This window comes from Hemiscyllium ocellatum, chromosome 37 (genome assembly GCF_020745735.1).
Source record: "Hemiscyllium ocellatum isolate sHemOce1 chromosome 37, sHemOce1.pat.X.cur, whole genome shotgun sequence".
Taxonomy (NCBI): Eukaryota; Metazoa; Chordata; class Chondrichthyes; order Orectolobiformes; family Hemiscylliidae; genus Hemiscyllium; species Hemiscyllium ocellatum.
The window spans coordinates 15,300,652-15,360,100 of NC_083437.1; the positions used below are offsets into that span (position 1 = coordinate 15,300,652).

Sequence of the window (59,449 nt, forward strand, 5' to 3'; positions counted from 1 at the left end):
CCCACATCCAACAAGAAGAGCATATCACTCTACTGAAGGCCATTTTTGCTTCTTTCAAACTACAGACCCAGAAAATAGCACTCTCTTATTCCTCTACAAAACACTGCTCCAGGTTAAATTAATGTTTATGGCTTATATTTCAAGTTTAATCAAGAGACATATTTCAGTAAAACATATAATCAAGAAATGCTCCATATATAATCATTTCACTGGGCATATCAGGAACCTTCAATATTTGTATGTCAGGTTGTTCTATGTTTTCAGCCGTGAATAAGCTGAGAAGGAAAAAAAGCATCGAGCAGGATTTCCTGAAATAGGTGCACATGTTCAAAGATGTGCAGGTTAGATGGATTAGCCACATTAAAATGCCTGTACTACCCAGGGATGTGCAGTCTCGATGGGTTAACCATGGGAAATGCAGGGTTAAAAGGATAGAGTGCAGTGAGGTCCAGGTGAAATCCTATTTGCAGGGTCGATTAAGACTGAATAGTATACTTCCATACTGTATGGATTCTCTGATTCTGTGTAAACATGATATCTGGATTTGATTGGGTTTTACTGTGATGCCTTCTGTGGTTGATTGACTTGACAACACATGCCATGCAGTGCAGGAGGGTGATAATGATATAGTGATGTCGTTAGACTAGTAAAGAACGGCCCAGGACAATGGGTTCACATCCCACTATAGTGGATGATGAAATCCAATGAGTACGCCATGCTGTCTCAATACTGATGTACTCGCTGAGAGGTGCCTGCTCTCATTTGCTTGCGATGATTATCCTCCTCCCCCTAAGGTACGCAGGGAGGCATGATTGTGGTTTTGAGTATGAACTACATGTTGAGCTCCTCTCTGAAGACATGAGCAAGATCCAGGAGTACAAGACTGACAAGAGTGGCCCCCAGTGGAATGATTCAAAATGGAGGGAGGTACGTGAAAAATGAGTAAATCCATCATTTACACATGACAAAAGTTATGGTTAAAGGGGAAGGGATGTTTATGGACAAGTACCTCTAGTTAGAAATATAATCTTCAACATCTCAGGTTTACAAAACTTTGACTGTTCTTGTTAGCAATGAATTACAGTGCCACACTACCCTTAATATTCCTGTTGCTTTGGGATGTGTACTATGTAAAAAGACGTTGTATAAAAACCAGCTGCTGTTGAATGTGACTATTCCCGCCTGATGGTTCAGTAATGAATTGCTTTGCTTTTTCTGCAGGTATCAAACACTTCCTCAAACTATGGGCCTGGTGTACGATAGGTAATGTTTACACATGGAGGAAAGGACTCGCAGTGGTGGGCGGGGTGGTACGGAGCCAGGGTCACCAATAGCAGCGTCACCATTGAGCAATAACCTTGCCCAAAAATCCACCTCCTGATGCTTTCAGAACTGACTTTGCAACAATTTTATTTGGCGTGGCATGAGCTGCATTCCTCAGCAGGTCCCAGTACAAATGTGTCATTGCACATGCCATTCTTTTAACACTGTTTATGCCAAACGAATAAATATCAAACATGGGCATAATTAACAGCTAGCAGAGGAGCTAAGCTGGGAGAATGCCCAAGAAAATCCCTCTCCTCTCCTGACTCCGCTCCCCTGGTAAATGAATACATATACTGCATTGAGTGCCAACTTGGAAAATAGCTGAGGCAAGCAGTTCATTTTATCTACCCGCACCCCGGTACGATGAATGCATGCACTGATGAAGAGTTTTTGCCTGAAATGTCGATGTTCCTGCTCCTTGGATGCTGCCTGACCTGCTGTGCTTTTCCAGCACCACTCTAATCTTGACTCTAATCTCCAGCATCTGCAGTACCCACTTTCACCACAATGAATGCATGCACTACACCACACTGCCTTGCCCTGTTTAGTCTAGCCCATTTGGACTGCCAGTACAAAACCAGGTGATAAATCCATGTGACGCAATCACAAACCAATAGCTGTGCAACTCAGAGTGTAACCATTCTGACATTTCTCTGCTGTCATCTCTCTCTGTGCTAATTTGAGGCGAACAGGATTGAGAAGGGCTTTTGCCCAAAACGTCGATTTCGCTGCTCATTGGATGCTGCCTGAACTGCTGTGCTCTTCCAGCACCACTGATCTAGAATCTGGTTTCCAGCCTCTGCAGTCATTGTTTTTACCCAGGATTGAAGATATCCTGAGCCAGTCTTGCTAGAGTTTACCAGAGAAAAAACGATCAATTTTCAAGCCAATCTATAATGTTCTTGAGTGATTGAGAAAATTAATTGGATTTGAAACACTATTATTGGCTTCACATGCTTTAAATTTACCAATGAACTTATTAAATCCGATTGGCAAATAATTATGATGTATATTAAATTTGATGGATAATTATTATTTAACAGCCCATTCTTGAAAGAAACATATTTCTTCCAACCTTGGATTCTGAACCATTCTCCTTGAAAACCTGGTGTTCTGCAGTGTCAGAGGGACTACAGGAAACACAGAGATTCCAGAGTAACAGGCCAGCTTGGATGTAACCGTTTGTGAAATCCTTGTATTGGCTGCAGGAAATAATTAAGCTTAATTGGCAAGGAATAGCAATAAACAATGCATTTTGGTAATTAATGAGATGCGTGGAAACAATAGGTCAAGATTTGGGGGTAAATGTCATTCACAGTAAATAGGAGCTACAATATTTGAAATGCATGCTTCCGTTTGTAAAGTGAATAAACGTAGTGTTTAACTAATTGTCCATATGGCGTGATGTGTTACAGTCAAAATCAGACAAATCCTGAATGTGAGATAATCAGTTTGGATATTTGAACCTGAGGCTAAATATGTAAAAAGGTTAAAAAAAAAGAGTTGTACCAGTTCAATAAACTGCTACTGACTGATCTGTGGTCTTGGCATGTTCTGATTCTGCTCCACAATGCCAGGTAGATGCCAGTACTGTCACTGTATGAATGGCCTGGCTAATTTGGAGCACAGGCTTCAAGATTATTGCTGGAAACTTGTCACCTTCATAATACCCAATGCCTTGTCTATTCTTGATATCTTGTGGAGTGAATGAAAGTGGTTGATGCTGGGCACCCCCTGAGGAAGGTGAGATGGAATGCGTTTGAGAGATTTTCTGCATCTTCTTCCATGAAAACAGAAAAAGTATTTGGAAGCCATCATGTGGAGGAGCCGGTGTTGGGCTGGAGTGGACAAAGTTGTGTCTTATGGTCCTGCTCCACAGCTACCTGATGAAGGAACAGTGTCCTGAAAGCTAGTGCTTCCAAATAAACATTGTTGGACTATAACCTGGTGTAAAGTAATTGGAGGCAGTTCAAAAGAGATTCATTTAGGCAGATTCCTGGGATAAAGGAGTTGACTTATCAAGAATGGCTGAAGAAGTTAAGCCTTTACTCATTAGAGTTTGGAAGGTGGAAGGTTGGCTTTACTGAAAGGGACAAGTTTCTAAACGTGTTTGATAGGACAGATGTTGAGATGATGGTTCCATTAGGAGGGGATGCTAAAACTGAGATTGAAGGTTTCACGCAGGGTTGTGAATGCCTGGAATTTTGTACCCCAGAGAGCTGTGGAGGCTGGATCACTGAAAATATTTCAAGAGGAAGTAGGTAGATTTTTGAACTATCAGGGAGTTCAGGGCTACAATGAGCCGGCCTGAAAGGAACATTGAGGCTTGGGAAAGATCAGCCATGATCTTGTTGGAAGCTAGGGCAGGTGTGAAGGGTGAAATGGACTACTCCTGCTCTGAGTTAAGTTCTTATGCTCCTTTTCACATTACAGTCTCGTGTTTCTTCACCCACAATATGTTAAGTTTCCCTGATGGATCCTGAACTCATGTAAATTGTTAACTTTCTCAGGCTCTGCTTTCCTTTGCACTATTAATGATTGACTCAGTCTTGATGACATAGCATGAGAGTTTCTCTGAGAACAGCATTTGGAAGACCAACTGCTTTCATGTTGAGATGGGTTTTGTACAGGTTTTTTTTGCCTAAATTAGTGTGGAGTGTGGAGTAACTTTCCATTTTCGCAGCCCATTATCCACATCAATAATTTTCCGGTCCATTATCATAACATTAAATGCACAGTAAATCCCCCCCTCTCCATCTTCTAGCCAAATGACGTGCCTCAGACCCAGTCTCAGAAGAGGAGATATTGAGCACCATTTCCATTTCCCACCTCACCCATTCTGTCACTCCTTTGGGTGACATTATAATTGATGCCAGCCATGAACTATTGGTTGCACTGTTGCATTTCATTGGCTGTGTAGACAAGCCCTACTCCAGGATTTCGCACATAACCTTGCTGAAATTTTAGAGCAACATGGTAGGAATGCTGCACTGCCAGAGATACTGTCTCTGCAGGTGAGACTTGAAACTGAAAATGATCCCAATTCACTATTCAACGGTGTGTGGTTTGGACAAAGTTCTAGTAAACAGGTGGATTTTTTTTCTTTCCTTCTTCACATCCCTAATTTACAATGTCAACCGCATGGTTCTGAAGTCACATGTAGGTCAGACCAAGCAACAACAGCAGATTAATTTCCCTAAAGGACATTAGTGAACCAAATGGGTTTTGCTGATAATTGACAACAGTTTCATCGTCATTATTAAACTTTTTAATTCTCCCATGGGACCTTCCTAACTCAGGGTCTCAGTTGAGCTTCAAGTTCAGGTGGAAAGATTCCATTGGGCTACAACACCTCCTGATATTGAATATTTCTAGAAAATATTTTTAGGAGATGAAAGGTCTTGTGAAAGTTGCCCCATTTACCCTTTCATTCTTGCAGCATTAACTGCGGCCTGTAATCCTGATGAACGCTGATATTTGCTTTAATGTTATTTCCTGTATGACCCAATTGGTGCCACTCTGAGGTGTGGCCCTTTACTCCCACTCTCAAATTCCCAAGTTGCAGTGTCTTTCTCCTCCTCCCCAATCACCCAGCACTGCTTCCCACTCCCGGATCTGCATTCCCATTCAGGACCAGGACTCAAACAGAAGCAGGAACTCCGATGTTGAGGAAGTTCAATCACTGCTGGTTCAGAAGTGCTGGAGCTTTTGCTACCCATGATGGAGTCATAAAGATGTACAGCATGGAAACAAACCCTTCGGTCCAACCGTCCATGCCGACTAGATATCCCAACCCAATCTAGTCCCACCTGCCAGCACCCGTCCCATATCCCTCCAAACCCTTTCTATTCATATACTCATCCAAATGCCTCTTAAATATTGCAATTGTACCAGCCTCCACCACTTCCTCTGGCAGCTCATTCCATACACGTACCACCCTCTGTGTGAAAAAGTTGCCCCTTAAGTCTCTTTTATATTTTTGCAAGGTTTGTGAAGGTTTGGAGCTCAGGTTGAGGTTTAGGGTGTACGTTTGCTCGCTAAGCTGTAGGTTTGATATTCAGACGTTTCATTACCTGGCACAGTAACATCATCATTGGCGACCTCCAAGTGAAGCGAAGCTGTTATCTCCTGCTTTCTATTTACATGTATCTCCTGGATGGGATTCCTGGGATTTGTGGTGATATCATTTCCTGTTCATTTCCTGAGGGGTTGATAGATGGCATCTAGATCTATGTGTTTGTTTATGGCGTTGTGGTTGGAGTGCCAGGCCTCTAGGAATTCTCTGGCATGTCTCTGCTGAGCCTGTCCCAGGATAGATGTTTTGTCCCTGTCAAAATGGTGTTTTTTTTCATCCGTGTGTAGGGCTACGAGGGAGAGGGAGTCGTGTCTTTTTGTAGCTAGCTGGTGTTCGTGTATCCTGGTGGCTAACTTTCTTCCTGTTTGCCCTACGTAGTGTTTGTGGCAGTCCTTGCATGGAATTTTGTAGATGACGTTGGTTTTTCCAATGTGTTGTACTGGGTCTTTTAAGTTTGTTTGTTTTTGTTTGAGAGTGTTGGTGGATTTGTGTTCTACTAGGATTCCGAGGGGTCTTAGTAGTCTGGCTGTCAAGGAGCTATGAACCTGCACTCCAAGGTCTCTTTGTTCAGCAACACTCCCTTGGACCTTACCATTAAGTGTATAAGTCCTGCTAAGATTTGCTTTCCCAAAATGCAGCACCTCGCATTTATCTGAATTAAACTGCATCTGCCATTTCTCAGCCCATTGGTCCATCTGGTCAAGATCTGAGGTAACCTTCTTCGCTGTCCAATACACCCCCAATTTTGGTGTCATCTGCAAACTTACTAACTATACCACTTATGCTCGCATCCAAATCATTTATGTAAATGACGAAAAGTAGAGGGCCCAGCACCGATCCTTGTGGCATTCCACTGGTCACAGGCCTCCAGTCTGAAAAACAACCCTCCACCACCACCCTCTGTCTTCTACCTTTCAGCCAGTTCGGCTAGTTTGCCCTGTATTCCGTGAGATCTAACCTTGCTAACCAGTCTCCCATGGGGAACCTTGTCGAACGCTTTACTGAAGTCCATACAGATCACAACTACAGCTCTGCCCCTATCAGTCCAACTTGTCCACATGAACCAGATATTTTAAATTAACCTAGTCCCATTTGCCAACATTTGGCGCATATCCCTCTACACCCTTCCTATTCATGTGCCCTTCCAGGTGCCTTTTAAATATTGTATTGTACCAGCCTCCACCACTTTCTCTGGCAGCTCATTGCATACACTCACCATCCTCTGCGTAAAAAAATTGCCTCTAGGTCCCTTTTAAATCTTTCCCCTCTCACCTTAAACCTATGCCCTCTAGTTTTGAACTCCCCTATCTGGAGAAAAGACTTTCTCTGTTCACCCGATCCACGTCCCTCATGATTTTATAAAACTCCATCGGTTCACCCCTCAGCCTCCAAAGCTCCAGGGAAAATAGCCCCAGCCTATCCAGCCTCTCCCCCTAAGAAGGAATATGGGCTGGGTGCTGGCAGAGGACTAGATTGGGTTGGGATAATTGGTCAGTATGGACAAGTTGGACTGAAGGGTCTGTTTCAGTGCTGCATATCTCTATGACTACTAAGGTAAAATCCTTGTAAATCTTTTCTACGTCCTTCCTCGCTGCCCTTTCTCCCCCAGTCCTCCTGAGTACTCAGAAAAGGAAAGCTACAAGCAGGAACATACTTTTTAAAAAGTAATTGTAAAAGCCCCAGCAATTCTGCACCGTCAGGATTCCCACCACCGGTAACACTCCAGGTTCAGATTGGATCTGGTTCTTGAATGGGAACGCAAGTCCAAGAAAGCAAAGCAGAGACAGGGAGATCAAGCAACAGAGAGAATTCACAACTTGGAGAGTGGGGAGAGCCCTGAATTAACAAGGGTTGAGGAGTGGGAAGATCTGTAACACCCAGAAGGATCTGGAAATGCGGCCAGGAAGGAGGTTGGGAAACAGTAATGAGATACTTGTAGCAAGTTACATTTTTCTTTCATACTTTTAAACTTATTTCATTTTAAAAATTATTTTGTTTACCAATGGAGGAAGTTAGTAATATCAAATATTGAAACTTAAACTGGTTGCTCAGAGGTTAGCACTGCTGCCTCATGGGGGGGGGCGGGGAACGACTGTCTGTGTTGCGTTTGCACGTTTTCCCTATGTCTGCATGGGTTTCCTGCGGGTGCTCCAGTTTCCTCCCACAATCATCAATTGGCCATTCTAAATTGACCACAGTGTTAAGTGCATTAGTCAGAGTAATGAGTTTGGGTGGGTTACTCTTCGGAGGGTCAGTATGGACTTGTTGGGCCAAAGGGCTTGCTTCCATACTGTAGGGAATCTAATCTAAAAAAAACGATTGGGATTTTTCCTATCAAAAATCCCTAAGAACCCAGTTAATATTTCAACATTGAAACTCCTCTGAGAACCAGCAACCTTTAAATGAGGACTTCCGATACGGAGAAATATTCCCAAACTCATTTATAATCTCACTGCATTCAGTCACTAAACCAAAACTCCTTTGAATGTGTATTAAAGCATTCTAAATCTCTCTCCTGTATCCGACTTACAGACCAGAACAGTCTCATTCGCCTAAGAAGTCAGAAATGACAGGGGACAGAATTTAACACTGGGAAAGAAAAGAACTGATTAAATGAGAAACAGAATGACTAAATTTGTTAATAATACCCCTTAAGGCACAGTTACTCTTGTTATCCCGCCTCATTTAGTTACTTTATTAATCTAACCTACTCACAAAAACTCGAACTAGTTATGAGTATTTAACAAACACTTTATTGCATATAGTCTCTGCAACAACAGCTTACACAAATCAATTGGGTTCAAACAGAGACAAAATACAGACATTCCCCATTTACATCGTATTCAGAAGGAAAGAGAATCATTGGTTTATCTAGGTCAAGCTATAATTATATTTTGGTGGTTATCAGCATTACCCAAAGCACATCCTTACAGAGTGAGACCTCATCAGTGCAAAAGCTCTCTTTCACCTTAGTCATTGAAGTTTAGATGTAGATTTTAAGCTACTCATGTTATGAAAATAAGATAATTTTGCAAATTTATTTCAGTGCCCTTGAACAGCTAAACAAAACTAATTCAGGTTAGCCTCCCCAGTTGACAGCATGGTGGGAATCCAGTGTGTATGATAAGACAGACAAGTTCACAGTCATCTCTTAACAGTTGACGTTTGGCTCTTTAAATAGAAACAAGCCAGTTGTCTGCTTCAAGCAGAATTTGTTTCTATTTCAGTTGACCAGAACCTTTGCAAATTTTTGGCTCCCAGCCCATCAATCACAGAACAAGGTAAATGTGTATTTCACAATGAAAACAAGCACTTCTGGATCTTTCACAAAATAACAATGTTTTATTTGTTAATCTGGAATGTGTCACGAACAAACGCGGTTCAGCTAAAGCATATAATGTTCACAGGTTGAAGTTGCACTACCTGATATTTCTGTCTTATACACTCTGCCCACCATTCCATTTCTATTGGTGGCAATAAAATGGTGGACATAAGCGTTCAAACAGCAGCAAACAGAGCCAAAACACCTTTCATTACAAATAGAACTGAGAAACCAAACACTAACACTATGTGACAAAACGAAAGAAGTGAAACTTTCTGCATGAATAAAACATGGTTGGGAAAGGTTTTCCTTTTCCTGTGGTCAGAGGAGGATGGGGGAGGAGAGACAGGAAGTCAATGTGCTATTTCCTCCAAAATGGCCCCATGCAGAACAGTGAGCTGAGATATTTCAATGGTATGTTGTGTGGAAACGGAGGCGAGTTCACGGTTTTGTACACAAGGTATATGCATCATAAACAAAACTGAACCAAACAGACAAGAGGGGGCCTACTTCAAGGAAGCCTGGGATAGATAAGTGTTAAATGACACACACTCCCATCAGAAACTATTTAATCAAGAATACAATGGATTCCACACAAACACTGGGTCACTCATTAATTTAATAGAGAAGTGAAGGAATTATTTGGACCTCTGTTGTGCTGCAATATTTGAGTAGATTCCTCCAGCCAGAGTTTAAGACACATTAGCATGTTTATTAAAATGAGACACTGGGGAGGGGTGCAAAGTACAGTGCAGTGCTGACCTCATCATTAACATTAAAACACCTCAATGTCAATCCCACAGATCAACAGCAACCTGGCTTTAAATTACCTCAATGTCGATAAACGGGAAAGGATTATTTTTTCAAATTATGGAGCCAGTGTTAGTGAAAAGTTTTTTTAAAATTCTAAAAGTCGTCACATGTGCTGAGAAATGGTTTCCTTGTCCAATGAAGGATCCTGGTTTGAGTGATTCAATCTGCCAGCTCCTTTAACAGGAACGGAGCTCTCAGGGTCCTAGAGAGACTCCACCATCTGTTCAAACTGGAAGACCATCCAGTGAAAATCACTCACAGACCAACACATTACGACAAATGGGTACAACAACTTGAATAAGATTAACATGAGGCACTTCCCCTTTAATCTGGAAAGGGTCAGCTTCCATTGACAATTTTTCTTTCGTGTCTTCTTTCAACCAGATTTTTCCAGATACCTGTTTCAGTGCAAGTGAAGCTAGGTTCTTGAATCTCTGGGTCAGTTTAAATATTAGCAACAAACATGTCAATGCCATTTTTGACATCTCTCAGCATGTTATTTCAACACGCTGCAGAAAATAACCATCAGACAGTTTCCCCCAGCAATCGATGAAAAAATAAAGTGAAATCAAGGATATTCTCATATCAAAGGTGCAAAAATAAATTGGAATTAACCAACCTTTGATAATTCTCTTTGATAAATTTACAAGTGCTCAAAAACATTCACCATATCTAGCAGCATCTATAGAGAGCGAGAGAGAGAGAGAGAGAAAACCACAACTGACATTAAAATCTTGCATCAGAACTGTCCTGAAATATTAATTGTTATTCTCTCTGCAGAAGATGCCACATTTGCTGAGTGTCTTCCGACTTTTTCTGGTCTTTCAAGACAGTTATCCAATTTCCAGCACCTGTGGCATTTTACTTCTCCTTCACACTGAGAAAATATTTGGTTTTCTTCTTCTTGTTGGAGTCCAGTCGCAGCATATTCATGGTTCTATGATAACACTGCTGTTGGTGACTCTTACTCCATACCATCCTGCCCAGAACTGTGTGTCCTGCCCATGGTGCGAAAACCAAACAAAACGAACACCAGGACCATAATCCTCAAAAACGTGGGTCAACTGTAAAGCAAGAAGTATCGTCAGTTATAACAGCGCGTGAAAGAATGATTCCCTTCTTTACCCAGAAGAACTGGTCTATCTCTACTCTATTGGAAAACTTTACAGAATAACAGACTATTTAATGACTAAACAGCAACTGGCCTCCAATATAGCAGCATCCCACAAACACACCTTTTGCAAAGGCAAATTCAGTAAGACAGATTGTCTCGCAGCAGAGAAAGCTCCAGCTTTTAGTTGTAAAGACAGAGGAATAACAACTTCCACACACAGCTTCAAGACCCCAGTAACTGTTGAAAGCTAAACTAAAACCTTGGTTCTGTGGGAGCCTGACTCCACCCATTCAGGTTGCTTCCATGGAACAGCACTGTGGCTCAGTGGTTAGCCCTGCTGCCTCACAGGCTCAGGGACCTGAGTTCGATACCAGCCTCGGGCGACTGTCTGTGTGGAGTTTGCACAGGCTGTCTGTGTGGGTTTCATCCAATGCTCCGGTTTCCTCCCACAATCCACAGATGTGCAGGTTTGGTGAATTGGCCATGCTAAATTGCCCACAGTATTAGGTGAATTAGTCAGGGGTAAAAATAACGGAGGGGGATGGGTCTGGGCGGGTTACTCTTTGGGCCAAAGGGCCTGTTTCCATACTGTAGGAAATCTAAGCTATTGTTCCAACTTAATTAAAAAAAAAATCAAAGGCCTCGCAAACTGTTTAGTCTATTGGCCTGGAGCAAAACGTTTGGTACCTCTGTCTCAACCACTCTTCATAAAAAAAACCTGAGGCAAAATATACCTCAAACTCATAGCACACGAACTATCGTCACACAAGCTTCGATACCAGTCTCCTGAAAGCACATATAGACAATAGAGAATGTAAAGAACCAATCAGAAACAGCTTTTACAGTCAACTAGCTGGCCTACATTGATAATAGAGACTCACAATAAGGAAAACGCTGAGGGAACATGGGGAAGGGAAAGGAGGAAGAGCAATGTGGAGTGAGAGAGGGTATTGAGGAAGAACAGGGGAAGTAGGAGACTGGAAGGCAGAAGCTGTTTTTGGACACCATCACTGTTTGACAACAGTGCAGAAATAATACCTGTATTTACACAGTAAAAAAAGGTCAACTGGTTATAGAAGCTGTAAAGATGAGTGATCCCCAGGACATGATCAGGTGCACCCGTGAACTCTGTGGGAAGCTAGAGAACTGAATGCTGGACCTCTTGCTGAGATATTTGTATCATCGATAGTCACAGGTGAGATGCCAGAAGACTGGAGGTTGGCTAATGTGGTGCCACTGTTTCAGAAAGATGGCAAGGACAAGCCAGGGAACTATAGACCAGTGAGCCTGACCTCGGTGGTGGGCAAGTTATTGGAGGGAATCCTGAGGACAGGATGTACATGTATTTGGAAAGGCAACGACTGATTAAGGATAGTCAACATGGCTTTGTGCGTGGGAAATCATGTCTCACAAACTTGATTGAGTTTTTGAAGATGTAAAAAAGAAGATTGATGAGGGCAGAGCAGTAGATGTGATTTATATGGACTTCAGTAAGGCGTTCGACAAGGTTCCCCATGGGAGACTGATTAGCAAGGTTAGATCGCATGGAATACAGGGAGAACTAGCCATTTGGATACAGAACTGGCTTAAAAGGTAGAAGACAGAGGGTGGTGGTGGAGGGATGTTTTTCAAACTGGAGGCCTGTGACCAGTCAAGTGCCACAAGGATCAGCGCTGGGCCCTCTACTTTTTGTAAATTACTTTTACATTTACTTTACATAAATGATTTGGATGCAAGCATAATAGGTTAGTAAGCTTGCAGATTACACCAAAATTGGAGGTGTACTGGACAGCGAAGAGGATTACCTCAGATCACAACAGGATCTGGACCAGATGGACCAATTGGCTGAGAAGTGGCAGGTGGAGTTTAATTCAGATAAATGCGAGTGCTGCATTTTGGGAAAGCAACTCTTAGCAGGACTTATACATTTAATGGTAAGGTCCTAGGGAGTGTTTCGGAACAAAGAGACCTTGGAGTGCAGGTTCATAGCTCCTTGAAAGTGGAGTCGCAGGTAGATAGGACAGTGAAGAAGGCGTTTGATATGGTTTCCTTTATTGGTCAGAGCATTGAGTAGAGGAGTTGGGAGATCATGTTGTGGCTGTACAGGACATTGGTTAGGCCACTGTTGGAATACTGTGTGCAATTCTGGTCTCCTTCCTATCAGAAAAATGTTGTGAAACTTGAAAGGATTCAGAAAAGATTTACAAGGATGTTGCCAGGGCTGGAGGATTTGAGCTATAGAGAGAAGGTGAACAGGCTGGGGCTGTTTTCCCTGGAGCATCAGAGGCTGAGGGGTGACCTTATAGAGGTTTACAAAAATTATGAGGGACATGGATAGGGTAAATAGGCAAAGTCTTTTCCCTGGGGTTGGGGAGTCCAGAACTTGAGGGCATAGGTTTAGGGTGAGAGGGGAAAGATATGAGAGAGACCTAAGGGGCAACTTTTTCCACACAGAAGGTGGCAGATGTATGGAATGAGCTACCAGAGGATGTGGTGGAGGCTGGTACAATTGCAACATTTAAAAGGCACTTGGGTGGGTATACGAATAGGAAGGGTTTGGAGGGATATGGGCTGGGTTCTGGCAGGTGGGACTAGATTGGGTTGGGATATCTAATTGGCATGGATGAGTTGGACCGAAGGGTGTGTTTCCATGCTGTACATCTCTATGATTCGATGAGTGAAGGCTAGATAAAGAAAATGGAATGAAACACATAAAATGAGTACCTGCTTCCACTGTGCATCACTCCACTGGGGGATTTCGATCGCCTTCGACTTGTATGTCTGGATAACTGTCTTATTTTTAGAGAGTAGCTTCACCTCCAATGTATACGTACAGCCACAGTCTCGCCTTGCTGCATACCTGCAGAATGGTATTCCAATACTAGCTCAGGAGAATACACTGACAAAGCACGTCAGGCATAGTTTGTCCAGAATCACTCTAAGTTTACATAAAATATGCACCACTGTAAGAAATCAGTCAGCACATTTATATGTTTATGATAGAAGTTTATAAAATAATGAAGGCTACAGATAGAGTTAAAGGTAACTGACTTTTCCTTAAGACAAGCGATTTCAAGACTTGGGGGGGGGGGGCGTCAGAGGAGAGAGATTTTAAAAAGACATGGAGGCAATTTTTTTTTTTACACAGAGGATGGTTCCCGTTTGGAATGCATTTCCTAAGGGAAGTGGTGGATGTGGGTTCAATGTGGCTGTGTACATGAATAGGAAATGTATTGAGAGATATGGGCCAGGCGCAGGTAGGTAGGACTAGTTTAATTGGAATTATGATCCAATTAATTCATGCCAAACAAGGGGTCTGTTTCCAATCTGTATGACTCACTGTCCGTCCTTCACTATTAATATTAATGATCTGTAAACTTGTTCAATTTAGTTTTTCAGTCTGTACATTATGCCAAATGTTACCCTTAATACAGAAACAGAAAGAAAGCTTATTATTATTTTACCTCGCCATGAGCTCACTTTTAGTTTCTTTGTTTAAATGTGACATCTAATTTTTGTCTGATATCAGTCACTTTCTCACACCAATCAAGTATTATGGGATGGAAGGTTCAATACTTACCAATCACTCACTACAATCTTAGGCTGATATTTATCGAGCAGATTTTCCCACAGTCCATTTGCCACTAGATCAATAAACTGAGATTTCTGGCATAAGCTGTCAGAGAGAGATACAAACAGACTTTCTTTAGAACCAGGAAAGAAATAACTTCCATTTGTATAGTATCTTTCATAACGCTAGGGCGTTTAGAAGTGATTTTAGTCAATGTGGTCACCACTGTAATGCAGTAAAATGATACGCAAGGTGCTAATGATCAGATCAACCTTGAGAAGTAAATGTTTGTCATGAGGCCAGGTAAAACACCCCAGTTCTCCATCAACACAGTGGGTTGTGGTAAATGGTTGTTTTTCAGACTGGAAGACATGGAATCCTGGAGAATGCCAGCATCTAACGTTAGACCACAGCCTGCTTTTTTTTGGGAAGGATACAACTTGGAGGTTGACAAATTTTCAACAGTTCCTCATTTTCCAATGATCCTAAATTGAGGTGTCAAGTAAAGATGATCCCAGTCAAATGCAACAGGTCACAGATAGACCTGCAGATTGGGTACAAAAACTGAAATTGCTGGAAATGCTCAACAGGTCTGGCAGCATCCACAGGTAGAAATCGGAGTTAACGTTTCGGGCTCAGTAAACCTTAGAACTAAATTCTGATTCTTCTCCACAGATGCTCCCAGGCCTGCTGAGCTATTCCAGCAATTTCTGTTTTTGTTTCTGATTTATAACATTCAGCAGATTGGAGTGACAGGCAGCAAACGGAGTTCAATGCAGAGAAGTGACAGCACAAGGTGATATAGACTTAGGGCACAAGACTAAAAAACGGTGCTGGAAGATAAGGATCTTTAAAGGTGGCAGGATAAATTGACAGCCTAACAAATAACGTATATTGGATCTTTGGCTTTGTAAATAGAGATGTTGAGCACAAGAACAGATAAATTATGTTGATCTTTTATAAAGCTCTGGTTATGTCATAACTAGATTATTGCATCCAGTTCTGATCACCACATTTTACTAAGGATGAGAAGATCTTTATGATGCAGAACAGATTTATCCCAGAATGGTTCCAGGGATGAAGGAATTTGGCAAAAGCATTCATTTGGAAAGGATGGTGTTGTTCCCTTTGACACAAAGGAGATTAAAGAAAAGATTTAACAAAGGTGTACAGGACAATGACAGGTAGGGTAGCCAAAGAACGTTTGCTTCCATCCGGGACTAGTGGGTACAGATTTAAGGTTCTGTGCCAGAGCTAAAAGGGGGTATTAGAAAATGAACTTTATTTTGCAAAGGCAGTTAATAGTCTGCTAATGACTTGCTGCACTTGAGGTGGCAGAAGCAGAGATAGTTAACAAACCCAAAAGGAAATAGGATCAAAGTTTAAGGAAAATAAACTTGCAGATAGACTAAGGGGGTGGCACTGAGTGGCCTTGGACTAAGTGGCCTCCTGCTGTGCCATACTAACACTCGGCCCACAGATATTTCACTCCAGCCTCAGCGGGCAGATACAAACTGATTTTAACAACCACTCCCTCAGCTCTGCCCTGCTCAATATGATGCTGAAGGTCCTCAAACAAGATTTGAAGGCACAACCTTTGACTTGAAGGAGAAAGTGTGCTCCAAATCAGCTCGGGCTGACCTGGTAGAAGAATGTCAAAGGGTGGATTTTCATCCAATCAATTGGGAGCTACAGCCCCAGAGTGAGGCAACGCTGCACAGGAGCTGGATGGATAAACCCCGAATGAATCTTGGTCTGATGGGTCAAAGCATAATCCTGAATGAGCCAATCATCATCCAGGATTGTGCAGCTTGAATAGAAGCTACAGTTAAACATTATCCACATTTCCTTTCTTCATAAAATCTACTCATTTCCTCACAACTGCTTCAGCTCAATGGCTAGGTCAACCATACCTTCAAACAGGAAGAGGGAGCTCAAAATCAACCAAGCACAGCAGTAAACAATACCAACAGACTGTTTAATCTAATGAGAACTTTCTCTTTAATTCAATAGCAAATGGATGGAGGTCCAAATTGTAGCCTAATGCAGTGAAGTGGAATGTAGAGAAATGTGGGAAAGGGGACGGGGTGGAGGATGAATAATCAGGAGAGAACAAGCCTTAGGTGCAAAGGTGGAGAGGGTATGTGCTTTTGGGGATAGAGAGTGCACGCAATAGAGCAATAGCGAGGGTGAGAGCAAGAGAGGAGGCAGGGCAACAAAGAGATGGTGAGCGAGCGAATGCGATAGAAACAAGCGATGAGGCAGTGGCAGTGCGGGGCACAGCAGCGGGGGACAGAGGCAGGGCTGGATAGGTCAGAGAGGGACAGAGGCTGGGCGAAGCAGACAGAGAGGGACAAAGGCCAGGCAGGGCAGACAGAGAGAAACTGAGACAGAGAGAGCAGGACAGAAGATCGGAGAGGCGGAGCGAGTGGTAAGCAAGATGAGTAAGTGTACACGGAAGTATGTGCTTTCTGTTAATTCATTCATCAGGGATGTGGGAATCAATGCATAGGGACCATTAATTGCCATTCCATTCATTGGCCTTGAGGAAGTGGTGGTGAGCTGCCTATATTAACTGCAGTCCAGTGGGTGTAGGTACATTTTAAATGCCATTTGGAAGGGAGTTCAGGCTTTTGACCCAGCAACAGGGAAGGAATAGTGATATATTTCCAAATCTGGATTGAGAGTGACTTGGAGGGGAACTTGGTTCCCAATGTAAGTGTTGCTTGTGTCCTTCCAGACAGTAATGACCATGGGTTTAGATTCCCTACAGTGTGGAAACAGGCCCTTCAGCGCAACCACACCGACCCTCCAAAGAGTAATCCACCCAAACCCATTACCCTCTGACTAATGCACCTAACACTACAGGCAATTTAGCATGGCCAATTCACCTAACGTGTACAACTTTGGATTGTGGGAGTAAACTGGAGCACCCGGACAAAACCCAAGCAGACACAGGAAGAATATGCAAACTCCACACAGACAGTCGGCCGAGGCTGGAATCGAACCCGAGACCCTGGTGCTGTGAGGCAGCAGTACTAACCACTGAGCCACCGGGCCACCCCTTTCTAAGAAGCCTTGGTGAATTTCTGCAGTTCATTTTGTAAATAGTACCCACTGCTGCCCCTGAGCATCGGTGGTGGAGGCAGTGGATGCTTATGGATATGATGCCAATCAAGCAGCCTGCTTTGTCCTGGATGATGTCAGGCAAATGGGGCGTATTCCATCACACTCCTGACTAGTGTCTTGTTGCTGGTCAGACTTTGGGAAGTCAGTAGGAGAGTTACGCACTGCCTCCAACCTGTTCTTGCAGTCACGGTATTTACAGGGCTAGGCCAGGTCAGTTTCTGGGCAATGGTAACCTGCAGGACATTGACAATTGGGGATCCAGTGACAGCAATCCCTGTGAATGTCAAGGAGCAATAGTTAGGTTCTCTCTTGTTGGAGCTGGTCTTTGACTGGCCTTGTGTGCGCAAGTATTACTTGTTACCTCAAATCTGGAGACTGCATTTTGACATGGACTACTTCAGTATCTGAGCAGTCTTGAATGACACAATGTCATTGAGGAAGCAGCCAACATTCAGGCCTAGGGCATTATCCTGATGAATTCGTGGAGTGGAGATGACTGACCTACATACAGCCACAATCATTTTCCACTGTATACAAGAGTGTGTGAGAGGAAGCGACAGTGCCTTTGTATGTGTGCATGTGTGCATGCGCAAGAGCGAGAAAAAGAGGGAGAGAGAGAAAAAGAGGGAGAGCGAGAAAAAGAGGGAATGAATTTTGAGAGAAAGAGACAATTAATGAAATGGGAGTACTTGTGTGAGTGAGTACATCTGTGAGACAGTGTACTTAAGGGGGGGGACTGAGAGACAGAGGGCAGGAGAGAGGGCACAATAGATACAGGTTCAAAGACTATGCCTGGAAGAGTGATGTTATACAAGATGCAGGGATTTTCTTTTTCCCAGTTCGGAAACATTGCAAAAGCCATCTAACCAGCTATTGTAGCATTACTCAGACAATGGTTAAATTTCATCCTGACTTGAGAACGGTGGAGGAATAAAAAGATGTTTGACTCAGGTTTCCAAAGTCAACATGAGTAATGGACTAAATGCTGAAACTGTATGTCCACATGACAAGGGATGGTAATGAGTGGCAGTGCTAAGGTGGCTTTTACAGTGAGTTGTAGTCAATAGTCACTGTGGAATGGAAGTCTTACCCATACGATGTCACAAAATAATTTTTGACATGATTTTCGGGAAAGGCAGTTCCATGGGCACCTGGTAAGGCTTCTATTTTCCATTGGTCACCACCGTTATAGTCAATTGTCCAATGATTAAAATCTTCTGTTGGAAAAGAAAATAAAAAAGGAAGTAGATTAAAATCAGCAAGAACTTGCATTTATGCTCCATCACATAGATAAAGCCCAAGAACAGCGGGTTCAGAATTTTACATTGTACATGTGTGGGATATAGTTGAACTGATAGAAACGGTGTATACTCAGTGCAATAACAAATTTTGTTGTACCTCAATATATTACTGATGGCGTGACTGAGCACTTTGCTCATTTCAATGATATAGTGGTAGGTGTCACTCTAGTAAAATGGCACAACATTGCTGCACATGCAATTATAGGTGTCAGTGTGTGCTTATCGCACGCAACTGTGGTACAGGATCAAGTTCTCTCAACCACTATGATTTTAAGTACTGCCTCCTACTTTCTGCGATACACTGTGTGCCATTTATTGCCCTCACCTCCTTCAGTGACCAGATTTCCTACGAATATGGTCTTAAACATCACAAATGACTATCGCGATTATACGCACTGTCTGTGATAGCAATACCGTGAAACAGAGCAGCCAGTTTATTACACAAATGTGCAAATTGTTATTGTACTAATGCAGACAATCTAGCCATACCTAGATGTGAAGACAGAAGTCACATGTCACCAGGTTATAGTCCAACAGGTTTATTTGAAATCTCAAATTTCATGGATCCTAGGAAGTGGACAGTCATCTGAAACAGTTATTCTAGTAACCAACTATGTGTGCAATTTTTGTGGCAGACAATGGCTTAACTTAATATCCACAGAGATGAATTGATTCACTCAAGCATATCATCTATAATTTCAATTCACCCAAGATCCTTCGACAACATCTTCCAAAGACTGACCAAGACTGCAGTTTGCCTCAGTGGTAGGGATAAAGTTTGATGCTGCCTGTGACTGGGCAAGTGTTGACAAGATCGCTGTCCTTTGGAGGGGAGTTGGTTGGATAGACTGCATCCGCATCATGAAGGGTGCTTTTTTCGGTAACATCTTTGAACCTAACCTGGTAGATTTGATTTGAAATGCTAAGGTCTTGCTTTTTTCCAAAGTCAAAATCATCATCCTCCCCGTACTTCCTATTTTGTTGAATTTCAGTGTTTGCAATTTACTCATCATGAATGCGATCTTTGGTCAGTGTGCCACATGGAAGCCTACTGCTGCAAAGTTACCACGTATTGGTCAGTGGGCTCACCACACCCCGGCCATCACAGTTCTGTTCGGCTCAAAGCATTTCCTGCAAGCACTTAACTGCTATGACAAAGGTAGACATGTCTTTTGTGAGTCATTCAAATATTCACAGGCTTTCTGGTTCAAGACAGTGTACAAGAATCACTTTCTCACTTTACACCATCCATTCATGTTGCTAGTAAGCAAGCCTTGCATCCTGAATCCCATGGCTAGACTGAAAGGAAGGGACTGAAGCCATGAATTTGAACTATTTATAGTCAGATACTGTGTTTGTGTCTCAGAGATGACGCTCATCAGTTCGCGTGTGGGAAAACCATCTTTCGCATGATACTTTGAAATAACTGCAGCCGTGTGGTTCATTTTTTGGTTTTAGTTTCTGGAACCACTAGGTTGATTGATAGCACACAGTGAGCAGTCAACCAAGACCCAGGCACAATGGAACACTTCACTGTCAAACATAACTCTACCCAGTGCTAACACTGTCTAGTCATTATACCTGCAGGTGATGTAAACCAGGATTGAAAAAGATCAGTGCTGAGGAATCAACAGATTATTAGACACATCAATTAAATAAGTTTCCAAATCAGAGTGTCACAACATTGAGTACAAAGAACCATCTTGCTTCTAAATTCAAAAATGGTTTAGATTAGATTACTTACAGTTGGAAACAGGCCTTTCGGCCCAACAAGTCCACACCGACCCGCCGAAGCGCAACCCACCCATACCCCTACATTTACCCCTTACCTAACACTACGGGCAATTTAGCATGGCCAGTTCACCTGACCCGCACATCTTTGGACTGTGGGAGGAAACCGGAGCACCCGGAGGAAACCCACGCAGACACGGGGAGAACGTGCAAACTCCACACAGTCAGTCGCCTGAGTCGGGAATTGAACCCGGGTCTCAGGCGCTGTGAGGCAGCAGTGCTAACCACTGTGCCACCCACTACGCCACCGTGCCGCCCACATTTATATGTAATCATCTAAATGGTCTGATATCTATCCAGTAATGGCAATGCAAAAAGAGTGCCATTTCCATGATTATTTATATAGGAGCAAGAGATGGAAATTCAGGGGGACAATGACCACAGAACTCAAATAAACCACCTCCTCCAATGCAACCTGAAAAAAGAAATTCGAATCTCTTTGGACTCGAAGCATTAATTGTGTTTCCCACTCCACAGATACTGCCAGACCTGCTGAGTTTCTCCAGCATTCTTTTGCATTTGTTTTGGATTTCGAGCATTTGTAGTTTTTTGCTTTTATTTAATGAACAAGTAATTTTAAATCACGATGTACCATTGTATTTCTCAAGCCACATTTGTGGGATTCTTTTTCATTTCTTGCCTCTCTATAGACACAAACCCAGTATTGGATTCATAATTGATTCCTATTCAATAGTAGCCTGACCCCATTGTTGGTTACGGCAATGGATGCAGCAACAATTCATTCTTGTGTGCAACATTAGCAACAAAAGAAAATTTAAGACCTACCTTCTGCACAAGGGTTTTTAAGCAAGTTCTTCTTCATACTTAGCAGGATATAAAACCTTTGCCAATCCTTTATATACATCTCCCCATTGTTTTTGATGTATCCTTCCCGAATGCACTTTCCCTTCCAAATGTGTATTCCATCCACCAAGTCTTTCCACATCCTGCAGACCAGGCGACACGACATGAGCAACTCCCTGGCGGGAACATAGGACAAGATCTCCACCAGGACATCCTCATGCATGTCTCCAATAGTGGCCATGCTTTCAAAGAAGGATAGTTCCCCAAAGGACACAAGGTTGAATGTCTTTTTTGAGCTGTAAACTAAATACCAGAGGTTAGAAAAGGATTTATTCAAACGGCAATCTGATCAAATCTGCGCTGACCTATCTACACAAATCCCATTTTCCAGCACTTAGCCCATAGCTTTGAATGTTCTGGTCATTTCAAGCACTCATCCCAGTACTTTTAAAAAGTTTGAGAGATTTCCCTGCCTTAACTACCCTCCCATTCCAGATTTGTACCATCCTCAGTGAAAAAACAAACCTTTTTCTCAAATGCCCTCTAAACCTCCTGCTTTACTCCTTAAAACTTTGCAAATATACTCGTTAACACCTACCGTTACCTCTGAGTGAGCAGGTTCTGGGTTCAAGCCCCTTTGGCCACACAGGCTGGGCTGACATATCTGTGCAGCATCAAAGGAATGCTACAATCTCAAAGGTGACCATCCTTCAAATGAGATTCAAAGAACAAGTGATTCATCTGCGCTCTCGGGTAGATGCAGATGACGACGTTCCACTATTTCAAAAGATCTGGAAGTTCACAACCATTTAACACTGAGCCAACACCGAACAACAGATTATCTGGTAATTACTGGCTTTTGGGAGATTGTCATGCATAAAATCTACTGCAGTTCTTTATCATTACAACAGTAATTTCAAGTTAAAACAAATTCATTGTCTATGTTGAGGTCATGAAAGGTGCTTAGTAAATACAACACCAGAGCATCAGAAGGTGCTTCAGGGATCCGGTACCAAACAGGTTTGAACGCATATGAAGCTATCAGAGTCATCATGAGGCAAGGCCATCTTACCAAGATGATAATAAGCTGCCCTACTGTCAGCCAATGCCCATCTCAGGGTCAGACAGGAAACATGGTGACACAGGGTATGGTTTGCTCTCAAGTCAAGGCAGTAGCGAAGGTGAGCGCTAGGGAATGGAGTTCACTGCAGTATCTGAGACCAAGGCTTTTGGTCTTACCATGTAGTCAAACACAGATGTCCTGAAGGTCATCTTAAAGGAGGAGGAAACGAAGAGGCACGGTGGCTCAGTGGTTAGCACTGTTGCCTCACAGCTCCAGGGACTCAGGTTTGATTCCTTGGGCAACTGTCTACATGGAGTTTGCACATTTTCCCTATGTCTGCCAGGGTTTGCTCTGGTTTCCTCCCACAGTTCAAAGGTTAGGTAGATTGACCAGGCTAAGTTGCCCACAGTGTCCAGGGATGTGAATGCTAGCTAGGTGGGTTGCCATGGAAATGAGGGGTTCAGGATATGGGGTGGGTCAGGGTGGGACGCTTCCCACAGGATTGCACGGACCCAACAGGCCTAAAGGCTTGGTTCCAGACTGTAGGAGTTCCAAGGGAGGTTTAAGGGAGGAGATTTCAGAGCTTTTTCTTCATATCCATTTATAGACTGTGGACATCATTGGCTGGGCTGGCATTTTCTGCCCATCCCTAGTTCCCAATGGAGGTGGCAGTAGTGAGCTGCATTCTTGAACTGCTGCAGCCCACACAGCCGAAGGCAAATGGTCAAAGTTGGAGCAATAAAAGTCAGACATGTGCAAGAGGCTAGAACGGAAGAAGCAAATACCTCGGAAGGTTGAAGACCCTGTAGAAGTCACTAATATGGAGAGGGAGGGAGGTCATGGGGGTACTTAAAACTTTTAAGGATGAGAATTTTAAAACTGAGGCAGGAGGAGGCAGTCAGTGGTCAAGGACATAAGGCTGAGCAGTGAACCAGACTTGGTGTGAGTTAGGATACAGAGTTTTGGATGAGTTCAAGTTCCTTGAGGGTGGAAGGTGGGAGACCAGCCAGAAGGGTTCTTGGATGGTCTCGTCTTGAGCTAATAATGGCACCAGCATATGGTGAGGTGAGGCCATTTTACCGAAATGGTATTAAGCTGCCCTACTGATGGCTGGGACACGTCATGCAATGCCCATCTCAGTTAGACAGGAAACATGTTGGCAGAGAGTCTGGTTCACCCTTGAGACAGACGCCCAGGATAGGAATGAAACTGAATGCTAGGAGTTTACTGCAGCATCCAAGACCAGGACATCTGATCTTCCCTACATTTAGCTGCCACACACTCCTGCTTAGCCTGAGACAGGGTAATGGAAAAGAGATACGAGTGAGGTATTACAGAGTATCCCAGGGTACCTGTGAAAGCTGCCAAATTTTTAAAGATGTTACTGGGGTGAGGTGTGTCAATGGGAAATAAGAGCCAAGGGAGGATAAAGGATAACAACACAGAAATTGCTGATTATCTAGCTATGACAGCACCATTAAGAACAGAGTCAGATATTATTCAATAAATGGGTATCCTTCCGCTTTTTCCTTTCTCCTCTCCTGAAGGAACGCTGTTCCGCTGCTGGAACCTGCACCCACTCATTGTACCTGTGCCCTCAACAAAGCACAAGTTTGAATGATTTCCTTTATTGGTCAGAGTATTGAGTTCAGGAGTTGGGAGGTCATGTTGTGCTGTACAGGACATCGGACACGTTTGGAATATTGTGTGCAATTCTGGTCTCCTTCCTATTGGAAAAAACATCGTGAAACTTGAAAGGGCTCAGAAAAGATTCACAAAGATGTTGCCAGGGTTGGAGGATTTGACCTATCGGGAGAGATTGAATAGGCTCGGGCTATTTTCCCTGGAGCGTCTGAGGCTGAGGCGTAACCTTTATAAAATCATGAGGGTCATGGATAGGAAAAATAGACAAAGTCTTTTCCCTGGGGTCAGGAAGTCCAGAACTAGAGGGCATAGGTTTAGGGTGAGATGGGAAAGATACAAAAGAGACCTAAGGGGCAACTTTTTCACGCAGAACGTGGTACGTGTAAGGAATGAGCTGCCAAAGGAAGTGGTGGAGGCTGGTATAATTACAACATTTAACAAGCATCTGGGATTCATATCTGAATAAGAAGGGTTTAGGAGGGATATGGGACAAGTGCTTGCAAATGGGACTCGATCGGGTTGGGATATCTCGTCAGCATGGACAAGTTGGACCGAAGGGTCTGTTTCCGTGCTGTACATCTCTATAACAATGACAATGACTATGACTACCATCATAGACAATGGCATACCGTGTTCTCAATGCCATCACTGGAAATGTTCCCTTTCTATTTAAACCCATGGGGCTCCCAGGATGCATCAGCAGTCCGCTCCACCCAGGACTGGATTGTTGAGATTTATAAAGCAAGATGGAAACGGCCATTCACATAGTCAAGAGAATACAGAGCACAATCCCACTGTCCATTGGGGAAAAAGGCGGGGGGGAGACGGGGAAGAAAGGTGGGGGGGGTGTGGAAGGACGGGGGAGGGAAAGACGAGGAGGAGTGGGGGAAGAAGGACGGGGGTGGGGGAAGAAGGACGGGGGGGGGGAAGAAGGACGGGGGGGGGAAGGAGGACGGGGGGGGGAAGGAGGAGGGCGGGGGGGGGAAGGAGGAGGGCGGGGGGGGGAAGGAGGAGGGCGGGGGGGAAGGAGGAGGGCGGGGGGGGCAAAGGAGGAGAGCGGGGGGGGCAAAGGAGGAGAGCGGGGGGGAAGGAGGAGGGCGGGGTGGGGAAGGAGGAGGGCGGGGTGGGGAAGGAGGAGGGGGGGCAGAAGGACAAGGGGGGGAGGACGGGGGGGAAAGGACGAGGGGGGGGCAGAAGGACGAGGGGGGGGGAAGGACGAGGGGGGGGAAGGACGGGGGGGGAAGGACGAGGGGGGGGGAAGGACGAGGGGGGGGGGAAGGACGAGGGGGGGGGAAGGACGAGGGGGGGGGGAAGGACGAGGGGGGGGGGGGAAGGACGAGGGGGGGGGGAAGGACGAGGGGGGGGGGAAGGACGAGGGGGGGGGGAAGGACGGGGGGGGGAAGGACGAGGGGGGGGGGAAGGACGAGGGGGGGGAAGGACGAGGGGGGGGGAAGGACGAGGGGGGGGGAAGGACGAGGGGGGGGGAAGGACGAGGGGGGGGGAAGGACGAGGGGGGGGGAGGAGGGGGAGGGGGGGGAGGGGGGGGAAGGGGGGGGGGGGGGGGGGGGGAGGGGGGGGGGGGGGAGGGGGGGGAAGGGGGGGGAGGACGGAGGACGAGGAGGGGGGGAGAAGGACGAGGAGGGGGGGGAGAAGGACGAGGAGGGGGGGAGAAGGACGAGGAGGGGGGGAGAAGGACGAGGAGGGGGGGGGAGAAGGACGAGGAGGGGGGGGGAGAAGGACGAGGAGGGGGGGGGAGAAGGACGAGGAGGGGGGGAGAAGGACGAGGGGGGGGAGAAGGACGAGGGGGGGAAGGACGAGGGGGGGGGAAGGAGGAGGGGGGGGGGAAGGACGAGGAGGGGGGGAGAAGGACGGGGGGGGAGAAGGACGAGGGGGGGGAGAAGGACGAGGGGGGGGGAGAAGGACGAGGAGGGGGGGGGAGAAGGACGGGGGGGGAGAAGGACGAGGAGGGGGGGGGAGAAGGACGAGGAGGGGGGGGGAGAAGGACGAGGAGGGGGGGGGAGAAGGACGAGGAGGGGGGGGGAGAAGGACGAGGAGGGGGGGGGAGAAGGAAGGGGGGGGAGAAGGACGAGGAGGGGGGGGAGAAGGACGAGGAGTGTGAGTGTGTGTGTGTGAGTGTGTGAGGTGCTCTACCCTCCCTCTCCCCTTTCCTCTCTCTCTCTTTCAAACAGTAACACAAACACTGAGATGATCCAGCCCCCCCCCCGGGGCCGGCCTCACCCCTCACCGGGGAGAGTGGGTCTGGGGCCTCGGGGCCCGGCTCCTCACCCGCCGCGAGCTGCCGCTGGGCCCGGGCCCGGGCCGGGGTGTGGGGCGTGGGGGAGCTGCTCCGTGCCGCGGGCGCTCAGGGAGGGAGAGCGGCGGCTGCTCTCACTCTGACTCTGAGTCTGAGTCCCTCCCCGGGCCCGGGCCCAGGGTCTCTGTTTGTGTTTAATATTCATTCCCCAAAATAAACCACATTCGGGTGTCGCCCTGATGTATATTCACAGTTTGTTCTACTCACATTTACTGAGCCCCTCCCTCTCTCCTTACAGTCGGCTATTTCACACCAGGAACTGCCATATTTATTTAAAAATGTATTTCATTGGCTGCAAAGCTTGGCGCCGCCCAATATCCGTGAATTTCTTTTAAAGGCGCTATATAAATGCAGGTTTTCCCCTCAGCGCTCGGTCCCCTCGCCTCAGGAATAACAGCCCCCCATCAGAATAAACCACTGCAGTGATTACTGCACTTCACAGGGTTACATTGGCATAGCACATGGGGGGGGGTGGGGGAGTGGGGAAGGATGGGGTGGGGGAGTGGGGAAGGAAGGATGGGGTGGGGGAGTGGGGAAGAAGGGGAAGGAGGGAGTGGGGAAGGAAGGAGGGGGTGGGGGAGTGGGGAAGGAAGGAGGGGGTGGAGGAGTGGGGAAGGAAGGAGAGGGTGGGGGAGTGGGGAAGGAAGAAGAGGGTGGGGGAGTGGGGAAGGAAGAAGAGGGTGGGGGAGTGGGGAAGGAAGGAGGGAGTGGGGGAGTGGGGAAGGAAAGGATGGGGTAGTGGGGAATGAAGGAGGAGATGGGACGAGTGGGGATGGAAAGGATGGGGGATGGGGAAGGAAGGAGGGGATGGGGGAGTGGGGAAGGAAGGAGGGGGTGGAGGAGTGGGGAAGGAAGGAGAGGGTGGGGGAGTGGGGAAGGAAGGAGGGAGTGGGGAAGGAAAGAGTGGGTGGGGGAGTGGGGAAGGAAGGAGGGCGTGGGGGAGTGGGGAAGGAAGAAGAGGGTGGGGGAGTGGGGAAGGAAGAAGAGGGTGGGGGAGTGGGGAAGGAAGGAGGGGGTGGGGGAGTGGGGAAGGAAGGAGGGGATGGGGGAGTGGGGAAGGAAGGAGGGGATGGGGGAGTGGGGAAGGAAGAAGAGGGTGGGGGAGTGGGGAAGGAAGGAGGGGGTGGGGGAGTGGGGAAGGAAGAAGAGGGTGGGGGAGTGGGGAAGGAGGGGATGGGGAGGAAAGAGGGGATGGGGCTGTGGGGAAGGAAGGAGGGGATGAGGGAATGGAGGTGAAGAGGAGTAGGAGAGGTATGGGAGTGGTATGGGGTAGGTGGGGGTGGAAAGGGAACTGGAGGGGTAGGGTGTGGGAGTGGTGGAGAGGAAAGGGGAATGGAGAATTTGTGGGTTGGAGGGGAAGGGGGAGTAGAGAAGGGTGGGGGAAAGGGGAGCAGTTGGAGTGGGAATGGAAGGGAGGGGAGAGTGGGGGGGAGGGGACAGAGGCAGTGGAAGTGGGGCGGGGGAAGGGGAGGGCTGAGCTAAAGGGAGGGGGAATGGGACAGGGGAAGGGGAGATGGAGGAGTGGAAGGGAGGGAGTAGTGGGGGAGAAAGGGACAGAGGGAGTGGAGGTGGGTGGGGGCAGGGGAAAGTGGAGGGGGAGTGGGGGGAAGGGAGTGCTGGGCGAGTAGTAGTGCTGGATAAGGGATGAGCGAGGTGGGTGGAGAGGGAGGGTAGTGGACGTGGAAAAGGAGGTCTGTTTGTGCGAGGGGCTAGGGTGATTAAAGGAGACAGAGATTGTGTTATTGGGCATGGGGGTTTAGCAGAGGGTCACCCTCAGTATTGGGATCGACCCTAAAGGGGAACGGGTCATTATACTGGGGAGTACAAGGATGAGGTGTAAGAGGGAGAGAGAAAACCCCCAAGTGGAGAGGGGAGGCGGGTGTGAGATGGTAAACCAGATTTCAGGAGGAACAGAGTTCCTATTCAACATCTCATTACTTGCCCTTTTATAGATCACAATTTCCAAATATAATACAAATCAAATGCTCTTTCTTTACTGCATTTCTGATTCCAAACAGCCACAGGCCCCTTTCTATAGGATTACATTATATTACAGAATTTGCATCAAAGATAACAGGCCAGGTTCTGTTAAGGTTATGTTACATTAGGATATACAGCACATACAAAGGCCTGGTCTATAGGATTACGTGGCTTAGGATGCACAGCAAAGGCACAGGCCTGTTTCTGTAGAATTGCATTGCATAGGAGCTTTAACAATCCCAAAGCAGAGAAGTCAGAAGACAAACGAGTCCAGTTTAGTGAGTTAGCCTATATCTGAGTGACCATTGAGTCATAGAGATGTACAGCATGGAAACAGACCCTTCGGCCCAACCCGTCCATGCCGACCAGATATCCCAACCCAATGTAGTCCCATCTGCCAGCACCTGGCCCATATCCCTCCAAACCCTTCCTATTCATATACCCATCCAAGTGCCTCTTAAATGTTGCAATTGTACCAGCCTCCACCACATCTTCTGGCAGCTCATTCCATACCCGTACCACCCTCTGTGTGAAAAAGTTGCCCCTTAGGTCTCTTTTATATCTTTCCCCTCTCACCCTAAACCTATGCCCTATAGTTCTGGACTGCCCGACCCCAGGGAAAAGACTGTCTATTTATCCTATCCATGCCCCTCAGAATTTTATAAGGTCACCCCTCAGCCTCCGATGCTCCAGGAAAACAGCCCCAGCCTGTTCAATGATTCTCTTCCATAATGTCAAATGAATATGCAGAGATTCACTGAAAGCTAACACATGTAACCTCATCGGTTGACTGTTTTAGGAGGTCATGTTGCAGTTTCCCAGGACATTGGTTGCGTCCCTTTTGTAATATTGCGTGCAATTCTGGTCCCCCTCTTCTTGGAAGGATGCTGTGAAACTTGAAAGGGTTCAGGAAACATTTACAAGGACTTTGCCAGGGTTGGAGAGTTTGAGCTATAGGGAAAGGCTGAACAGGCTGGGGCTGTTTTTGCTGGAGCATCAGAGGCTAGAGGGTGACCTTATCAAGGTTTATAAAATCATAACGGGCATGGGATAGGATAAATAGACCAGGTTTTTTTTTCCTGGAATGGGAGAGTCCAAAACTAGAGGGCATAGGTTTCAGGTGAGCAGGGAAAGATTTAAAAGGGACCTAAGGGGCAACTTTTTCATGCAGAGGGTGAATGGTGTGTGGAAAGAGTTGCCAGAAGAAGTACTGAAGGCTGGTACAATTCCAACATTTAATCTGGATAGGTATATGAATAGAAAGGGTTTGGAGGGATATGGACCAAGTGCTGGCAAATGAAGCTAGATTAATTTAGGATATCTGGTCAGCGTGGACAGTTGGACCGAAAGGTCTGTTTCCGTACTGTATGTGCTGACTCTATAACTTGTTCAGAGATGTTATTATACACCTCTGGAGGAGATGGGTCTTTAACACAGTCCTCCCAGTCCAGTGGAGGGACACTACCATTACAGCACAGGAGCACCCCACTTCATCAGTTGATTATGAAACGGTGATGGTAAGGGTGATATATTCACTGGGGTTGTGCGTGACAGCAGTAATGCTTATTTTTCTCCACAGCACTCATGTTGTGTGTATGTAAGATGTTTTAACCTAGTTTTAGAGCACTCATTTTTTTAAGGTAGAGGCCATTGCCTATGGAGCCTCTTGGAAGTTTCTCAGGATTGAAGCCACTTCAACCAGATGCCTGGGGATACCCAGCAGGTGTTTGCAGCTAAACAGATCGCTGATGTTGAAGCACGAAACCCAGTGTCAGGGTCTGCCTACTTGACACAGGCTTCATTCACTGAGTATCCTGCTTTTCATTTTTGAGCATTAATGAACATTTTCCTCAATGTATATTTATTATCTTTATTTGTATCCTGCATGCACTTCATCCTGTAACTTGTACCTATCAAATGTTCAGTCAATCATATTTCTTCAGAACAGATTTTTTTTAAAGGTGTCAGTTCTTCAAGTGGTTTACTAGTAAACCTAAAACAGAATGTTAGTTGAGTATTTAGCCATTTACTATGAAACATGATGCCTTCTATGCTCGCTTTGAGCAGAATTTCAGCGGAGAGGTAAAACCTGACCACCCTATCCCAACAGTCACTGCATCAGAGATCGGATCAGTTTCCCTTCGTGTGAATCCAAGGGAAGCCATCGGACCAGATGGAGTACCAGGCCATGCACTCAGAGCATGCGCAGATCAACTGACAGAGGTCTTCTCGGACATCTTCAACCTCTCCCTGCAGCAGGCCACTCTCTCTGCCTGTTTCAAGAGGGCCAACATCATCCCTGAGCCTAAGAAGGCTCATGCAGCATATCTCAATGACTACCGCCCAGGGGCCCTAACTTCGGTGGTTAGGTAGTGCTTTGAAAGGCTGGTCATGGCATTAATCAACTCCAGCCTCCCCACTACTCTTGACCCACTCCAATTTGCCTATCGGACCAACAGATCCACACCAGATGCCATATCACTTGCCATTCACTCCTCCCTAGAACATCTTGACACCAAGAACAGCTACATAAGAATCCTACTCATTGACTACAGTTCAGCCTTCAACACTATTATCCCCTCAAGACTGATTACTAAACTTACTGATCTCGGACTAAGACCCACTCTCTGTAACTGGTTCCTCAGTTGTCTGACCCACAGGCCACGATCAGTGAAGATTGGGGACAATTTTTCATTCTCACTAACATTCAACACTGGAGCCCCCCAGGGGTGTGTACTCAGTCCCCTAATGTACTCACTGTATACCCATGACTGTGTCACTAAATATCAGATTAATGCCATTTACAAGTTCGCTCATGACACCACCATAGTTGGTCAAATCTCAGATGGCGATGAAACAGACTACAGATGGGAGGTGGAAAATCTGGAAAAATGGTGCTCTGAGAACAACCTATCTGTTAACACAATACTATTACTAATAAATTACCTACTATTCTATCAGAACAAACATATCTACTTAAACCAGAGGACCAAACCAGAGGACACAGCTTAAAAATATGGGGTAGATCATTTAGGACAGAGATGAGGAGAAACTTCTTCACCCAGAGAGTGGTGGCTGTGTGGAATGCTCTGCCCCAGAGGGCAGTGGAGGCCCAGTCTCTGGATTCATTTAAGAAAGAGTTGGATAGAGCTCTCAAAGATAGTGGAATCAAGGGTTATGGAGATAAGGCAGGAAGAGGATACTAATTAGGAATGATCAGCCATGATCATATTGAATGGCGGTGCAGGCTTGAAGGGCTGAATGGCCTACTCCTGTACCTATTGTCTATTGTCTATTGTCTGTTGTCTAAACTAAACTACAGTCAAATTTTAAAAAGTTAAATTAAGCTGAATTCAAATTAAATTAAATTACATCACATTACTTTATTCCATTCCACTCACTACACCTCCAACTGGGAAGCATTATTTCTGGGAAGCATTTCACGATCTACCAAAGTATTGCAAAGACACTTACAGCACTGGTTTGTTTAGCTGCACATTCTATCCAGATACTTGATGACTACTTTATGCCTTTTTAAATACGGACAGGGCACAACTGAGTTAGGTAGATCTATACATAGCCACAAGTGGCTAACTGATGTGATACCTTACGAAAACTGTGAATTGTGGAATGTAAAGTTTGCTAGTTAAACACGCCTTTGGGATTCTGTTACGGCAAGCAATTGCAGACAATCTTTAGCAGGCTGGTTCATGACTGTTTGCATTTCACCCCTGAAGGTATGGCAAAGGCAACGAGAAATTCTGGATCACTTTTGTTTTATCTTGTTTTATCTAAGATTGAAAAGTTTCAACAGATAATCTGAAAATATTCAACAGATCATAAATTTGTGGAGAGTGAAACAGAGCTAATATTTCAGGTTTTGTCATGTTTTATCTGAACGTCCATTTTAAAATCTAGTGAAGTTGCTCACTTTTATTTAGGGATCTAGAGCGGACAGAGTGAGTTTTGAAAAGGACAGTTCTGGGTTCAATATGGGGAGGATCACAGTAAGAAAGGTAAAATATCTTAAATACCTCTGCCCATTCCTCCTCACTGAAAACCTAAGTCAACTCCCCACACATGAGTTAAGACCATAAGACATGGCAGCAGAAATTAGGCCATTCAGCCTATTCAAGTCTGCACCACCATTCAATCATGGCTGATAATTTTCAAAACCCCATTCTCCCCATAACCCTTGTTTCCCTTGGTACTCAAGAACCTATATTTTTCAGTCTTAAACGTACTCAATGACCCGGCCTCCACAGCCTTCTGTGACAATGAATTCCATAGATTCACCACTCTCTGACTGAAGAAATTTCTCCTTATCTCCATTCTAAAAGGTCTTCCCTTTACTCTAAGGCTGTGCCCTTGGGTCCTAATCTCTCCAACCAATGGAAACACCTTCCCAACATCTTAGCAAGGAGCCTTGGCAGATTTTTTAACAGCAGTTTGAAAGGCATTCAGAGACTCTAATTACAGCAACAGTTTTGTATTAGACAATCCATATTTCTGACTTAGTTAACTAAACAACATGAAGACCACCCCGTCAAATAAATCTCCCAAACAAGAGATTCCCTTATTCTCCCATGCCTTAAAGCCGGAGTCCAATACCCTGTGTTTAAATCCTGAGGCTCCCGCCAAAGGAATAAATGGCGAGATCTTAAGCCAATTCCCTCGTCCTGCCTCATTATCTTCCAAGCTTTCACCGTATTCAAAATGATTAGACACTTACACTTCTCAGTCACAGAGTTCATCTTATCCATGAATAATAGATTACCTAGGGGACAGCTTGACTGCGAGGCTTCAATGTCAAGCCAAATAGACTCCGACTCGCCCCATACCCAGTCACCCACAGATTTTAACAGGGCGCTTCAAGTCTGGAAGGTCCACAGCACGCCTCCCCCTGGTTCAACCTGTGGGAGCTGCAACACCAAATGAAGGACCCAAGCCAACTATTAAGCCTCCGTAACAGTCATCTGGGTAGCAGTAACGGAAGCATTCTCATGAGGTACAACAGTCGAGGAAGAATATTAACTTTAATCAGGGCTGTTCGGCCTAACCATGATAACGGTAACCCCTCCCACCGCTGCAAATCCGGTTTTATGCTCTCCACTAATTGTGCATAGTTAGCTTTATACAGCTGGTGGAGGGCAGAGGTAATAAAAATTCCCAAATACAAAAAAATCTTTTGAGGACCATCTAAACGGGAACTGCATTTCCATCCTTCAGATCAGGAACCTCCACTAATCCCCCCACTGGCATGGATTCTGATTTTGTGAAGTTGATCCTGTATCCCGAAAATAGGGGTATGGATTTCTCCGAATTGGCCGAAAGCAAAAGGACATCATCAGTGTATAGAGTGATCTTATGCTTCCCCCATTCCTATCCTTGGCACCACTATTTCTGGGTCCGTCCTGATAACCTCGGCTAATGGCTCAATTGCCAAGGTGACTAACAGCAATGAGAGAGGACATCCCTGTTGGCTATCTCTCCTAATACTAAAGTTATCAGACTTAGTACCGTTTCTAATGACTGCCGCCTTTGAATCATTGTACAACACCACCCCCCACCTAGCAATGGCTCCCCTCAGCCCAAAGCGCTCTAAGACCCCAAACAGGTATAGCCATTCCACCCAGTCAAATGCCTTTTCCTCATCTGGGGAGAGCACCGTACCCAGGATCAATCTTTGCTGGCATACTTGCAGTATGTTCAGTACCCTCCTGATATTGTTGGATGAGTTACAGCCTTTGATAAAACCCATCTGATCTCCTTTTATAATATCGGACAATACCTTTTCCAAACTCAGGGGCAGCACCTCTGGCAGAATTTTAAAGTCCACACTCAATAACGAAATTTGTCTGTAAGATGCACATTCTTTAGGGTCTTTCCCCTTCTTTAAAACGAGGGAGATATTAGCCTCCCTAAGAGAGGGCAGAAACCAATCCCGTGTATATGAATGGCTGTACATTCCCAAACGTGGCTGCGCCAACACATTTATGATATCCTTATAAAATTCACTCGGGAATCCATCAGGCCCCAGTGCTTTGCCACCCCGGAGATGCTTTATTGCTTCCTGCACCTCTTGTATCTTCATAGATGCATTTAACAGGAAGGCCTGTTCTGCATTTATTACAGGGAATTCCAGGTTCTCAAAAATGGACTGCATTCACGCTGCACCATCTTTGCCACCCTCCGACCGATATAACTCTGCAAAGTATTCCCTAAATCTAACACTGATCTTCTTCAACTCACGGGTAACCGTGCCAGCCTTCTCTCTAGCAGACATATTGGATTGGGAAGCATTTTTCTTTCTAGCCAAATATGCCAGCTATCTACCTGGCTTATCTTCAAATTCAAACAGTCTTTGCTTAGTAATGGAGCCCTCTTTTGTTGCCATCTGTGTTGAGAGTCGAGAGCAGCCTGGAGTGCTGTGACCCGCTGCAGCTTGACCAATGAGGGCCTCTTATAATGTGCTTCCTCAGCTTCCTTCAGCTGGGAATCCATCATCCGCTGCTGCTCCTCCCTCTGCCTCCTTCTAGTCATCGAATACAAAATAACCAGGCGTTGTAAACATGCCTTAGTGACCTCCCAAAGTATTGCCGGATTACTGGCCATACCTGAGTTGATATCCCAGAACACCCTGAACTCTCTTATAATGTACTCAGCAAATTTGCTATCCCTTAATAGGAATGGGTCCATGCACCAGTGCTGTACATCAATTCCACCACCCTTGATTTAACATCTAAATACAATGATGCATGGTCCAAGATAGTTATATTCCCAAACAGACTGTCAGGTTAAGGAACATGTCAATTCACGTGTGGCACTTGTGTGGATTGGAATAAAAAGTAAAATCTCTTCCATTGGGTGGAGATGCCTCCACAAATCCACTCATTCCAACTCTTCACACAAGTCCACCAACTATCTAGATTGTGCGGGCATACCTGCCAGGGCCGTGTCTAACCCAGGATCCATTAGGCAGTTAAAATCCCCTCCTCTGATCGTGCAGCGCACCCCAAGATTCATCAGCTTAGCAACTGCATCAATTAGAAATTTAACAGGATGCGCCAGGGCACAACAAACATTCAGGACTCCATGCCCTTCTCCATGTATCCGAGCTTTAAGACTGATGAACCATCCGTATTCGTCTTTAATTTGCTCAGTTACTTGGAAAGAGAGGTTCCTTCTTACCAGTACAACCATTCCTCTACTCTTGGAGCTAAAGGAGCAGAAGAACACCCTATCATGACCCCCCTGCCGCAGTTTCAGATGTTCCTTGTCAGTTAAATGAGTCTCCTGCAGCAGGACAATGTCAACCTTTTCCTTCCTAAGGCTTGACAGCACCTTCTTTCTTTTAATGGGGGAATGGCTCCCTTTTTCAGTTCAGGTGCACCATCCAATCAGATCACTAGCCATGGTCATCCAGGGCAGCTTGTGATTTCCCAAGAGGAGGAAACTTATCTGAGGTGCAGCGAGCAAGAAAAGCATTAACTCTATAAAGCCTAAAAACGACTCCTATGAAAACTACTATAACTAAAAGACTAACTACTACATTTAACTTAAACAAATACCCAACTAAACCCCAATTCACTGGAGATCTCCCCCACACCCCACCCCGCCCATAGTGGGCAATCCTCCCAATCCTTGCTACCATCCTGGATTCTTCCAGCTGAGGTCACACCCCAGTCCCAGGCAATTCACAGACAAAGCGAACATGTTATTTACATTCCTAAGAGTTAACAATGGATGCCCACTTTCCCCATTCCATACCACTTCTCCATCCATCTTAACCATAGATATGGCCACCCCCAATCTGGAAAAGGACAGCAAAAAAAAACCCGGACAATAACCAACTCAGACTCTACCAAAATAAAGTCATGGAGTCATAGAGATGTAAAGTACGGAAACAGACCCTTCAGTCCAACCGTTCGTGCTGACCAGATATCCCAACCCAATCTAGTCCCACCTGCCAGCACCTGGCCCATATCCCTCCAAACCCTTCCTATTCATATACCCATCCAAATGCCTCTTAAATGTTGCAATTGTACCAGCCTCCACCACATCCTCTGGCAGCTCATTCCATATACGTACCACCACCTGTGTGAAAAAGTTGCCCCTTAGGCCTCTTTTATATCTTTCCCCTCTCACCCTAAACCTATGCCCTCAAGTTCTGGACTCCCCCACCCCAGGGAAAAGACCTTGTCTATTTACCCTATCCATACCCCTTATGATTTTATAAACCTCTGTAAGGTCACCCCTCAGCCTATGACGCTCCAGAGAAAACAGTCCTAGATTGTCCAACCTCTTCCTAATGTTAAATAAATCAAATTTTACACCAAGGCTGTACAGAATCGATCAGACCAATAACCACAAAAATGGAGAAAGAAAAGGGGCAGAGAAAATGAAAAAGAAAAACCGTACCATTGTCCATAATGGTGTCCCCCGCCCATCTCCCGCTCCCGCTCCCCCACCTCCGCCCGCCAACCCAAGTCCTTTATTTCAAAGAGTTCTCAAAGTCCTTTGCCTTTTCTGCCAAATCAAAGTTATAGACCGACCCTCCGTAAGTGAAACGCAACACTGCCGGGCATCTCAAAGAATATTGAATGCTTAGGTCTCTTAATTTCCTCTTGACTTCATCGAGTGCCTTTCTCTTCTTAATTATGGCTCCAGAGAAGTCTTGAAATAATATTATTCTTGAGTCTTTCTATATTAAAACCTGTTGATATCTTCTCAGTCTTCTTGCTGTTTCAACCATTAACTGTTTTGCTTTATAGTACTGGGACCAGGCGGGGATGCAGGTTTGGCCCAGACCTGCGCATTGCAATCCGGTGGACCCGCTCCACAATCACCAGGCCCGACTCTACCTCCAGCCCCAGGAAATTTGGTAGCCACTTCTCCAGGAATCTAATGAGATCCTCGCCTTCCTTGTGCTCCGGGACACCCACGAACCCTAAGTTTTTCCACCTACTTTTATTTTCCAGGTCGTCCATTTGTTCCTGAAGGACCCGAACCTCTTCTTCCAGTGTTCAGATCCGTCCTCCCGAGGCCTCCGCCGCGGTCTCCAATTCCCGCGATCATCTGCTCCACCACGTCTTCTCGTCAGTCCAGTGTTTGGGTCTCCTGCTCATGTTTCTTCAGCATGGCGTATATTGGCTTCAGTGCTGCCTCAATCTTTTCTCAAAGTTTAGCTAACTCCAAGAGTGAATGCTGCTACCCCACTAAATCCAAAGGGGCTGCCCCAGGAGTTTGAGCAATGGCTACCGGCACCCCGACACAAGAGGAGTGCCCTGCTTGCTGTACTCATAGAGACAGAGATATACAGCATGGAATCAGACTCTTTGGTCCAACCCGTCCATGCCAACCAGATATCCCAACCCAATCTAGTCCAACCTGCCAGCACCCGGCCCCTATCCCTCCAAACCTTTCCTGTTCATATACCCATCCAAATGCCTTTTAAATGTAGCAATTGTACCAGCCTCCACCACTTTCTCTGGTAGCTCATTCCATACACGTACCACCCTCTGTGTGAAAAAGTTGCCCCTTAGGTCTCTTTTATATCTTTCCCCTCTCACCCTAAACCTATGCCTTCTAGTTCTGGACTCCCCCACCCCAGGAAAAGACTTTATCTACTTATCCTGTCCATGCCCGTCATGATTTTGTAAATCTCTATAAGGTCACCCCTCAGCCTCTGATGCTCCAGGGAAAACAGCCCCAGCCTGTTCAGCCTCTACCTGTAGCTCAAATCTTCCAACCCTGGCAGCATCTTTGTAAATCTTTTCTGAACCCTTTCAAGTTTCACAACATCTTTCTGATAGGATGGAGAGCAAAATTGCACACAATATTCCAACAATGGCCTAACTACTCCTTTCACTCCTTTTCCTTTATTCACCTTCACCCTGATCCTGTCAAATCACAGTTTTAGCAGCTCCAGATGTTCAACAAATTTATGTTATCAATTTTTCTCCTCGGGGTGTTTAGCGAGGGGCGTAAAGGTCCACCTTGTCTGGGATATGGCACAGAGCCCAGCACAGCAGGCCTCTCAGACTGCCGCCATCTTGGATCTCCCCGAGGCCAACCATTTCAACTCCCCCAAGGACATGCAAGTATTGGGCCTCCTCCTCTGCCAAACCCAAGCCACCCAACATTTGGAAGAAGAACGCCTCATCTTCCACTTTGGGACCACACAGCATCAACATTAACTTCATCGGTTTCCTTATCTCACCTCCCCCTACTTCATCCCAGATCAAACTCTCCAATTTGGCACTGCCCTCATGACCTGCCCTACATGTCCATCTTCCTTCCGCTCCACCCTCCCCTCCAACCTCACTCCATTACCCCTCCACCTGAATCTACCTGTTGCCTTCCTCCCACCCACATCCCCAACCCCACCCTCCTTTTCATCTCTCAGCCCACTTTCCCCACCCAAAATTCCTGATAAAGGGCTTATGCCCGAAATGTCAACTCTACTGCTCCTCAGATGCTGCCTGGCCTGCTGTGCTTTTCCAGCACCACATTTTTCGACCCGAAATTTTAAGAAATCACAAATATCATGTGCAATCCTGTTTAGTGTGTGACTGACTGGGAATTCAGGAACAAAAACTACCGCTGACCTTTTACCTTCTTCAATGTATTGGTTTCAGGTGACTTTGAGACAGAAAATGGGAATGGTGCACTATTATATGTTTTAGAACATTTTCCAAAGTCAGAATCTACCATATTGTATCAAATTGCACCTCTCCTAGAGCAGTCGTCAACTGGAGTACTGGAGTATTGTGTCCCCTTCTGATCACGCTGTTAGAGGAAGGATATTATTAAGCTGGAGCAGGTTCAGAAGAGAGTTACCAGGATGTTGCTGGGAATGGAGGGTTTGAGAACAGGGAGAGGAGGCTGGAGAGACTGGAACATTTTTCACTGGAGTGTAAGAGATTGAGAGGTTACCTTATAGAGGTTTATAAAATCATGAGGAGTATAGACAAGGTGAATGGCAGGTGTCTTTTCCCCTGGGATGGGGGATTTCAAGACTAGGGGCATATTTTTAAGGTGAGAGTAGAGAGATCTTAAAAAGACACAAAGAGCAATTTATTTTATACACAGAGAGTAGTTCATGTGTGGAATGAACTTCCAGAGGAAATGGTGGATGCATGTACAGTCAAAAAAGCTGAAAATGTGTTGCTGGTTAAAGCACAGCAGGTTAGGCAGCATCCAAGGAATAGGAAATTCGACGTTTCGGGCATAAGCCCTTCATCAGGAATTAGGATTTCCTATTCCTTGGATGCTGCCTAACCTGCTGTGCTTTAACCAGCAACACATTTTCAGCTGTGATCTCCAGCATCTGCAGACCTCATTTTTTACCTGCAGGCACAGTCAGTCCATTTAAAAGACATTTAGATAAGTACATGAATATGAATTGTTTGGAGGGACATTGGCTAAGTGGAGGCAAGTGGGACTAGTTTAGTTTCGGATTATGGTTGGTATGGACTGATTGGTCTGAAGGATCTGTCTCTGTGCTGTATGACTCTACATCCTTAACCAGAGATTGAATATGGAATCTTCTTGTTTCCGCCCTAATCTGAGCAATGAATTAATCAGCAGAAATACTTGGCCCGGGTGGAAGGGTGCTATTTTCCCGTGATAGTTAATGAGCTTGACGGTAAGTAGCCCTTTATGAGAATGCTGTTGCGGCAGGTGGTGATTGGATCTCTACATGGAAAGTTTTTCTTGGATCACAGAAACAGGACAGCCTTGACACAAAGATATTCAATTGTTGACTTTCCTACTTAGAGTTTGGAAGCCAACAGATAGCGACATTATTAAAATACCTGCAGAGTCCAAAACAAAAGTAATTGACAGAGCATATAAAAGCCCGAATCCTTCAGTGGGTCTCTCCACGCGTCACAGCGACAGAGTGATGATGTACAATCTGCTCCTTGTTGTGTTACTTGCAGCCAGTGGTAAGTCACCAGAAGATACCCACCATTCAAGCACTATGTATAAACCAAGGAATTTGCATGATTAGATGCATCAAGCACCAGAGCAAAGACATTCTACCAAACCTGGTTAGGCATCAGGTGGAGTAATGGGCTGTTTTTGGGCATGACACTTTGGAAAGTTGTTCAGACTTTGAAAGGGTGTAGAGCAGACTTATTAGAATGGAACCAAGAATCATGGACTAGAGTTCTTGTGGGGTGAGTAAAGAAGTGGAGATTGTTCTCCTTCAGGGCAGAGAAGATTAACAAATACATGTAATAGGGTGTTTCACATTATGTAGGCTGTTATAGATTTGCTACAAATGTTGATAGATGTCACCCCATTCTAAGTCTATTCTTTCAATTCAAAGCCCAAGGTCATTGAAGACATTTACAACAACTGTGCCATTAACCAGGCTCAGCGAGCATGGGCTAGAAATTGAACATGAGGTTTTCTGATCTCTACAGTTCATTGTGTTTATTCACCAGGCGACTAGGGATATTATTATACTGACTGGTTATGTGTTGCAGTGATGTTTATGATTGAAGATGTAAGTATTGAAAAATACTGAGGGCTTTATTCAATGATGAACAAATAGGTGAGTATAAAAGAGATTAAGCTGTTTTATACTTGAACCTACTTTATTGCTATAAATAGGAATTGCAGAGAAATGGAGCCTCGGAGATTTGTGAGACAGATGTTAGACGCATCAGTATCAAAGTTTTATCTCCATGACAGGGAAAACAAAGGGCCAATGGTTTAATTTTCCTCTACTGATGAATTATACTGATCATTCAACATTCACTTTTTCAAGATATGTCTTTGCTCAGCTTTCACCTTCATGGGGGTAATGTGTGTGATGATGGAAAATGGGTGAATATGAATTAATGATCTGCTTTACATCCCTCCTGATTACCAACTATGGAGAAGTTAGCCAAAACAAAAGTGGGAAGTAATATAAAGCCGCCTGCCAATTCACTACCACTGAGTTGTACCATTGCACAAAGTCTAAATTACCTCAGTGATCCATAGGAGGATATGGTTTGATCCATGCAAGTAACCCTTTGGTATCTCACTCAAGTACCACGTTCATTTTAAAGAATGTTATCTGCCACTTGCCAGAGACTGTGAGACTTTTTATCCATATCAAATACTGACATCCGAAACTGATATGAGCACAAAAGAAAACATCATTTGAAATGTTAATATTGGTGAAAGGGATTTATTTAGCAAATATGTATCTATGAAGCTAAGAGTTAGCTTCTTCATTTGCTGAGTTAAAGATGGTTAATCTGCTTTTAGTTCGGGGCAGCATGGTGGAGCAGTGGTTAGCACTGCTGCCTCATAGCGCCAGGGACCTGGGTTCGTTCCCACCTTCAGGCGGCTGGATGTATGGAGTTTGCACATTCTCCCCATGTTTGTGTGGTTTGCCTTCGTCCAAAGATGTATAGGTTAGGTGGATTAGTCCTGCAGGGTTACAGGGATAGGATAGGGGCACCTGGGTAGGATATTCTTTGGAGAATTGCTGTGGACTTGATGGTCTGAAATGACCTGCTTCCACACTGCAGGGATTCTAAGATAAGTCTATACAGGGGACTCTCCTCCATAATGTGCAGAATTGTTTATGAATCTCCACAAATGCTAAAAGGTTTTTTTTAATCAGAGCCTCAATGGTGGAGGTTTTCTACAGAAAGGTCCTGAAACAGTTGATAAGGACCACACTCATTGCCATTTGACAGATGGGGTTTGTCACAAGGAACCTCTTAGTAGTTTCCCATTCCTTGATCCTTTGGAATCTCTGATAAATCCTGCTCAGGAGGTTGTTCCATAAGGTGGGAGGTAAGTATGTTGAAGATAGAGTGGGAAGTGAAAAGAATGGAATGATATGTTGATAGGGTGCAATGACGGAAGATGGAAAGAGGCTTATTGGGACCATAAAACACCAGGCCGAATGGCCTGTTTTTGTCGATAGATTCTATGTGCAATAATGTGTGACATAATAACACTGTATCTGTGAAGCAGATTATTGGGAAACTTAATCTACAGACACGAATTAAGTCATAGGAGCATGCTATATTGCTCAGAATGGACCATTAGTCTCTGGTTCCTTTAATTCCAGCTTATGGCTGTGGGCAGACCAGCTACCCTCCATATTCCTCAAAGGTAGTGAATGGGATTGACGCGAGGCCCTACAGCTGGCCATGGCAGGTAAGCCAATCCGCAACTTTCTCAAGTAAAGAGCAAAAGCCATGGATGGCAAAAATCGGAAACAATAAATGGAAAATGCTGAAGATGCACAGCAGGTCAGTTTGCACTGTCCATGGGAAGGATAGATTTGTCTTTGTGCAGATGTTGACTGATCTGCTGGGTGATCTCAGCCATTTCTGTTTGTGTTTAAATGTCTTCTCTCTATTGAGAAACCTAGAGGAAGGCCTCAAGTACACGGGCAACTTAAATATTGGAAAACAATAAGGAGGAGCAGGTGAGATGTCAAAAAACCGAAAGAACTGTGGATGCTGGATGTCTGAAATAAAAACAGAAATTGATGGATACGCTCAGCAGGTCTGGCAGCATCTGTGCAGAGAAACTGGTGTAAACATTTCTGGTCCTGTGACCCTTCTTTAGAATTCAGAAATAAGTCAGATAGCATCGCTTAGATGTCAAGTATTTTGAGTTTTAAAGGTAGCAGGGTTGCCAAAGAATTGGGAAACTGGGAGATGCCATAAATTTGGAAGATTGGCAAGTGCTTGGACTCTCAACTCTGAGCTCCAGCATCTGTAGTCCTCAGTTTCTCCGAGGTGTTTGGACAGAATGGTTGAAAGAAAAAAACTATGCCAAGAGTTTTAATTCCAACAGAGTGTATCTTTGAGGAAGAGGAATATTAGAGAGATGTATTTGAAGTTCAGAAAGGACAGGAAGAAAGCATTTGTAAAATTCATCCTCAAAGTGCTTTGCAACAGATACAGTCAAATGTTCTTGAAAAGCGATTGTAATTACAGAATCTGATTTGCACAAAGCAAGGTCCCCCAGATGGTTAATCACTTGACCAGCTCATTGTTATTTGTTGGTGCTTGAGGGAACTACAAGTGAGAGCAACAGGACAGCACCAGCTCTTCACACCTATAACCATCGGATATTTACAGCGAATGGACCGCATGTACTAGGCCTCAGATTCCAGTCTCAGTATTCTTGTATGTGCCGACCAGCATTATGTGCTCAAAGGTGGCTGGAATGGGGCTTGAATCCATCAGTCTGTCTCAGAAGCATGATTTTACTAATCGACCCAAGTGAACACCCTGGGACAAACAATGAGGGAGAATGTAGAGACGAACTAGACAAAGGAAAATAACTACAACTTTCATTTATATAGCAGCTTTAATAGAGGAAAGTATACCAAGGACTGATAGCAAAATGAAAAGTGATATTAAGCCATGAAAGAAGATGCGAAACTAGAGATCAAAACTTGGTCGAAAAATAAGGTTCTAAAGAACATCCTAAGGCGGAAAAAAGGGTAAAGGTTGTGGAGGGGTTTAAAAACAGAGTTCAAGTGTTTAGAGTCTTGGCAGTTGAAGAAGACACAGCCCCCAGTGACGGAACAATTGGAATCAGAACTGCACAGAAGGATGGACTTGAGGGGCACAGGGACCTCGAAGGCTGGTACGTCTGGAGGAGTTTACAGTGATAGGGAGTGTCGAGTGAATACAAGGATTAAAGCGTTAATACAAAGGTTTGCAGAAGATGCACAGTGAGCTAAGGGCCAATGGATAGAAAGTGTCTTGATGCAAGTTAAAGTAAGGGCAGAAGTGTTTTGCATTAGCTTTATGAATGTTGAGAATAGAAAAGGAAATAAAAGAACATTTTTGGAATAGTCCCGTCCAGAAATAGCAAAGGCACCGATGCTTTAGCAGCAGATGAGCTGTGGCAGGGTTGAAGTTGGTGATGTTAAGGAGATGGAGGTAGTTGGTCTGGGTTAATGCAGAGCTAGGTGATTGGAAATTCATTTCTGAGTCGAATATAATACCAAGGCATGGTGTGGAGCAGACAGTTTGCAGGAAGAAGGATGGCTGAAACAATGGCTTTAGTCCTCTTAATGTGGAGGAACGTTTTGCACATCTAATGTTTTAGAAAAACAAATGGACAAATTAGAAATGGCACAGGTGTTGAGAAAGGACATGTTGACTTGATGCTGGGTGTCAGCATATGTATAGAATCTGATGTGTTTTCAAATGAAGTTACTAAACAGCTATAAGTAGATGAAAAGTAGGAGGTGGCAAGGAATGGTTAGAGCTCTGCAGGCGGTCCACAGATGATACTGGTGGACTGTGACGAGATGGAGATGATTCAGTGTGATTTGGACAAGTTGAGTGAATGTGCAAATGCATGGCAGGTCAAGTATACTATTGTTAAATGTGAGGTTATCAACTCTGATGGCAAAAACAGGAAGATGCATTCCTATCTGAATAGGTATTGATTGGAAGAGGGGGCAGTGCAATAAGATCTGAGTGAAGCGTGAAGGTGCAGCAGATGGCGAAGAAGGCAAAACATCTGTTGGCCTTCATAGCGAGAGGATTCGAGCGCAGGAGCAGGAATGTCTTGCTGCAAGTGTTCAGGGCCTTGTTTAGAGTATTGTGTGCAGACCGGATCTCCCTGCCTAAGGAGGGATGCGCTGGCTATGGAGGGAGTGGAACAAAGATTTACCAAATTGAATCCTGAGGTGGCTGAGCAGACATATGAAGAGATCAATTGCGACTGTATTCATTGCAGTTTAGAGGAATGAGGAAAATTGCATGGCAATCTGTAAAATCCTAACAGGACTAGGCAAGGGAAATACAGGAAGGATGCTGCCAGTGACTGGGGAGTCCCCAGCCAGGGGTCAGAGATGAAGGATATGGGGCAGGCCATATAGGACAGAGATGATGAGAAATGTCTTCTTCAGAGTGTGGTGAGCCTGTGGAATACTCTGCCACAGAAAGTCGCTGAGGTCAAAATATTGAACGCTTTCAAAAAGATATAGTTCTTCGGGCTAAAGAGATAGAAGGGTATGGGTAGAAAGAAGGATCAGGGTACTGAGTTGGACCATCATCTATTGAATGGTGGAGCACACTCAAAGGGTTGAATGGCCTATTTTGACTCCTATTTTTCTATGTTTGCTTAGCACCAACAAGAGATAACGGTACAGGAGCAGGAAGAGAAGTCATTGCAGATGATTCTCTGGCCACAACTGAAGATAAGAATTGAAGAGTGAAGACAGATTATGAGATAGAAATGTTAGAACCTGATGTGGTTTCTTGGGTCAAACACCACTACCAAGATGATATGTTCTAACTGAGTCCCTACGTGTTAGGCCATGTTCCATTTGCAATGAAGATTGTGTTCCTACTGAGACAGATACCTTGGGGTTTAGTAAAAACATTAATATTTACACAGTTATAAGATCTCAGACCAATACGTAGTCTGGGTTCTACGTTTTCAGATGTTACAGTTACATTACATGACTGTAACACCACAGATAGCTAACTGTACCAACTCCATTGCGCTGTGTCTGCTGAAGGTGATACAGCAATATCACATGTCGTAACATCATCTGACTGTCCTAAAGGCATACCGTCTTCTGGGATCTGTGCAATAAAATGACAGAAGTGAGGGAAGCATTGTCAATGAGAACTACTCACCAGGTGAGAATGCTTATGGCTATGTTTTCCAGAAGAATCTTCGTCGGATCTCCGTCGGATATGCGGAACAGTCCATCTTCCGCAGCTATACTGGCACCACCTTTTCCTCCACTACATCAATGACTGTATCGGCGCTACCTTGTGCTCCCACAAGGAAGTTGAACAGTTCATCCACTTTACTAACACCTTCCACCCCGACCTCAAATTTACCTGGACCGTCTCAGACTCCTCCCTCCCCTTCCTAAACCTCTCCATTTCTATCTCAGGCGACCGACTCAACATGGACATTTACTATAAACTGACCGACTCCCACAGCTACCTAGATTACACCTCCTCCCACCCTGCCCCCTGTAAAAACGTCATCCCATATTCCCAATTCCTTTACCTCTGCCGCATCTGCTCCCAGGAGGACCAATTCCAATTCAAATACCGAACAACCCAGATGGCCTCCTTCTTCAAAGACCGCAATTTCCCCATAGACATGGTTGATGATGCTCTCCACCGCATCTCCTCCACTTCCCGCTCCTCCGCCATTGAACCCCACCCATCCAATCGCCACCAGGACAGATCCCCACTGGTCCTCACCTACCACCCGACCGACCTCCAGATACATCGTATCATCCTTCGTCATTTCCGCCACCTCCAAACAACCCCACCACCAAGGATATATTTCCCTCCCCTCCCCTATCAGTGTTCCGGAAAGACCACTCCCTCCGCGACTCCCTCATCAGGTCCACACCCCCCACCAACCCAACCTCCACTCCTGGCACCTTCCCCTGCAACCGCAGGAAATGCAAAACCTGTGCCCATACCTCCCCCCTCACTTCCCTCCAAGGCCCCAAGGGATCCTTCCATAGCCATCACAAATTCACCTGCACCTCCACACACATCATTTACTGCATCCACTGCACCCAATGTGGCCTTCTCTACATTGGGGAGACAGGTCGCCTACTTGTGGAACGTTTCAGAGAACACTTCTGGGACACCCGGACCAACCAACCCAACCGCCCCGTGGCTGAACACTTTAACTCCCCCTCCCACTCCGCCAAGGACATGCAGGTCCTTGGCCTCCTCCATCGCCAGACCATGGCAACACGACGCCTGGAGGAAGAGCGCCTCATCTTCTGCCTAGGAACCCTCCAAACACAAGGGATGAATGCAGATTTCTCCAGCTTCCTCATTTCCCCTCCCCCTACCTTATCTCAGTCCCAACCCTGGGACTCAGCACCGCCTTCTTGACCTGCAATCTCCTTCCCGACCTCTCCGTCCCCACCCCCTCTCTGGCCTATCACCCTCACCTTGACCTCCTTCCACCTATCACATTCCCAACACCCCTCCCCCAAGTCCCTCCTCCCTACCTTTTACCTTAGCCGGCTTGGCAGACCCTCCTCATTTCTGAAGAAGGACTTATGCCCAAAATGTCGATTCTCCTGCTCCTTGGATGCTGCCTGACGTGCTGCACTTTTCCAGCAACACATTTTTCAGCAGAGGAATAAAACCCTATCTTATAATTTTTTTTTGCTGTTAGATTTCTCTGCAAGTTGACCGTGGCAGTTCATTTTCTCACACTTGTGGTGGAACCCTCATTTCTGCACAATGGGTTATGACTGCAGGCCATTGCATCTCGTGAGTACGACTGTGCTGGTATCAAAGCGTTTACTTTCTCCTCCAGCTTTCTACATGTCATCAAAGTCAACATACCTTCAACTCAATTAATTCTTTATTGCAGTTATGGACGTGCTTACCGTGTGATACTGGGAGAATATGACAGGTCTGTGGAAGAGGGTTCAGAACAAGTTATCAGTGCTGCCAAAATTATCGTTCATCCAGATTGGAGCATGAACTGTATTTCATGTGGGTAAGGCCCAGGGTCAACACTTGATGTATATTTGTTATTATTGCATCATTTTTACATGTTCTTGCTCATTTCAGAACATCACGTAGTCCACACAACACATTGCACGGAATATACGCTACTTAAACCAGAATTAATGTTACCTCTCCAGTGAGATTATTTATCAGTTTAAAAGCTATCTATAAACTTCTGCAACCAGTTGTTTAGATATTTCACAGGAGGCCAATTAAAACTAAAATGAGAAAAATCACTGTATTGACACCTAAAAACGTACAAGTTGCTGTAATAAATACTTCTGCGCTTTTGCTGGTCACAGGACGTGGTAGCAGTGTAGAAACTAGATGAAAATACTCAGGTCAGGCAGCATTTACAGAGAGAGAAATTGATTCAAAATGTCCAGTTTATAAGCTTTCATCAGATACCATGAATTTTGAGATGTGGTGATATCCAGGGGCCAGATGGTCTGCTCCTCTTCCTACTTCTTCATGTTTGATAAATTTCATCACTAATCTTAAGCATTTACTAGTCCCGAGAGTAGTGGAGGCTGGAATATTGAATGTATTACAGGCTGAGTTTGGTAAATTTCTAATCTACATCAGATGGAATGGTTCTGTGAGGCAGGGTAAGTGGCCTAATGGTTGACCTTCTCCTGCCTCTTATTTCTTAGGTGTGTTTTAGGAGCAGCCCCTAGTTGTCCAGTTCCAATTCTGCTGGCCTGATGGAAAATGATCAGGTGAAAGTGAAAATGTGGGGGTACACAGCCTGTGTATAGAGGCCAGTGGGGAAATCCAACCTGCTTTTCAAATCAAGGCTTTCATTCTGGGAGACTGGAGTCCTTCAGAGTTTCGAGGACTGAAACCAAGACAAAGGAGCTGGGTTAAGCTGGGTGAAGAGCCAGCTCAGTACTGCCCATCTCTCAGAAACTAAATGAAAGTAGATTTACTTCAATGGATTAATAATCCTTCTTCAGGGCAAGCTTGAAAATCAATTTGTAAATCCTTCCAACAAACACTAATGGCAGGTGATTAAAAATGGGAGAGATTTGCGGTCGGTGATGTCATGGAAAGTTAGTCGGATCGTCTCCCATTACTCAAACAAGCATTTTATGGAGCCTGTCACCACAGTAACTCAGACTTCCTGGGTGACATGTAACACATCATGTTCTAGATTAACTGGCCAGACTGGGAAAAAAGGATCTTTCACTTAATTAGCCAAGACAAAGCAGCAATTCAGGTCATTTGTAGAGTGAGAAAGAGTGGGATATCGTGATATTATGCCAGAACTAGAGCGAGATGTGACAGACTTTAAAATCTGGGAAAGAGAGAAAAAAACAGAAAGGGGAATCACTAGGGTGAAAGCCATAGAGATTGCATAACAATTCGTCATTTCTTAATTTGGTTTCTTCTGCATTTCAGCTTCCATTCACTGTTCTTTCCTTCCCTTCAACATTTACTTGCCTCCCTGTTCCATTTCTAACTTATTCCAGTTCTGATGAAAGATCCTTGACTTGAAACACTAATTCGGGTCCAGGTTTTCACCACATCTGAGAGCCTATGCATTGTATAGGCAGCAAAGAAAGAAGCCATTGAGGATGCTAAGTCCCATTCCCAAACATAACACTTTCCACTTCCATTGGACTGTCTCAGCCTTCAGGTCCCATTTTTGTAACCCCACTGAAGGGAACAGAGATTGCTCAGAACACCTTAGAGCAGGTCTGTGCTCTTTTGGATAGCCATTGTACTCCTTTGGAGAGCTGAGGTACTTCCTTGGACACCTTAGGGGTGAGGGTTAGGTATTACATGGGGTGGGAAGTCATTCACAGTAATGAGGAGTCATCACGTAACCTTGGGGAGGGGGTTGAGTAGTCAGGTATCTTTTGATATGGTTAACTGGTGAGTAATTATGCAAAAATATGCATAAACCCCTATAACTGAGATACCTATAAAAGACATGTCAAGAAGTGTCAAAGGCTAGTCCTCTGTCTCTACTCATCGATTCAGGAAGGAAAATTGGGAACTCTGTTTCTCCCTCTCTAGATGTGCTAGACTTATAGAGTATCTCTAGCATTTTATGTTTTTATTTCAGACTTAAACAGTTATGTTTTTGTCAAAAGAAGCAATTATTAGGTTTCATCTTCACTCTGCTGCTTGTGGTGGTCCTGCAGGAAGAGTTGCTGTCACAGTCTGCCACACTCATGTGTCTTGTGTCACCTTCACACATCCACTGTAGTTCATCAACCACGGCCTGTGATATCTGTCCTCCAATAATGCGTTTGGGTCTAGCCTCTCTGCTGCCTTCCATTCTGCCCACATGGTTTAGCCAAGCATCGGGACATTGCGATCTTGCTAGATAATCCAATATTTGGATAATCAAATGCCAGATAATCAAGGTTCCTCTGCATACACACACACAATCACATGCACTCACACCCACATGCACACATTCATGTGCACACTTAATTTATAATTCCACGTTCAGACATGAACAGAAGATTAAAGTCACCCATCCTGAAATAGGACTAGAGATGAGAAGGTAAAAAATGAGGTCTGCAGATGCTGGAGATCACAGTTGAAAATGTGTTGCTGGTTAAAGCACAGCAGGTCAGGCAGCATCCAAGGAATAGGAAATTCGACGTTTCGGGCATAAGCCCTTCATCAGGAATCTGATGCTAAAAAGGAACAACCATTTTCACCCTACATATGAGTGGGTGACATTGGCTCTTGAGATTTTCCATGAAGTGCCAGTGAAATTTGAACTCTGATTTCACCCAGCTCATTCACTCGAAACCCTTCTAGAGTTTGAAGATTTCAATCAAATGCCTCTGAGGAGAATAATCTCATTTCTTCATTCTCTCCATGTAACTGAAGTCCCTTAAATCTGTTAACATTCCAGCTTGTCTATTTACTCAGTAAGCTGGCTGAGCTGTGGGGTTTGCTTTCTCCTATTGTCATAATTGGTAATTACCAGCTGGGCCCAGTTTCTGTAAGAGGTGTGGGTTATAGGGAGAGACTGAATAGGCTGGGCGATTTTTCCCGGAGCGTTAGAACTTTAGGGTTGACCTTATAGAGGTTTATAAAATCATGAGGTGCATAGATATGGTGAATAGCCAAGGTCTTTTTCCCAGAGTAGGGGAGTCCAAAATCAGATGGTATAGGTTTAAGGTGAGAGGGAAAGAGTTAAAAGGGACCTAAGGGGCAAGTTTTTTCACACAGAGGCTAATGCATGTATGGAATGAGCAGCCAGAGGAAGTGGTGCAGGCTGGTACAATTACAGATTTAAAAGGCATCTGGATGGATAACAAAAATGTAACTGAAGAAGCTGTATACAGGTACCGTTATACCAAAGTGGCAACTTATGAACTTTTCAGTGTACTCATTTGAGTACATGTGACAATAAAGCAAATTCAATTCAATTCAATTCATTACAATTCAATAAATAGGAAGGGTTTAGAGGGATATGCTCTGAATGCTGGCAAATGGGACTGGAATAATTTCGGATATCTGGTCAGCATGGTCGAGTTGGACTGAAGGATCTGTTTCTATGCTGTATATCTCTATGACTCTATATATTTTCCAATCAGCCATCCTCATACAAATATTTTCCACACACAATTTTCATCGCCATTGGTAATCTGGAGGAATCAGATAATGCATTAGTTTTACATTTCTCCCAATTTTATTCCCCAATGAAATCTGCAGACAGTATTACTTGTTGGGAGTAGAATAAAAGTGGATTTCCTGTAAGTTTCCCACCTAGATGGTTAGATTAAAACTTCTGCTCAAACCACTTTTTTAATGACAGGCAGTGAACTGTTATGAGTAAATGGATCAGTTCCTGAAATCGAAAAGAAAATAGAAACCAAATCTGAAAGATGCAGGCAGTTGTATGAAAACTGCATTATAGCCCTTTAGAACAACAGCTTTGGTTAAAATTTCAAGTAAAGTGCTTTTCAAATGAATTTAGTGATAGAGCACTAACAAGGAAATCTTCTGCCTTCCAGGAATGATATTGCTCTGATCAAGCTTGCACAGCCTGCTTACTTGAATGATAAAGTTCAGCTTGCCTGCATTCCACCTGCTGGATATCTTCTTCCCAATGGGTTTTATTGTTACATTACTGGGTGGGGACGCTTGTACAGTGAGTAAACACAAACTATTTTTCTCCACCACTTCAGTGTTGCTTTTAATCCAGACTGTACAAAACTGTTGATGGAGCGTCTGGTCATTATAACAGAAAGGGATCAAGATAGGCTGGGGCGGGAACTGATGTCAGAGTTCAAGTTTCACTGCCAAGAGACAAGCTTGCTCATGTCATCAGAGGGATCAAAATAGACTTCTGTTTTGATTCAAATTATAGCAATTCTAAAGAAAAGTGGGCCGAATGGTCTATTTTGTGGGTTTCTGAGCTGTATTGTTCTGAAACTTGAAAATCCAACAATCCACTTTTACGTATCTTAGATGTAGCAGCATAGAGAAAGATTCAAAAAGAGGGGCAGAGAAAAAAAGATGGAGGTATTGAGAAGAATGGCCAAAGACTTGGTGGAAGAGTTGAGTTTTAAAGAGGGTCTTGAACAATGAGAAGCAGAGGAGTTTAGCAATTCCTGACCAAAGATTGTAGAAAATGTTGTGAGTACGGTATATAGTGATGCAAAGCTAGGGGCATGGAACAAGGAATCGAGATTTGAAGAGGGTTGGGAGGGCAGTATTAGTGATGGAAATTAGTGAGACAGGGAGGGTTGAAGCATGATGGCATTTAAATACAAGAATGGGGAACTGGGAGCTAGCCAAAGGACAAAGAGTGGTTCATTTGGCCAGCCAGTTTTTGCATGAGTTGAGATTTACAGGAGAAGCAGAAGATGGGAGGAGAGCATTGGAATAGTTGGATCTGAGGAGACAATAGTGTCTGTTTTCAGCTTTATTCAATGGGGCCTTGTATCCAGTTAGTAAAGCCATGTGTTGGAGACTATGTTAATTCATTCTCTTATATTCTGTTTCTCCATAAGAGACAACAGTGAAGATGGATCTTATCTCCAAAGATAATGGTGAAAATGATTCAATTGCCACACTAAGGCATGGTAACATCAGACCTATTTAATGCCCAATCTCACTTATAATTCCATCTTTCCAGGTTATATTGCTGGTTTTGAATGCATTTTGAATTTATCATGTCGACTGAAAACCTTGTGTCTGGATCTTTACAGCTAATGGCCCACTTCCAGATAAACTACAGCAAGCTTATATACCAGTCATTGATTATGAACACTGTAGCCAAAGTGACTGGTGGGGCAGCACTGTGAAAACGACGATGGTTTGTGCCGGAGGTGCTGAGAAGGCTGGATGTAATGTGCGTAATAACATTAAGCAATTACATGAGTTCACTGAAGTCAGGGTTGAGTAAGATCCTACCATATCATTGAATGGGGACAACAGGGCACATTATAAAAAACTAATGGGGATGTGTCAATAGCCCGCTCCCATAGTTCAGTGAGTAAAGACATTGGCTCTGAAAATCAAGAATCCCAGCAATATTTCCACCATTGACTCACCAATGATTGCAGGGCCAATTGGAGAGCACTTGATTTGGATGAAACCCAGGTGGGCACAACTTGAACTCCTCCAGCCCTTAGCTGTTGGGATTGTAATGCCTGGCTACAAGTTGCTGGGTCTACATCCTCTTAAGCATCCAAGTACTTCCCTCCTTGTACCCTTTTAGATTAGATTAGATTACTTACAGTGTGGAAACAGGCCCTTCGGCCCAACAAGTCCACACCGACCCGCCGAAGCGCAACCCACCCATACCCTTATATTTACCTCTTACCTAACACTACGGGCAATTTAACATGGCCAATTCACCTGACCCGCACATCTTTGGACTGTGGGAGGAAACCGGAGCACCTGGAGGAAACCCACGCAGACGCGGGGAGAACGTGCAAACTCCACACAGTCAGTCGCCTGAGTTGCCTGAGTACCCTGGTGTAAAAAAGACCAATTGTATGAAACTAGAGCTTCCTCATTGCAGCGGTTAAAATCTTCTGGAGCCTGTTACGTTTCACCTCACTGGGTATTTACAGTCTCACACCAAGTCCCTTGTGAGCATGGGAATTCCCAGCACTAAGCAGGCCCCCAGCCCAAGACTGAGTGGAATTTCCCAAACTTTTCGCAAATGGTTCCAACACACTCTTACCAGGTTAATGCCTGGAATTAAGTGAAACTGATTACGAATATCACACGCCTTATGTAATATGGTTCACACACAGCCCGACCAAGAAGCTTTGATCCATGGTCTGGCCTCAGTTAGTTGACTGGGACAATAAGTAAAGGTAAAGTCACCATAGTCTTACCAGACCTTAGGGCTGCTCTTTCATTACAGAGAGAGAGAGAGAGAGAAATGGTGGTGGTTTAACCTGAGAGTCACCATGCTATAGGCAAGGGGAAAGGTTGAGAAGGAGAGTTCTTCATGGTAACCTTGGCCAGTCCGGGAATTAGCTTGTGCTATTGGCATCATTCTGCCTCATAAACCAGCTAATCAATGCTCAAACATAATCAGGATATAAGAGGACTTGTGATCACTGTGCAGTGAGCTCACTTTCAGTTGATATCAGGTTAACCTGTTTCTCAAAGTGAGTCCTAGCTCCTTAAAGCACAGAGGCCCAGCATTTGCCCAGATATTGAGCTAAATTCCTGCCTTCCTCAAGGAATAAAGTTGAGTATTTTCTGTATATTTCAGCTCCAGGTTATTACCTGATCCTTTGTAATCATCAGGATATTCAAAAAGCAACATAATAACTTTGCATTACACTTTGATTCAGGTTTTAAGTCAACCAGAAGAAATGACCCCTCTTTCTTTCTAACTATTTGGCCCAACTATTTGAAGGATTCGGAAAGACGCTTCCACTTCAAGAAGAAATATTATTAAAACAGTTTTGGGACACGTGTAAAATAACCGCTGGAGATTTTTATTTTAACATTCCCAATCAAACATACTTGTATTTGAATTGAATATCTTGTCCCTTTACTGCAGACCCAAGAGAAATACAATTGAAACATTAACTCCAATCATTGCATCAAACCAGATGGGGACATGACTTCTGTGAATTAGGCTGAGTTCTTTATATTTCACATCACTGGAAATAACAAAATCAATGTTTATTTTTGTCACAATTACAGTACAGCCTCAGTTATCTGAATGTCGATTATCCAAATTTTGGATTATCCGAACAAGATCTCAAGGTCCTGTACCTCAGCATTCAGTTATCGGTTAAACAGCATTAAGGCATGCGTGGCCGGATAACCGAGAAATGTTAGGATAACCAGCACTCATAAATTACCGCTTGATTACGATTAGATCAATTATCCAAACAATTAATTATCCAAACAAAATCCTCCTGCCCGCCTTGTTCAGATAATCGAGGTTCTACTGGAAATGCCTGACAACATTCACTGAATATGTTCCCAAGATGGAAGATAGAAACAGGAATTGGTCGGCCAGGCCCTCAATTCTGATCATTTACTTGTTCTGGATGTAGATTTGTTCGCTGAGCTGGAAGGTTCATTTCCAGATATTTCGTCATCCTACTTGGTAACATCTTCTTTGTCTGGAGGCCCACTGAAGATGTTACCTAGTATGGTGACAAAACGTCTGGAAATGAACCTTCCAGCTCAGCAAGCAAACCTACATCCAAAGCCTCAACCTGAGCTATAAATCTTCTCAAAACTCGCTATTTACTCTGTTTTCCCATTCTATCCTGACATCATTTGATCTCAATAGTATCCATAAATCTACTAATTTCTGCCTTTAACATGTTCACTGATTGAGCTTCCATAGTCTTTTCGCCCTCTTGGGTGACAAATAGTTAGCATAGCTGCCTCACAGCAGCAGGGACCTGGGTTCAAGTCCAGCCGCAGGTGATGTCTGTGTGGAGTTTGCACATTCTCCCCATGTCTGCATGGGTTTTCTCCCACAGTCCAAATATGTGCAGATGAGGTGGATTGGCTATGTTAAATTGCCCTATGGTGTCCCGAGATGTGCAGGCCAGGTGGATTAGTCATGGTAAATAGGGATATAGGGTAAGTCTGGATAGGATGCTCTTTGGAGGGTTGGTATAGACTGAACGGGTCAAATGTCCTCTGCCTGCACTGTAGGGGTTGTATGATTTTTATTGAAGATCATTCACCCTCTGAATCAAGAAATATGACCTTGTTTCAATCCTCAACAATCTGTTGCTTATCCTGAGACAGAGTCTCCTGGTTCTAGGCCATCAGCACTGCTTCCCTCCTCCCACTGTGCCAAAGGGGCACTTTGGAGATATTCTAGCCCCAATGGAGTCATGCTTCAATGTGCCCCTCTGGAGAGGAGTGAACTAGACAAAGAAAGATAAAGTACTTCTGGAAACAAATCCCCTCTTTTCTTGCAGGGTGACTCTGGTGGACCTTTGAACTGCAAGGACTCTAATGGGTTGTGGTATGTCCATGGTGTGACCAGCTTTGTATCAGCTTGGGGATGCAACACCATACAAAAACCCACAGTCTGGACCCGGGTGTCTGCCTTCAATGACTGGATTGCCACGGTAAGCATCACTTCCAAATAGAGAGGGACTTAAACTCTTGTTATTGCATAAATCCAAATTGTGAAATCAAACATAAATGTCAGCGCAGCAGGAAGCTTTTCATCTATCATTCCTGCTCCAGTGGCCTTCTCTCCTCACTGAACCCTTCTCATCTCATTTCCTTCTCCTTTAATATTTTTAATGTCTAGTTATTCACCTCATTCCTTCCTCAATATTCACATGTAATGCATAACATGCCCTAAAAGTTCTCCTGATGAACAAAGCTTTTTTTAAGACTTTCTTTCATGCTTTCAATGATAATCTTTATATTCACACCACTTACAATTGCACACTATTTGAAGTAATCTTTCATGACTTATCATCTCAAATCTTTTCATATTTCTAAATTAATCTATTAGATCTTTCTATTATTCTAGTCTTTAGAGAACACAGCTCTAGCTTTTTCAAGAGGTAATGAGGAAGTAGGGATAACCATAGCCAAACCTTAACAGAGAATGCAGGAGAAATAGCAGGTCTGGCAACATCACAACAGTCCAATGGTATTAGTGCTGCTATGTTAATCCAGAAACCCAGGTAATGTTCTGGGTACCTAGATTCAAATCCCGCCATGGCAGATGGTAGAATTTGAATTCAGTTTAAAAAATCTGGAATGAAGAGTCTAATGATGACCATGAAACCATTGTTGATTGCTGGAAAAACACATCTAATTCACTAATGTTTTTTAGGGAAGGAGACTTAGCTGCTCTGGCCTACTTGTGACTCCAGACCCACAGCAATGTGGTTGATGTTCAACTGCACTCTGGGCAAATTGGTATGGGCAATAAATGTCGGCCTAGCCAGGGACTTCTTTGGCCTGTGAATGAATAAGAAAAGTCTGTGGTGAGAGAAAAGCTGAGTTTTGTGTCTGTATGACTCTGCTTTAGAACAACAGTAGTGATATCTGAACTTCTAACAAAATACAGAAAGTTTGAGTACTTCATAGATTAGAGAACATTCTGAGTGAGACAACCTCATCTTCAAGAACCTGTCACACATGCAAAAGTATTTAATTGAGACGTGACTGTTTTAAGTTTAACTGTGTCTCTTTTATTTCAGACTATGGCCTACAATTAATGGAGGAAAACATTGACTTTCATCAAATTGGTGTCCCCGATGAGTAATAAACTACATCATGAAGTAAAAATGCTTTTGATGTTTGTCTTAGAAATTGCAGGGAGTTCTGGTGAATTTTCAGTCTCCATTTTGACTAAAAAATGTTGCTTTGGTATGTTCCAAACACTGCTTAAATGTTATTTTTGTCTTTGAGAATGCAGCTGGGAAAGGTCAACACATGATAATATCATATTTGAAAAAAGCAGGAAAGAAAGATAAAAGCAGGACAGGATAAAAAGAAAGGCCCTTTCTATCCTTGAAAGTTGCCACCCAGGTTGATAGGGTTATTAAGAAGGTATACGGTGTATTAGTTTTTATTGGTAGAGGGATTGAGTTTCGGAATCATGATATCATACTGCAACTATACAAAACTCTGGTGCGGCCGCACAAGGAATATTGTGCACAGTTCTGGTCACCACATTATAGGAAGGATATGGAAGCTTTGGAAAGGGTTCAGAGGAGATTTACTAGGATGTTGCCTGGTATGGAGGGAAGGTCTTATGAGGAAAGGCTGAGGGACTCGAGCCTGTTTTCATTAGAGAGGAGATGGTTGAGAGGTGACTTAATTGAGACATAAAATAATCAAAGGGTTAGAAAGGGTGGACAGTGGAGAGCATTTTTCCTTAGATAGCGATGGCTAGCATGGGAGGTCATGGCTTTAAGTTGATCGATATAGGACAGATGTCAGAGGTAGTTTCTTTACTCAGAGAGTAGTAGGGATGTGGAACGCACTGCCTGCAACAGTAGTAGACTCCTTCAGTCCTTATAAAGGGCTTTTGCCCGAAATGTTGATTTTCCTGCTCCTCGGATGCTGCCTGACCAGCTGTGCCTTTCCAGCACCACTCTAATCTAAACTTGCCAAATTTAAGGACATTTAAATGATCATTGGATAGGTATATGAACGAGAATGGAATAGTGTAGGTTAGATGGGCTTCAGATTAATTCTACAGGTTGATGCAACGTCAAGGGCCAAAAAGCCTGTACTGCACAGTAATATTCTATGTTCTAAAGGGGATATAAAGAACTCCTAAATTTCTACACCACTGACTCATGATGCTTCAGTTCCAAGAATGAGAGTTTTGTAGGGAAGGTCACTAATTGTCAGATATAATTAAAAAAATTATATAGGAAATAGTATTTGCACAATTTCAAGTTTGCATTTTAAAAGGCTGCAGCTTGAGAAAATCTTATGAAGGGATACAGAGGTTCTGGAAAGAAGAAAACCACATACCAGAGGCCAGTTGGAGGCAGTTACAGGAATTCAATACCTAAAAGATGGATGTAATTCTACACAGAAAACTGAAAATATTATCAAAGTATTTGGGAACAGTAACCAGTAGACGTTCCACATGAATGACTAAATTGGCCAAGGTTACTCATTTCAACCTACTTGAGTCCTGATCACTGAAACATTACTGTATTCAGCTGTCGCCTAACTAACCTGTATTTGCCTCTTTATGAGCATGGATGCAAGCAGTGGAAATTTATGCATTCCCCATCATTATTATGCCTCAATTTGAGAAGCAACTTACTGAAGAAGTTCATGTTCCAAAGTTCACGAGCCAATACCGGAGTTTACATGTGAATGAATGCTGTTTGGAAAGGGAAGTCTTCTTTCCACCTTTATCAGCATCAAATACTCACTCCCCTCTGCTCCAGCTTCTTCTGCTCCTTCATTTCGGAACACAGGAATTGTTAAACAGAAATAAACAGTGGTCCATCTGATTCTCCCTTTACCATCCTGGCAGTTACATGATAATACAATGATAGTTAATTTTCATTCATTCACGGGATATAGGCATCACTGGCTGGGCATTTATAGATGTTTATTGCCTATCCCTTGCTGTCGTCGAGAAGGGGGTGATGAACTGCTTTCTTAAACTGGTGCAGTCTATGTGCTTTAGGTAGACCCATAATGCCATTAGGGAGGAAGTTGGTGTATTTTGACCCAGTGACACTGAAGGAACAGCAATATATTTCCAACTCAGCA

General features: G+C 44.4%; 3 protein-coding genes across 4 annotated transcripts in view; 2 read left to right on the forward strand and 1 right to left on the reverse strand.

The window, feature by feature from the left end:
• LOC132833719 (F-box only protein 6-like) overlaps positions 1 to 1,291 on the forward strand; it is a 13,215-nt gene extending 11,924 nt beyond the window's left edge. The window contains exons 4-5 of the mRNA XM_060852228.1: positions 795 to 927; positions 1,222 to 1,291. Of these exons, the coding sequence (XP_060708211.1) occupies positions 795 to 927; positions 1,222 to 1,263 (175 nt within the window). The 3' untranslated portion in view covers positions 1,264 to 1,291. The remainder of the gene's footprint in view (positions 1 to 794; positions 928 to 1,221) is intronic.
• Positions 1,292 to 8,721: 7,430 nt separating this feature from the next.
• On the reverse strand, positions 8,722 to 26,634 carry LOC132833716 (F-box only protein 6-like). Of its 2 annotated transcripts, none has more exons than XM_060852225.1 (6): positions 26,475 to 26,634; positions 21,229 to 21,549; positions 18,441 to 18,567; positions 14,231 to 14,326; positions 13,375 to 13,510; positions 8,722 to 10,600 (listed from the first exon to the last, which is right to left on the reverse strand). In XM_060852225.1, exons 2-6 carry the CDS (start codon positions 21,485 to 21,487, stop codon positions 10,466 to 10,468), a joined length of 753 nt encoding a protein of 250 aa, XP_060708208.1. In that variant the 5' UTR covers positions 21,488 to 21,549; positions 26,475 to 26,634; the 3' UTR covers positions 8,722 to 10,465. The 2 variants fall into 2 exon arrangements, with proteins under 2 accessions (XP_060708208.1, XP_060708209.1); XM_060852226.1 differs by lacking the exon at positions 26,475 to 26,634 and adding an exon at positions 24,583 to 24,649.
• Positions 26,635 to 40,155: 13,521 nt separating this feature from the next.
• On the forward strand, positions 40,156 to 57,482 carry LOC132833677 (proproteinase E-like). The gene is made up of 8 exons (XM_060852140.1): positions 40,156 to 40,198; positions 42,334 to 42,422; positions 47,415 to 47,512; positions 47,616 to 47,744; positions 51,742 to 51,878; positions 52,942 to 53,084; positions 56,155 to 56,307; positions 57,403 to 57,482. The coding sequence occupies exons 1-8, from the start codon at positions 40,156 to 40,158 to the stop codon at positions 57,418 to 57,420; spliced, it is 810 nt and encodes a 269-aa protein (XP_060708123.1). The 3' UTR covers positions 57,421 to 57,482.
• The last annotated feature ends 1,967 nt before the right edge of the window (positions 57,483 to 59,449 follow it).

Bases quoted from the DNA above. Each gene is read 5' to 3' on its own strand.
- LOC132833716 (XM_060852225.1), bottom strand. From the start codon at position 21,487: ATGGCCACTATTGGAGACATGCATGAGGATGTCCTGGTGGAGATCTTG. The intron at 13,511-14,230 runs GTAAGTATTGAA...ACCATTCTGCAG, and splicing joins AAGATTGTAGTGAGTGATTG to GTATGCAGCAAGGCGAGACT. The intron at 10,601-13,374 runs GTACTCATTTTA...CTTGCTTTACAG, and splicing joins GTGATGCACAGTGGAAGCAG to TTGACCCACGTTTTTGAGGA.
- LOC132833677 (XM_060852140.1), top strand. From the start codon at position 40,156: ATGATGTACAATCTGCTCCTTGTTGTGTTACTTGCAGCCAGTG. The intron at 40,199-42,333 runs GTAAGTCACCAG...CTTTAATTCCAG, and splicing joins TGTGTTACTTGCAGCCAGTG to CTTATGGCTGTGGGCAGACC. The intron at 53,085-56,154 runs GTGCGTAATAAC...CTTTTCTTGCAG, and splicing joins CTGAGAAGGCTGGATGTAAT to GGTGACTCTGGTGGACCTTT.